Source organism: Rhododendron vialii, chromosome 2a, assembly GCF_030253575.1.
Source record: "Rhododendron vialii isolate Sample 1 chromosome 2a, ASM3025357v1".
In the NCBI taxonomy this organism is placed as follows: domain Eukaryota; kingdom Viridiplantae; phylum Streptophyta; class Magnoliopsida; order Ericales; family Ericaceae; genus Rhododendron; species Rhododendron vialii.
In genome coordinates this window covers 24,847,218-24,910,039 of record NC_080558.1, presented here as the reverse complement: position 1 = coordinate 24,910,039, position 62,822 = coordinate 24,847,218, and the positions used below count along the sequence as shown (strand labels likewise).

The 62,822-nt window shown below is 43.2% G+C and overlaps 1 protein-coding gene and 2 long non-coding RNA genes across 3 annotated transcripts; 2 read left to right on the top strand and 1 right to left on the bottom strand.

Annotated features, from left to right (window-relative positions):
- Window positions 1–4,536: 4,536 nt before the first annotated feature.
- Window positions 4,537–5,483, bottom strand: LOC131317338 (uncharacterized). Its single transcript, XM_058346895.1, has 3 exons — window positions 4,982–5,483; window positions 4,714–4,837; window positions 4,537–4,576 (listed from the first exon to the last, which is right to left on the bottom strand). The coding sequence occupies exons 1-3, from the start codon at window positions 5,481–5,483 to the stop codon at window positions 4,537–4,539; spliced, it is 666 nt and encodes a 221-aa protein (XP_058202878.1).
- Window positions 5,484–40,414: 34,931 nt separating this feature from the next.
- LOC131316709 (uncharacterized) lies at window positions 40,415–58,060 on the top strand. Its single transcript, XR_009197238.1, has 3 exons — window positions 40,415–40,718; window positions 40,753–40,835; window positions 57,977–58,060. It is a non-coding gene; the product is annotated as an uncharacterized LOC131316709 (long non-coding RNA).
- Window positions 51,273–52,099, top strand: LOC131316708 (uncharacterized). Its single transcript, XR_009197237.1, has 2 exons — window positions 51,273–51,742; window positions 51,904–52,099. It is a non-coding gene; the product is annotated as an uncharacterized LOC131316708 (long non-coding RNA).
- Window positions 58,061–62,822: the final 4,762 nt, after the last annotated feature.

The window sequence follows — 62,822 nt, the reverse complement described above, 5'->3', positions numbered from 1 at the left end:
TATAAGGCTTGAGCTATACTAGCCCAGTAGAAAAGTCTACGCAAACTCTATATGCAAATGAGTGAGACGAATGAACGAATGATGGAAAAATCAAGACAACGGAGGAAGCACAATTATCATGAACGAGTGTCCCAAAATCTCCGATCTTTCTTTTATTCAACCCATAACCCATACTCGTTCAGCTTATGTCTCAACATGTCGTGTCGTTTCTGTGTCTGAGCTGAATGTCCTGCCAGGCTAATTTTGGGACCCTGATATTCCCTGCCAAGCACCTACCTTGAAGGTTAGGCCTTGAGTAATTATTTTGAGCATTAGCTCCTGCCAGGCTAATTATGGGACCCTGATATCCCCTGCCAGGCACCCACCTGTCGATGGGCCCCGAATGTTCGCGCGTCATTCGCAAGCTCAAGCGTATTGTTTGTACAAATGTCGTGCAAGAAGCTCATTTGTATCATTTCGTGATTCCACCAATTTAAGTAACCCGAGGTGCATTTCCCGTAAATTTTCAACGCAAACATGGCTGTCAATCACTTGTCTTATTATATGTATATATATTATATTTATACCCATAGAATGGTCAAAGGCTATAGGAAGGAAAAAGTTTTCAACGGCATCAGAGAATTTGAGAATTGACTGGTGGCCTATCGGTAGGATTTGGGAATCTACCGGTAGAAATCCAAACAGAAGGAACAAATTTTGGTCCACAAGAATTCTACCGGTAGAAATAAAAAGGGTACCGGTAGGTGAGAAAAATTAGTAGTCCTACCGGTAGGGAACAAGTCCTAACGGTACAAACACAAGACAGTGAGTACACATTTTTAAGGCCACAAAGTTCTACCGGTAGAGGAAAATATCCTACCGGTAGGAATTCGGAATTTTGGCGATTTTTCATCAGATAACAGATTTTGATCCAGACCAAACAACAACCAATACAAGCTCAAACAAAGCATGGAAGTACTCAAATAAGACATAGGAGAACCCAAATAACATATAAAGAGAGGTATAATTTCCTCCCTCGAGTATCCAAACCAAAATCAAGAAGATTGTGCAAGCCCTAGCTTCCGGAATTCAAATCAAGCGAAAATACTCCGAACCAAGCCTTATCCAACGAGATACAAGTCCCAAAATGCAAGTAGAAAATGGTTTGGGAGTTGATTGGTATGGGTTTTTGAGTGATTGGGTGAGAGAGATCGAGAGACGAGAGAGAGCTGGGAGAGAGATGAAAAGAAATGGGAAAAAGTAAAAAAAATCCCCTAGGAGATATACACGACTCACACATGCACAATTACACTAGCACCCAATATTTTCAACTTCTTTCACATTTAACCTCCATATCCACATTTACGACATTTTCACCCTTTTTCTTCAATTATAAACATTAAAAATAAATAAGAAAATTTACGGGTCTCTACATCCTACCCTCCTTAAAGAAATTTCGTCCTCGAAATTCAAATAAACGTGCTCACTACGTCATGCACCACTTATACATGCAAGGTCTCAATCACCAATATTATGCAACATGTTAAACATTAAAATACTTCAATCTCGAGTACTCACATTGGGTTACTCCGGGAATAAATGTGGATACTTCTCTCTAACCTCATCTTCCCTTTCCCACGTCGATTCCTCGCTACCCTGACTTCTCCACAAGACTCGCACCAATGGTATCGTCTTACCCCTCAACACTTGATCGCGCGAATCTAGGATACAGACCGGTTCTTCCCCATAAGACGCATCGACCTCTAACTCGAGTTCGGACCACTCCAACACATGTGATGGATCCGGTTCGTACTTCCTTAACATAGACACGTGGAATACGTCGTGGACACCCGATAGCCTCGGTGGAAAGGCCAAACGATACGCAACCTCCCCGATCTTCTCAATAATGTCGAATGGCCCGATATAACGCGGCAATAGCTTTCCCTTTTTCCCAAAATGAGACAAACCTCTACGCGGCGATACTTTGAGGAATACATGATCCCCTTCTTCAAATGACAACGGGCGACGACGACGATCGGCATAATTCTTTTGTCGGCTTTGCGCGGTCAACAATTTTTGGCGAATCACCTTTACTTGTTCGGTCATTCTCTCTTGAGCTTCCTTAAGGCGTTGACGAATTACTTTCAAGCTCTCAGAGGTCTCCTTAATCATGTCTGGTCCTACAAGCGTTGCCTCTCCCAGTTCGGTCCAACACACAGGCGATCGGCACGGTCTCCCATACAAAGCCTCATACGGTGCCATTTCGATACTAGATTGATAGCTATTGTTATACGCGAACTCAACTAATGGCAAGTGATCCTCCCAACTACCCCGAAAATCCATCACACAAGCCCGAAGCATGTCTTCCAAAATCTGAATCGTTCGCTCGGATTGCCCATCGGTTTGGGGATGATACGCAGTACTAAATAGAAGATTAGTGCCCAAAGCGGCTTGCAAACTCTGCCAAAAATGCGCGGTAAACCTCGGATCTCAATCGGACACGATGGACACGGGAATCCCATGAAGTCGAATGATCTCTCGAATATACAAACGGCTAAGCGCATCAACGGAATCGGTAACCTGTATAGGCAAGAAGTGAGCGGTTTTGGTCAATCGATCCACAACTACCCAAATAGCGTCATGCCCTTTCGGTGATCTCGGCAAACCCATAACGAAATCCATAGTCACATGCTCCCACTTCCACTCAGCCACTGGTAATGGTTGTAACTCCCCCGCGGGTCGTTGATGTTCGGCTTTCACTTGTTGGCACGTGAGACACTTGGACACAAAAATCACAACGTCCTTCTTCATTCCGGACCACCAAAATTGTCTACGCAAGTCGTGATACATTTTCGTTCCTCCCGGGTGAACGACTAACGGAGAATGATGAAACTCTCGTAAGATTTCTTCCCGACATGAAACGGGTAGGAACAACTTTCCTTGATAGCGCAAGCTTCGGTCGGCGTGAATCATCCACCCTTCTTGAGCGTTTCCACTAAGGAATCTAGTACGGAGTTCCTCTGCTTCTTCATCATGTTGTTGAGCCTCAATTACTCTCGTCGATAAAGTCGATTGCACCGTCAAGTTGCATAACGTGACCCCTTCTCGAACTTCCTCAAAGTGTATAGCATAGGAGCCCAAATCGTTTATTGCTTTCCACTCATGCATCGCTAGGCTCACTAGATGTGTCGGTTTTCTACTCAATGCGTCAGCCACAACGTTCGCTTTCCCCGGGTGGTATTGTAATTCGAAGTCATAATCCTCCAAATGCTCCATCCAACGACGTTGACGAAGGTTAAGCTCTTTTTGAGAAAACAAGTATTTCAAGCTCTTGTGATCGGAAAAGACTTCAAATCTCTCACCATACAAGTAATGGCGCCAACTTTTCAAAGCAAATACGACGGCTGCAAGTTCTAGATCGTGTGTCGGGTAATTTCGCTCATGTGTTTTCAACTGTCGTGACCCATACGCTACCACTTGCCCCACCTGCATCAACACGCATCCCAACCCTTCCTTAGACGCATCACAATACACAGAGTAGCCAACTCCACGTTCGGGCACAATCAAAACCGGCGCGGTAGTCAATCGCTTCTTTAACTCCTCAAAGGCTGTCTCACACGAGTCACTCCAAATGAAACGGGTACCCTTACGTGTTAATTTAGTCATTGGTGCCGCTAAACGAGAGAAGTCTAAAGCAAAACGGCGGTAGTACCCGGCCAAACCCAAAAAGCTTCGAATCTCAAACACGTTCTTCGGTCGCTGCCAATTCATAATGGACTCTATCTTTCCCGGATCAACAGACACTCCACCTTTCGAAACCACGTGACCCAAAAATTTAACTTCGGATAACCAAAACTCGCACTTACTAAGCTTAGCGTATAGCTCGTGCTCTCTCAAGAGTTCAAGGACAATGGTGAGATGTGATTGGTGTTCCTCCCCCATAGGTGAATAGATCAAAATATCATCCACAAAGACGACGACAAAGCGATCAAGATAAGCACGGAAAATGCGATTCATCAAGTCCATGAATGTAGCTGGAGCGTTCGTCAATCCGAAAGGCATAACAACGAACTCATAATGGCCATAACGAGTGCGGAAAGTGGTTTTAGGAATGTCTTCTCTACGAACCCTCAACTGATGATAACTGGATCTCAAGTCATTTTTGAAAAACAAGTGGCACCCCGTAGTTGGTCAAACAAATCATCGATTCTAGGCATAGGATACTTGTTCTTAATGGTGACTCGGTTTAGCTTACGATAGTCGATACACAAACGAAGTGAACCATCCTTCTTTTTCGCGAAAAGAGCTGGTGCTCCCCACGGAGACGTACTTGGACGAATTAATCCTAGGTTCTCCAGTTCTTGTGACTGAGTATTTAACTCTCTCAATTCGGCGGGTGCAAAACGATACGGAGGTATGGATATAGGAGCGGTACCGGGAAGTAGATCAATGGTGAACTCAATCTCTCGCTCGGGAGATAAACCAAGTAACTCTTCCGGGAATACATCCGGGAAGTCGCAAACCACTAAGGGTAACTCCCCACGCATGGAGGCATCCTCATCTAACGTCAAACTCGCCAACAATGAATAAACCGACCCTAGCTCACGAGGCCCACATAAATAAGGTTCCAATGGTTCCCGACGGTCCCCAAAGAATTCAAAATAAGGACCTTCGGGAGGACAAATACGAACTCGACACTTGAAACAATCGATGGTAGCATGAAATGTGGATAACCAATCCATTCCCAGAATAAGATCGAATCCCGACATTCCCAAAACAATGACGTCGAATACGAAACGACGATCACGAATATTCAACTCACAATCTTGACAAATACGATCAAGAGGCGTTCTACCCCCTAAAGGTGTCTTGACAAACAAAGGATGGCTAATAGTCTCCGATTCCAATTCCAAGGCATACACAAATGATGCAGCAATGAAAGAATGCGATGCTCCAGAATCAAAGAGTACTTTAACGAATGAGTTGAATAAAAGAAATGTACCCCTCACAACAGTGGTCTCCGGAGCCTGAGAAGAAATAGATGGGATAGCAGAAGTGATGTTGAAAACTCGTCCCTGGGTACCTTGGCCCTGCACAAAACCTCCCCTCTGACCAGAACCCTGAGTAGGCGCGGAAGAACTCGCTCCCTTATCGATCCCGGAGCTCTGAGCTGATGTAGTCTGGCGGAAGTGAGGCTGCTGCTGCCTCAAAGTGCCCCTGAACTGTTGGCCTGCATTATGCCCTATTCCCTGTTGCTGCACGGAACTCGACTCGCTACGCACTCCCGACCCCTGAGAACAGTTCCTTGCGAAATGATCCGCTTTACCACAGATATAACAAGTTTCCCCGAGGCGAGGACACTGAGCACGAACGTGTCCAGGTTGGTTACACTTGTAGCACATAGGTGGAGGTCTAGGCAAAGCACCTCGAGTCCCTAAAGAAGAAGGCGGTGGCCTAAAATTCGATGAACTACCCTGCGGTGTCTGAGATGGTTCCCTTGCCATTTTCCTCCCTTGGCTTCCAAAGCTCCCCGATGAAGAACTCGTGTTCACGGTTTGTTGTCATGGTTCCCAAACTCCCCTATTCCTTTGTGCTTCTTTCGGTATCTCAATACTTCTCGCACACTCAACTACCTCTGCGTATTTAGTCTTGCGTTGCACCATTACCATTCTCCTCACGGTATTATGCAGTCCTTTCTCAAAGCGTCTACATTTCCTCTCTTCCGTCGCCACCTGTGGGCACGCGCCCCGGAAGTTTGCTCGATTTATAAAATCGGGCGCGGCCCTTTTTCGAAAAAGTGCGGCGAAACGCCTCGATTTAGAGTTGCCACTCGGGTTTTAGCGGTGAAAGCACCCAAGGAACCGAACTCGAAAACGTTTGCCACGTTTATTTGATTTTGAAAAGGCATAGACTGGTCCATCGTCACCTTCAATATCTGAGGTTCGGGAGCCAGGTTACGAGAGGGGAAGGGTTTTATGGCACCCCTCTTGCCCAATCCGAATATCGGTCTCTACTCAAGCATTATGTTTTGTAAAACATTTGTATTTTTCTCTCATTTGATCATTTTTCTAGCCAGTTAGGGTGGGGGAGCAGTTAATGGGGGTTTCAGACTATAACAAGTTGCAGTTATGTGACAAAATGTTTATGTATGACTTGCTCGCAATGATAAATATAGATTGAGAACAAGCACTGAGCAACCCGAATAAATTGAAGTACACTGCCCTGAAGGAACATGAGCAGGATCCACACCAGCATGCATTGGCCGAGCCACTGCATGCTGGTACAACCTGCGCACGCCACACCTAAACTGGCATACTCCACTTATCAGGTTTCACAGTCTTTGTTTGCAATCCTCTGGGCTCTGGAAAGGGACCAGCGCACACCCAGGACAAACCACGCAGTTTAATAGAACATAATATATACAGTTACAGATAGACGAAATGGCTTCGAGCCACGAAAATCAGCAGAATACCCCAAAAATAGTGTGGGGATAGAAAGGAGGCCAAAACAAAACTAAGATGCAAGGGCCAGCCACTGGATCCTGGACAATACTGCCGTACGCCAGTCATAAGTGACCGTACGCTAGTTTGTCTTTGGATCCAGTACTTGGCTTTGCATCATCTGGGTTCTGGAACACGACCAGAAGGATCCCAGAGGCCTTTTGAATAGAAAAAGAGTAAGCAATAACCACCACAGCCAAACAGCTCTAAATATACAGAAAGCAGTAAACTGGTTCTTAGCATGCAGTAAGGTGGTAAAAAGAAAGCACTAAAGCAAGAAATAGGTGATCGATGATCCCCACGCCAGTAGTGCGCGTACTGCCATGACTGGCGTACGGCTGAATGTTACTGGCGTGCGCCATATAGCACCTCTCACAATCTTTGTATTTTACCAGTTTAAGGCCAGGACAAGTATTACTTACTAGCCTGGGCCTTACTGGTTCCCCTCAGAGGCTGAAAACAGAAAGGAACACAAAGGTGGTATACCTTTTTGTATTGAGGTTTGAAGGTGATTTTGAGCTCAAAGGTTGAAGATGGAGATTGGATGGTGACTGGACATCAGTGGGGTGTATGGAAGTGAGCTGCTCTTCTTTCTCTTTCAATGGGAGAAGAGTGATAGAGAGCAAGAGGAGAGGAGAAAAAGGTTGCACTCCTTAATGTGGCTAACCCCTTGCAAATGAATGCAAGGGGGGGTATTTATAGAGAAGAGGGGGACTGAGATCAGTTGGGCTAAGGCCTTGTTTGGCTGGTTGGGTCAAGAAGAGAGCCTCCCATGCATTAAATGCATGGGACTTGCCTTGATGGGGGGTGTAAAAGAGAAGGGGGACGTCCCTGCCGAGAGTAATCATCAGGGAGACTGTAGCCGACGTCAGGGGTGGCACAAAAGTCTCGTCCATGTGGCTGAATAAAGTTGATTTGACTGGGATTGACTGGCGTGCGCCACATATGGACCAGCGTGCGCCAATGAAAACTAAGTCAACGGCCGATGACCAACACGTGGCAGCTAACTGGCGTACGTCATCAGGGTACTGGCGTAAGCCAGTTCGGGTTTTCCTGGGGCTGTTTGGCTCTAGTTTGAAGGGTTTGAAGGGGGTTTGAAAGAGGTTCGGGACGCTCAAAGCTCAAACACACCATCGTCCTCAGACTGTTCTCGAGCATTAATCATCATTGGGGAAATAAAACATCAAAAAATAGCATTCTCTGGACAGTCCAGAATGGGGTGTCTACAGTAGCCTCCCTTTGACGGCACTTGAGGTACCATTGACTGGAGACGAGTAACGTCAAAGGTTTTCTAGACACCCTCTTCGAGACTATCCAGGATGAATGAAGTGTTAGAGAACTTGTTTGATTTGAAGCTGGGACAAATAGATCGCCGCTTTGTTGTCTTTGGCAGGCAGATCATGCAATGGATTCTCCTAGGGAATGACCCACCTTGCAAAAGCATCGACTCTGTTGGGGAAAGAAAGACGGTCGGACGGGTGGACCGTCGTTGATTTGAAGTTGGACGGGTGGACCGTCGTTTGACTGGAAATTGGACGGGTGGGCCGTCGTTGATTTGAACTTGGACGGGTGGACCGTCGTTTGACTTGAAGTCGGACGGGTGGACCGTCGTTGATTTGAACTTGAACGGGTGGAGCGTCGTTGATTTGAACTTGGACGGGTGGACCGTCGTTGATTGGAAATTGGACGGATGGATCGTCGTTTGATTTGAATTTGGACGAGTGGATTGTCGTTGATTGGAAATTGGACGGATGGATCGTCGTTTGATTTGAAATTGGACGAGTGGATCGTCGTTGATTTGAATTGGACGAGTGGATCGTCGTTGATTTGAAATTGGACGGATGGATCGTCGTTGATGTGATGGGCCTCTGCTTGGGGATGATTTTCAACATGGGTACCAACGCGACTCATAGCAATTTAGGACACTATTTGAGAATGGATCCCGTCGCATGGGGTGATTTGGGCCTCAGGCCCAACATTAACTGGCGTATGGTAGCACCATACTGGCGTGCGCCACGTTTTGGAAAGATCCGAGCCCAAACCCGGCCCAGATCCGGCCCAATCGTCCTTTACGTCGAATATACTGTTGCAGAAGGCAGGGAACCGCCATTCCTTTGGTTTTCGAACTCCAAACATCCCAAGACTCTCCCAAATCTCCAATCTCTTCCTCAATCCTTCACCCTTCTCATAAACCCACTTACCCACGCACACTCATGGCGGAATCCGGAGGCGGCAATGGGGACAATGATAGTGATAGAGGTGGTGGTGACGATGTTCGGCCAAGGGGCGAGCCTGAGAGACCTCAAATCGACGATCAATCGCTAGGCGAAGCTCCGTTGGCGACTGGTGTAGAGGTTTCTGGTGGTTCGAGCTGCGGCGACGGCCATGCAGTAGAGGTGGTTGGTGGTAGTGAGGGGCGTACGCCAGGTGTCGTTAGTACAATGGGTCCACGGGTTCGACGATTGGACCCAGGGAGTGGTGTTGAGGGCTTGGTGATCACGGGTTTAGGTTCGGTTGGGGCCGGCGGCAATGGCAGCCGTGGCGGTGGTGATGATGGTGGTGATGGTGGCCGGCCGGAGATACCGGTGAGAGATCCGGTGAGGGGCAAAGGTCCCATGGTTGAGGAGGGGGTATCCGAGGAAGTGCCCATGGAGGAGGTGGAGTTTCGGCCTGCAGTGGGGTCCTCAGTGCATGTTCCTATCACTCGGGGGGACTTCGCAGAGTTTGTGTCTGAGGAGGAACTCGGCCGCTTGCTTCGGGAGAACCCGGGGGTGGTGGCTGCGGTGCTGGCAGCGCGGGAGGATCGGCTCCGGCAAGTTGAGAGGGCCCAGGAGGAGGAGCGCTTGAGAGAGGAGGCCTTTGTGCACGAGACTAGGGCAGCCGAGGAGACTCAGGGGGAGGTGTGGTCCTTTGAGCGTGCAGTGACACTTGCAGAGTCCATACGGCTGGCACCCCGTGCTAGGTTTGATGCGGCCACGTATGTCTTGCCCGAGCCACACTTGTTTATTCCGTCCGGGGTTGAGAGCCTTATGCCTTTGCGGGAGAGCTATGACGCAGAGCTTATACTGAAAGACCCACAGAGACACCTGTCCGTGGACTAGGCGCAGGTATACTTCGGAACTTACTTTGATATGCATGCTTTGTTATTTATAACCTTACGTAGCTTTGAACTGTCGCAGCTTGGCTTTGTAACGTACGTAGGCCAGAACCTTGAAATGTAGCTTGACTGAAAAAGTAGAACTTGAACAGTATGCCTCGACTTTGAAACTTGACTTTGAACGATAGAACACTTGATACAGCTGAATCGACTTGCAGAACGCCCATAACTTCAATAAAGACCATTAGTGCCAGGCTTGAATCGACCGTAAACTGTCTCGACTAATACGATAGCCCTTTGAACTTGAACTCGACTAAGTAGATTGCCATGACATGTTTGAACGCTCGAATGGCGTGTCCAATAATTTGAATCGACCAGTTTGACGAAAAGAAAAACCTTTTGAAATCGACTGAGAGGTGTACCTTGAAAGAAATAAGGCCCCGTGGCTCGAAACTTGACTAAGAAATGCCTTTGATTTGATTCGACTGATAGTAGCATTGGATAAAATGCTATGAGTGCCCGGTAGCTTTGTTCGACCGTAGAATTACTGTTGAAATTCTGAACTCGGCTTACTGTTTGAATTACAATTGCTAATGAGACTCTTTTGTTGTCTGTCTTTGTATGCAGAGAGGAGCAGCAAGCACTCGGGGCCATGGAGGTCCCGCGAGCTCGCTTGAGTTGTACCGAGGGTTGCCCGAGCGAGTCAGGGCTTAGGTGGATGCTGCAGGGTTCCGGCCGTTCATTCTCACGTTGACGGCTGTGAAGAGCGATCACGCCCTGCTCACTGCGCTGGCTGAGAGGTGGTGGGATTCCTCGAACACCTTCCACTTGCCGATCGGGGAGATGACGGTGACTCCGTCTGACTTTGCAGCGCTTACCGGTTTGAGGGTAGGAGGGGAGCCTATCCCGTTTGACTCGGAGATTCACAGGGATCCCAGGGCTCTGGAGTGGTTCTTAGGGCAGGCACCAGCAGGCGAGGCAGAGACCGTCCATTATGACCAGTTCAAACGGTATTTGCACGGGAGGGAGCCGGACTCGGAGTTGGAGGCGGAGCAGATGGCGAGGGCCTATTTGTTGTACTTGTTCGGGGCTACATTGTACCCGAACAAGCAATCCACGATGCACCTGTCCTACTTGCCGGCTCTCTATGACTTGAGCACGGCCTCACGGTTCGACTGGGGAGGAGCAGCTCTGGGGACGTGCTATGGCTTCATGGGGGAGTTCTCGCGCGGGAAGAAGGCAACTGCCGGCTACTGGAGAGTGTGGGAGGTAAGAAACAAAGCTTGCAATTCATTTCCTGTTTTCCCTTTCTTGCACTTGTCTTTGATTTGCATATGAACTGTATTCTGATGCTTTGATTATCTGAACATTACAGCTGTGGGCTTACGAGGTGCTGAAGATGTACCCACCGGAGAACAAGTGCCCAAACCTGAGGATGCTCCCACGTGCCATGATTTGGGGTCCCATGTACAGCGGCAAGAAGAAGTCGAGAGGGAGCCTCCTAGCCTTCAGGTCGTACCTTGACGAGCTGTCTGGTACTCAGGTAAGCAACACGTCAAATGGATCATTCTGCCCTTAGAACTGCTTTAATGCTGTCGCTGATGACTTTGAATCTGTGCACTTGTCTTTCAGGTAGAGTGGGACCCGTGGAGTAATGAGGAGCCTGAGCCTGAGTACCTAGCGCGGAGCAGGGTGGTGACAGCGAGTCGGGTGCTGCTGGAGTCGGCCTTTGGGTGGCGGTGGTACCTGGGTGACCGGGTGACACGGCAGTCACGGGCTTTCTTGAGATCCAGGTTCCTGGGCCACTTCCACCTCACGCCTCTCACACAGACCGGTACACCCTGGCTGAGTTGCGGCGCTTCACGGTTTCAGCCGGCCTTGCTGCTTTTCTGAGGCCCGAGCGTGATTATGCTGTCTACCGGAGGCAGCGCTTGGCGAGGCCGCTTGGAGTTTTAGAGCACATCGCCGTGCAGGGCGAGGCGCTGGAGGCTGGCGAGGAAAGGCGGAGCCGAGAGACCAGGGTAGCTCGGTCGAGAGAGAGGAGCGACTATGCCACAACGACTGGGCTGCCTCGGCTTTCTTGGACACTGGCGGTGCGGGATGCGCAAGGAGAGGAGGCCACGGTCCGATTTGAGCCTGCCCGGACAGAGCTAGCAGAGATCACAGGACCGGTACGATACTCTTCATCCCTTGTAGTTTCCTTTTTCCACTTTTGGCATGTATATCTGGCTTGCATTCTGATTTGGCCCAAAATTGTATCGCATGCCCCGATGGAGTGGGTACGTGAGGCGGCTCGCTTGATGAAGGCCATGGAGAAGGAATTTCACAAGATAGCCGGCGGCGCCTCTTTGCAGTTGCACTACCCACCACCAGCTTCAGCTCCTGCCGTGCAGCCTCAGGTATGATTTCCCATTCTGCTTTTGGATAGGATTGCTTTCAAAGTTTCCTGCACTTAGCATTTCAACATATACAATATGCACAATGTATGCTAAATGACTTGAATAACCATGCAGGGACACGCTAGGGCGGCTCCTAGGAGGAAAAGTGTGCGGCCTCCTCCAATGAAGAAGGTAGCACCGAGCTCCTCTTGGCCAGCGGCGAGGGTAGAACGGGGAGTGCAGATTACTCCAGCTAGCGAGGAGCTCCAGTTCCGCCGAGAACTGAGAAAGAGGCCTGCAGAGAAAAGGCTTGCCGAGGGACCCTCGCAGAAGAGGAGGAGAGAGGAAGAAGAAGAAGAAGAAAAAGAAGAAGAGCAGACTTCCCTCAGCTGCGGCTCTGACTCGGCGAGCGATCCTAGGTTCCGGATGGACCCTCGAGAGATGGAGGAGAGCGAGGAGGACGACGACGAGGACCTCTTTGACGACTAAGGGCTATCACCGAGCCTCGGTTTTTTTTGCCGGTACTTTGATACTTTCGATATGGATACTTTGATACTTTGGATAGGGCCTGCGTGTCTTTTGACTCTGGGCGAGTGTGCCTTGATACCTTCAGTTCTGCCCGGGCCGTTGTGCCGTTTTGATGTTTGATACATTTCCACCCTTACGCTTTGACATGGTAGTATAAAATGTCTGCACTTTCTATTTATCGTTTTTCTTGCTTTGATGAGATTTGGTAAAGGAAAAGAACAAATCATCCACTAATATCTAACATGCATTGATGAATGCTCTGAACCGACAATAGACACTTGCATATGTACACGATCGACTTAGCTCGAAGAAAAAGATGGATAGAAAAGTCCTAGGATACGACACGTAGCCTGGACACGCGGAGGATACGGGAGATTTGGGCGTTGGTAGGCCAAACTCTGAGATTCTCCCGGGGGAAAGAAACTTACCCTTTGAACAGACCACATAGATGTATAATGACTTGCACGAACCATGAAAACCGGCAGCATTGCCCCGGTGCGAGGAAAATACCAAGGAAAAGCCAAAAATGCCACAAAAACGGACGTAAGACGCAAAAGATGACTCGATATGGTCCCGGACCGAAACTGACACCCCCATACAGTTACATAAGTCCTATGTAACATGTATGGTATGACAAAACTTGGCAAAAGCCCCTGAAACGAGATTTGACCTCCCGTATCCTTGATTTCAGCTTGAAACAGACCGCTGAGGGTCCGAAATCTTCATTGAGTGTGGCTTTTGGAATCCGACGCCTTGCCACAGTCCCAAATGACATTCATGACTTGTAGGAACCAACAAACGGTCAAAGCCAGCCCCAGAATTGAAAACGACCATGCGGAGGCAGTAGCTGCTGCAAACTGGTTTCTGGTGAACCTTACTGGCGTACGCCAGAAATTTTGCCCCGTATGCCAGTAAGTGGGGGACACGCATACGCCAGTTATAAACTGGCGTACGCTAGGTTTCTGAGTGCCAGATCCACTTGACTGACCAACTGTCCTTCAGGGGCCACTTTGTTTTTACCCTCACACGGTTTGCACACAGTTTCTGAGCTCTGAGGAGGCAGTGTCCTTTGCAAGGGTGTAGTTTGGAAGCTAGCATGGCATTTGAATGTAGTATCAGGAGATGGAAAGAATGGCCAAGGCCTATAAAGCTGGGGCGCATGCATTGTGGCCTTCACGGTTGCATTGCTTCCCTTTTTTCTCCAGTATACTCCAGCATTTTCCATGGACAACCCCCTCCCAACTTTACTTAGGCCCTGGTTGGCGCAATTTCTAAGCGTCGACTGGCTCAATTTTCAATATCGCGGCCTTGCTTCATTCTGTTTTCTTCGACATGTGCCGCTCCGCCCAGCGCTCTTATGGGCTGCCCTCAGATTCAGGGATCCTGACGTCCATGTCTTTCGCTTTGGCGATGACGAGATGTGCCCGACCGTTGAGGAATTCCAGGCGTACCTCCGAACCTATTCGTCCCCTACGCTTGTTGTTCCGCCTTATCAAGCGAGCATGTCCAAATTGCTAGCCAGCTTGCTCAACATCTCCCGGGGTTTGGCGAACACCATCCTTGAGGGCGGCCAAATGAACATCATGCGGCTGATTGAGATGTACAGTCCAGATGGCGATTTGGACAGCGACGAAGCTCAAGCACGCCGCCGCTTTGCCTTTTGTAATCTGCCTGCTTGCCGCCTATCTGCTCGTGCCGGCCCACGGGCAGGTCAGCCTTTCACTTGTGAGCGTTGCTGCCCAAATGGGGGCACGAAGGAACGTGATCCCTTTGGTCCTGGCTGAGACACTCTTGGGTTTGGATCTGGTATACATGGGCCAATCGGCCGTCTTCAGCGGGAGCCCGCTTTTACTTCAGGTAACCTCACTCAGCTCACCTTTTTTCGGCTTTTCTCGCATTCTCGTTTTACCTCGACGCTCGGCTTAGGCTGCTTTCTAGCTCCTTACTTGTCTTTTCGCTCAGGCTTTATCTGACTTCTTACTTGTCTTTTCGCTCATGCAGTTGTGGTTGTCTGACAAATTGAGTTTACTGAACCCACCAGTGGCGGGTTGGAATCTCTTTCCGAAGAGGATTCATCAAAGGGAGATGCGGTATCCCGACATGGATATAAAAGGCTGGTACGAGTTCATGCAGCAAATGCAGCCTTACGAGATTGCCTGGAGGTGCCCTTGGCTGGACCTCCCGGACATGGCTATTCATTCTGATGGATTCAACAGGATGGTGATTGCAGGTCTGTCGAGCTTTACCTTCTACATTCCTGACCGTATCCTTCGCCAACTGGGCGCTTCTCAGGAGAACCACCGCATCAGCATTTGGGACTTCCGTGTCCCGAATTTCAATGCTCAAACACTCAACGGCTACCAGAGGAGCTGGGGCCTTAGAGCCCTTCAGGCTGAGATGCCAGAATTTACCACAGGGCTAAGGAATCGCTACAGACAATGGCTGAGAGCGGATGTGAATGCAAGGGAGAACATTAACTGACTCCGGGCCACTCTGCTATGCTTAGAATAAACTGCGAGCCGTTAGGCTTCTTAAGCATTTTGTTCTGTTTTTCATGCTTTAACTGTTTTAAGGCTTTTATGCTCAGCTTATGTATTAGAAGTAGTAATTTTACAATAAAGTTGAAAAACGGTGGATTTCCCTTTTTCTGATTCTCTTGAATGCCGCTTTGACTTGCGCTCGACCTTCTCAAACTGCGACGTGGACCCAAAAATGTCAACCCTGGATCAAAATTTTGATGGAATATGACCGAATCTCAAGGTAAGATTGCCTACGTATCCCATTTCAAGGAATCAGGTCAGAACGTAGTTCAGGCTAAGGTTCACTCGTGTATTTTACCTTTCCTTTTACGCTTTAACTTTTTCCTAGCACCGCCCTTTCAGGTTTTCGGCCTAGCGAGCTTTGACTTTTGCCTATTTATTTTTGCCTAGAACCGCCCCCTTAGGTTTTCGGTCTAGCAGGCTGCTCTTAACTTTTGCTTGGAATCGCCCACCCTTGTGGTTTTCGACCCAACGAGCATCTCTCAGGGATAGTAACGCTTAAGTTGATCCAGGTTGACCAGGGTGTTGAATTCGTTACCGTCGAGGTCGATGAGCTTAGCAGCACCCCCGGATAGGATGGTCTTGATGATGTAAGTCCCGGATCGGTTCGGCCTGAATTTCCCGTGAGGATCAAACACTGGGGCGCGGATTTCCTTTGTGACCATGTCCCCCTCGACCAAGCCCCTAGATTTCACCTTCTTGTTGAATGCACGAGCAATTCGACGCTGATACCCCTGCACATGATACAAGGCCCGGAGCCTTCTCTCATCAAACAACATCAGCTTGACAAACCTTCCGCTTAGCCATTCAGAATCTTCGAGACCGCTTTCGACCATGATTCTCAGCGATGGGACCTCAAGCTCGGTGGGAAGCACTGCCTCCATCCCATAGACTAGAGAGAAAGGAGTTGCACCCGTTGAAGTGCGGATTGACGTTCGATACCCCCAAAGGGCGAGAGGCAGCTGCTCATGCCAATCCCTTGCAGACTCGGCAGTTTTCTTGATGATCATCTCGACATTCTTGTTTGCAGCTTCGACCGCTCCGTTTGTTTGTGGGCGGTAGGTCGTCAAATGGTGGATCTCGATACCGAACTCCTCAAAGAGCTCCAAAACCCTTCCTTTGAAATGGCTCCCGTTATCCGAAACAAACGCCTGAGGGACCCCGTACCGATAAATGATGTTCTTTCGAATGAATTGAGCGACCTGAACCGCTGTCAACGTCTTGTAGGATTCAGCCTCGACTCATTTGGTGAAGTAGTCTATTGCCACCAGTATGAACTTATGGCCATTCGAAGCAGACGGCCTGATCATCCCAATAACATCGATACCCCAAATAGAGAATGGCCATGGTGAAGTCATGCCATATAGTTTAGATGGAGGGACATGTTGCAGGTTCGCATGGATTTGACATTTGTAACAGCGCCGTACGTAGTCGATGCATTGCGATTCCATTGTAGACCAGTAATAACCCTGCCTGAGGATCTTCCTAGCGAGCATGATGCCGCTCATATGAGGCCCGCAGACTCCCTCGTGAACCTCTTCCATTATCCTTGTTGCTTCGATGCCGTTGACACAGAGCTTGTGCATCCCGCAGTGCGACCTTCGATACAATTTCCCCCCACAGATGATGTACTGAGAAGCTAACCTCTGTAAAGCAATTCGATCCTTCTTCGTGGCCTCAGCAGGAAACTCCCCGCGCTCCACAAAGTTCCAAATGTCATGGTACCAGGGTAGGCCATCATTGACATCATCAATGGCGTTGACGTACTCATAAGCAGGCAAATCCCTCTGTTCAATCGCTATAGGCCGCAACTTAACGCCTATTGGAAGTTCGATCATTGAAGCCAAAGTCGCCAAAGCATCGGCGAACTGATTCTTCAAGCGTGGGACATGGGTGAAAGTCACCTTATTGAAGCGAGGAATCAGTTCTTCCAAATCTTGGTGATAAGGCTTCAGCTTTTCCTCACGAACTTTCCAATCTCCATTGGCTTGGGAAACCACCAAGTTTGAATCCCCAATTACTTCGAGCTTCTCGACTCCTAAAGCAATAGCAGCTTCCATCCCGACGATGCAGGCCTCGTATTTAGCTTGATTATTGGTGACATCAAAATTCAGCTTGAAGGCGAGCGGAATGTGAGCGCCGGCGGGCGTAATCAACAACACTCCGATCCCAAATCCCTTCTGGTTAGCAGGTCCATCAAAATAGAGCGTCCATACTTCCTCGACCACTGTCAACACCTCCTCGTCGGGGAAAGTGAAATCCACGTCTTCCGGGCCGTCGATTGGGTGGTTGGCACAAAATTCGGCCACAGCACGCCCCTTTACAGACTTTCTCGTGACGAGTTGGAGTTCGAACTCAGCCAGCAAAAGCAACCAACGTGCTAGCTTATGGGTGAGCGTGGGCTTCTCGAACAAATACTTGATAGGATCCATCCGAGAAATCAGTCTCACCGAATAGGCTAGCATGTAGTGTCTAAGCTTTTTGGTAGCCCAAACCAGTGCCCAACACGTCTTCTCCAGAGGGGTATAGCGCTCCTCGGATCCCACCATTTTCTTGCTCAGATAGTAAACAGCTTTCTCGACCCCATTACTTCCTTCCTGTGCTAGTAGACATCCCATGGCTATTGGAGAGACGGACAGATAAAGAATCAACGGTCTGCCTGGCGTAGGCGGCATCAGTACAGATGGGTTCTGCAAATACCTCTGAATAGACTTGAAGGCGGCCTGGCATTTCTCTGTCCATTCGAACGGGACCCCCTTTTTGAGCAAACGGAATAACGGCTCGCAGGTTAGAGTTAGCTTGGAGATGAACCTGCTGATGAACTGGACCTTCCCTAGAAAGCTTCGTATGCCTTTCTCAGACTTTGGTGGCTCCATTTCGAGAATTGATTTGATTTTAGAAGGGTCTACTTCAATTCCCCTCGCGGTGATCAGAAACCCCAACATCTTGCTTGCCGTGACTCCGAATGTGCACTTTTGTGGGTTCAGACGCACGTTGTACTTGCGAAGCCTTTCAAGAAATTGCCTGAGTGAAGGAAGATAGTCCTTTTCCTCCTTTGCCTTCACAATCATGTCGTCGACGTAGATCTCCATGGTCTTATGGATAAAGTCATGGAACAAGGTCGTTTGGGCCCGTTGGAAAGTACATCCGGCGTTCTTCAACCCAAATGGCATCTTTACATAGCAGTAAGTGCCCCATTCCGTGACAAACATCGTTTTCTCTTGGTCCTCGGGCGCCACAGAGATTTGGTTGTATCCGGAGAATCCGTCAACAAAAGAGAGCAAGGCATGCCCCGCCGTGTTGTCCACAAACACGTCAATGTGCGGCAATGGAAAACTGTCTTTGGGGCTTGCCTTGTTTAAGTCCCTGAAGTCGACGCAGACTCGGATCCTTCCATCCTTCTTGGGGACAGGCACGATGTTGGCAACCCATTTGGGGTACTCTGCGACCCTTATGAATCCTGCGTCGATCTGCTTGGTAACCTCCTCTTTGATCTTCTGAACCCAATCCGGCCTCATCCTGCGGAGTTTCTGTTTGACAGGGACAGCCCCGGGCTCTAACAGGATTCGATGTTGTACTATCTTAGGGTCGATGCCGGGCATATCCTTATGAGACCATGCGAAAACCTCGGGGAACTCTTTGAGAAGCTCGATTGTTCCGGCGTGATTTTCCGGGGATAGATTTGCACCAATTTGCATCATGCGGGGGTCATCCTCGTCTTTCAAATTTACAAAAATTACTTCTTCTTTTAGAGGCTGAGCACGCCTTTCGTCTTCCTTTTCGATGAGGGAACGCAACTCAGCGGGGATGCTCCCGTCGAAGTCTGTTCCTTCATCATCGGGGTCGACACAGTTTATATAAAAGCTAGCAAAGTAGTCAGAAGTAGGATCATGCATTTCATAAAGCCCAACAGGGTTGCCAAGTACAAACGACTCGAACTCAAAGTAAAAGCTACGACGCGGAGGGCCAAGAGGCACAAACTCCGACTCTGATCTAGACTTAAACTCGACAGACTCTGTGTCAGATTCAGATACATCATCAATGCATGTCAGACGTGGAGTGAAAATGCAGTTATTAATACTTCCCTGCGCCTTCACAATGAGGGAGGTAGGATCCTCGAGAGCATCCGGTGAGTCGGGCCCCAGCATCAGCACTTCAGCTTCTTCGCCCTCGCCAACCAAACCTACTTAGGAGAACAGCATCTCCAGACCCCCTTGATCAAAAGCCTTCAGCCAGTCGAACTTCTCCTTGGACCGGCCCAGCTATTTCTCGAATTCCCCCTTAGCAAGCTTCTCTTCGGCTGTCTCCTCTTCGCCATCGGACCAGGTGTCCGCAGCAAAGATTTCGAATCCCGGCAGCCAGGTGCAAGTTTCTGGATCCCAAAACGGCTCTATCTGTCCCGAATAAGCAGAGCCTCCTCCTTCTCAAACAAAATAGCTGTCGGGGTTACCAAAGAGGGTCCGAGGTTTTCCCGTGTCTTTCCTCTTTTTGGCGTCTTTGGCCGGCGGAGCGTAGCCCAGACCAAAGCGGCCTTCGGTGAAAGGAAAGATAGGGAACTTAGCGATCCCTTGTTGGTTGACCTCGAGTCCTAAGCCAGGCATGAATGACATTTTCCTCATCATTTCGAGGACAGTTGAGCTTATGGTGAAATCATCATCCATGGCGATGGCGAGGACTGAGCCAGATGTGTCGAAAGAGAATCCTCCAAAGTCTGAGTCCTCTTCCCCGTGCATAATGCCTAAAATAGGCGTTCCATCATCCGTGAGTGGGCGGATCCCAGAGTCTCCGCAAATTGTCAAAGTCCCGGTAGGGAGCCCCAGCATGACCTTCTGATGCAAAGTTGAAGGCACCGCCATGATGTCGGCCCTATGAAGCCATGGCCTGCCCAGCAGCAGGTTAAAGGTAGCAGGGACATCGACGACATGGAATTCTACGTCCATTTCAAAGCCCTCAGCATCGAGTTTCAGAGTTAGAGTCCCCTCCACCGCACAGCGAGTGCTGTCATACGCTTTGACGACCAGATTGGAGGGTGTTAAGTCACTCTTGGTGAGCCCCAAGCGATAGGCGACTCTCATCGGGCAAACATTGATGGCGGAGCCATTTTCGATTAGCACGGTTGGCACCCAATGTCCCCGGCACTTGACAGTGATGTGCAGCGGGCGGTTGTGAGCGGTTCCTTCAACGGGCAGATCTTTCTCGGTGAACGTGACAGAGTGCTTAGAGAGGAGCAGCAATACAAGAGCAATCATGGCCTCGGGGGTAATGTCAATTGGTACCGTGAGCCGGGCCAATGCAGAGGACAGCTTTTCACGATGCTCCTTTGATGACGATATCAAGCCCCAGATAGACACGGCGGCTGGGATCCGTTCGAGTTGTTTCAGAATGGCGTCTTCTTCGGAAACCCCATTTGGAAAGAGCGGATCATTCCTCTGAGCAGCGGGAGCGGCGGTCCTCTGAGCAATTGGATTGGACGAACTCCCAGCCTGGAGATTAGATGGCTGGAATACTTGTCCGCTCCGTGTGACATTGGTGACATCCCACCAAGAAGATGAGTCAATAGAATCCCACAGATCGGCCGGCACCGCTTCCAATTTGCGCTTCCCTTTGTTTGTTGTCGCAACCATTGCAGTCGAGTCTGGCCTCAGAGCTGAGTCCCATTCCAAATCCTCCATCACTAATCCCTCCCAAAAAAAAGGGTCCTGCGCGGCATCTTCCTCGAAGGGTGCACCCGGATTGGTGACAAACGGCACATCCCAGAATCCTCCATCGACAAGAGCAGTGTTGAGAGTCCACACTTCGTTCCCCATGTTTAGATCGACGATGTTGTCCACATCCCAAATATCAGCAGGCGGCGGAGTTTTAACGGTTTCTTCTGCATCCCAGAGGTCGGCAGGAGGTGCATCCAGGACCATGATCGAACAGTCATCTCCGGGAGCAAAAATAATAGGGCGGGGCTGCTCCACAGAGACAATGTCAAGAGTAGGGTCAAACTCATGGGCGCAGCAGCCGACCATGCCGGCAATCGTATTGACCAAAGGTAGCATGGCACCGAGCGGGCGGCGAACGTCAGACACGACCTCCCCTTCTTGATAGTTGTCCCAATATTCCTCGCTAATGTCATCTTGGTTCAAGTTAGCCTCGAGACCCCGACCCATTTGCCATTCATCGGGTTGCGGATCCCACACGTATTCCTCGGCTTCTTCCTCAACCTGGTTCAGTTCGGGCTGGTAGAAGAGTGCGAACAAGGAGAGACCGTCCAGAGGGTCAGCCTGTGCCGCATTCCACTCGCCTTCCCACTGGTCTAGCCATATTTGATTGACTTGAGGGTGTGCGCGAAACCCCATGTTATGCTATTCGATCCAATCATTGCACAGCTCCTCCCATTCCTTGGCCTTGTCTTCCATGGCCCAACCGGCTGACATCATGTTCACGTTTGGCTCTGAGGGAAAGGGTACGGCTGGTTTAGGGTTGCTAGTTGAGGAAATATGGTCGGTGGGGTTGAATATGGTGGAGCTGAGGTTTATCTGGTTTACTTGAGGGTTGAGGTCGTGTTTAGGCAAGGAGTTGGTAATGACATTGGGTTTAGTAGGTGGAGTTGGAAGGGTACCATTGTCCACCAAATCCTGTATCGCATGACAAAGGCGATAGCAAGAGTCAGTGTAATGGCAGGGCATTTGGTGGTACGCACAGAAGGCATTAGAGTTATGACTGGGGGGTGGATTTTGAGGAAGTGGAGTTGGGGCTAGAGGCCTAAGGTGTTCGGTTTTGACTAACTTCTCCAACACCGAGGAAAGTGGTGCCTCGAAGTTGGCGAAGTTACGAGGTTGGTTGCGGTTTCGGGGTCTTTGAGGGGTTTGAACTTGGTTGACATCGGCGATGTGGTTGGAGCTTTGGGCAGAGGCATTGTTGGTAGAGGTTGTGTTGGCATAGCTGTTGCCACCAAACAGAGCAGTGCTGTTTCCGGTGTACGCACGGGGCTTTGATTTTGAGGCTGAGGTAGAGGAGGAATTGTCACTTCTGGGCAGAACACCTGTTTGGAGGGCTTCTTCGATGGCCAGCCTGGAGTCGTAGAAAGTCTCGAAGTTCGCTCCCTGAACCAACATAAGGTTTTTGGCAAAGTCTGGCTGCAGATTACGGGAAATGATGCGGATCTGGTCCTTCTCGCTCGGGCGATCGGGCATGAGAGCGGCCTTGGCCCTCCACCTCTGGATGAAGTCTGCGAAAGACTCCTTTGCATTCATCTTGGTGGATTCCAACTCTCGAGTGGTCATCTTGAGCTGGGCATTGTAACTGTACTGGGCGTTGAAGGCAGTGCCGATGTCTTCCCACGTCCGTCTCTTAGAAATGTCGAGTGATAAGAACCACTGGAAGGCGGGGCCGGCAAGGGTTTGTGGAAATAGCTGAGCCATCGCGTCTTCCCCAACACCATGCAGTTTCATTGCACCATGATAGGCCAATAGGTGAGTTTTCGAATCTCCGGTACCGTCGAACTTTGCAAAGTCGGGCATTTTGAACCGATCGGGCAACCTGGCATTCGGGAATGGGCAAAGGTGATCCATGTCTAGTACTCCTGCCCCTTTCCTTTCGGACTTAGCCACTGCCTCTTCCAATTTGCCATTTTGGCGACCAAAGCTGCCATTTCCGGGCTTGGAGCAGGATTTTCGATCAGAGGTTCCTCTTCGGCAATGATTTCCCGCTCTCGCCTTTCACCGCCTTCCCCTCCTGCTGCAAGAGGAAGTCGTTCTTCGATTAGGGTTCGGAGATTGGCCATAGAGGCGTCGGCCTGGTCAGCCCTTTGCTGCATGATGGCTAGGTTGTGCTGGAGATCTGCCAATACGGTAGCGAGATTCGGAGGTGGGATGTCTGCCATGGCTAGAGCTTCTGTTTTAACAAGCTTTGGAGATGCTGGCGGAGACGGAGTAGATGGAGGGGACTCGTGCGGAGTAGTCGGCGGTGAATCCTCCCGTGACACAGTGCAGGCCAGAGCTTCCATTGTGACTGACAAAAAGGCGACCCCAAATCAAATATTCAGACGGACCCGACGGATGATCCCAAGTAGGTTTGGCTCTTGATTTCGGACCCCTGTTTTGAGATCAGCATGACTAGACAGCAAAGTACAAGAACTCAGTGATAGCCTGCAATCATTTATTTGAAAGAATCGAAAAGAATGGAAAATGAGCATGCCAACGTCGTCGGTGTCCTCCTAGACTCTAGAGCTAGAGAGAGCCTGCCTTACGACATTCAGACATTTGCCATAGAATCCTCGAATTTTCTTTTCGACGGTGTATCCTTGATTTGAATCGACTGTCCCTAAGAGATGCCAAAACAGCCTAAGTCTTTGCCTTTTGCCTTTCTCGAAGTTTCAAAGTTTGAGTTCGGAACAACTCGGTGTAGATGGCGTGATACCATAACCGAAGCGGCGTAAGTAGTACTGTGCCGGAGCCTGAGCGGTGTAAGTGATTAGCACTTTTAACCTGGGTGGTGTAAGTATCGCAACATTCTCTCCGTTCTTAGTTTTTCAGTTTGAAACCTCGATCGGGCATTTAGATAAAGACTTAGAAAGTATTGATTTCCCGAAGTCTCATCGATTAAGGACTTGAAAATTTTGGTAACGTGCAACATCGAGATGCACGACTCGTCATCGGTCCAAGGCAACGTCGAATGGGTGCTAGACAGACTCGACAAAAGGCATCCTAAAAGCCGCCCTAGCATGCTTCTACGCAAAACGGTCATGAATGTATGTACAGGCATGCGATAAGGAAAGCGGTAACACATAGACAGGATATAGGGGTTAGATGCAAATAATCCTACCCTGCGGGTCCCTGTCTTAGGTTGAAAGGTTCTAGTGCTTTGTAAGCGCTGTAGAGGCCGGTTTTGGCTAAAGGGGTTCCTCTAACTAGAGCCGCGATATACCTCCTGTTGCAACGCGTAGAGCAAAGCAACGGTCGAACGGTAGTACGACTCATCATCGTCCAAGGTTGTTGGGCGTTCAAGGACCCCGGGCTCCAATAAATTGTGCTGGTTACCTAAAACACCTCAACGGGGCTGACCAACCATCGATGCTAACGGAGAATGCCGAAGAATGATTCGACGAGAGAGAAATGCAATGCTTTTGAAAAAAATGCCCTTTGAAGCTTGGCTCACTTTTGTTAATTAATACTTGGAGAAAATTACACAAGTGAACAATAGTAAAAAGCCCCAGTTCGGATTGGTCGGATGCTGAGATCCTGTTACGTTACCATTCTGTTCTTCAGCAGCGCGAAGCGTACTGTTTTGACAGACTTTTGAAAATTTGTTCATTATGTATTAATCGCCAAATACCAATCAACGCAATGAGTCCCCAGCGGAGTCGCCACTGTGGGCACGCGCCCCGGAAGTTTGCTCGATTCATAAAATCGGGCGCGACCCTTTTTCGAAAAAGTGCGGCGAAACGCCTCGATTCAGAGTCGCCACTCGGGTTTTAGCGGTGAAAGCACCCAAGGAACCGAACTTGAAAACGTTTGCCACGTTTATTTGATTTTGAAAAGGCATAGACTGGTCCGTCGTCACCTTCGATATCTGAGGTTCGGGAGCCAGGTTACGAGAGGGGAAGGGTTTTATGGCACCCCTCTCGCCCAATCCGAAGATCGGTCTCTACTCAGGCATTCTGTTTTGTAAAACATTTGCATTTTTCTCTCATTTGATCATTTTTCTTGCCAGTTAGGGCGAGGGAGCAGTTAATGGGGGTTTCAGGCTATAACAAGTTGCAGTTATGTGACAAAATGTTTATGTATGACTTGCTCGCAATGATAAATATAGATTGAGAACAAGCACTGAGCAACCCGAATAAATTGAAGTACACTGCCCTGAAGGAACATGAGCAGGATCCACACTAGGATGCATTGGCCGAGCCACTGCATGCTGGTACAACTTGCGCACGCCATACCTAAACTGGCGTACTCCACTTATCAGGTTTCACAGTCTTTGTTTGCAATCCTCTGGGCTCTGGAAAGGGACCAGCGCACACCCAGGACAAACCACGCAGTTTAATAGAACAGAATATATACAGTTACAGACAGACGATATGACTTCGAGCCACGAAAATTAGCAGAATACCCCAAAAACAGTGTGGGGATAGAAAGGAGGCCAAAACAAAACTAAGATGCAAGGGCCAGCCACTGGATCCTGGACAATACTGCCGTACGCCAGTCATAAGCGACCGTACGCTAGTTTGTCTTTGGATCCAGTACTTGGCTTTGCATCATCTGGGTTCTGGAACACGACCAGAAGGATCCCAGAGGCCTTTTGAATAGAAAAAGAGTAAACAATAACCACCACAGCCAAACAGCTCTAAATATACAGAAAGCAGTAAACTGGTTCTTAGCATGCAGTAAGGTGATAAAAAGAAAGCACTAAACCAAGAAATAGGTGATCGATGATCCCCACGCTAGTAGTGCGCGTACTGCCATTACTGGCGTACGACTGAATGTTACTGGCGTGCGCCATATAGCACCTCTCACGATCTTTGTATTTTACCAGTTTAAGGCCAGGACTAGTATTACTTACTAGCCTGGGCCTTACTGGTTCCCCTCAGGGGCTGAAAACAGAAAGGAACACAAAGGTGGTATACCTTTTTGTATTGAGGTTTGAAGGTGGTTTTGAGCTCAAAGGTTGAAGATGGAGATTGGATGGTGACTGGACATCAGTGGGGTGTATGGAAGTGAGCTGTCCTCCTTTCTCTTTCAATGGGAGAAGAGAGATAGAGAGCAAGAGGAGAGGAGAAAAAGGTTGCACTCTTTAATGTGGCTAACCCCTTGCAAATGAATGCAAGGGGGGGTATCTATAGAGGAGAGAGGGACTGAGATCAGTTGGGCTAAGGCCTTGTTTGGCTGGTTGGGTCAAGAAGAGAGCCTCCCATGCATTAAATGCATGGGACTTGCCTTGATGAGGGGTGTAGGAGAGAAGGGGGACGTCCTTGCCGAGAGTAATCATCAGGGAGACTGTAGCCGACGTCAGGGGGGGGCACAAAAGTCTCGTCCATGTGGCTGAATAAAGGTGATTTGACTGGGATTGACTGGCGTGCGCCACATATGGACCAGCCTGCGCCAGTGAAAACTAAGTCAACGGCCGATGACCAACATGTGGCAGCTAACTGGCGTACGTCATCATGGTACTGGCGTAAGCCAATTCGGGTTATGCTGGGGCTGTTTGGCTCTGGTTTGAAGGGTTTGAAAGGGGTTTGAAAGAGGTTCGGGACGCTCAAAACTCAAACACACCATCGTCCTCAGACTATTCTCGACCATTAATCATCATTGGGGAAATAAAACATCGGAAAATAGCATTCTCTGGACAGTCCAGAATGGGGTGTCTACACCACCAACTCTGGCGCAAAACGGGATAAAGATTAAAATTTCTGTGCGTACTCCGACACGGTCATGCTTCCTTGCTCTAACTTTTTGAATTGGTCCCTCAATTGCTCACGGCTAGTTTCTGGAAAATACTGCTCCTCAAATAACGCCTCAAATTCAGCCCATGTCAAATTCTCAACGTCTGGCTCATCTACTTGAGCCGCGGTCCTTGCCGCTCTCCTTGCATCCTTCCTACTTTCTAGAACAGATTCCCACCATTCACTGGCCTCCCCAACTAGTTGCACAGCCACGATACCTACCCTGATGGTGTCTTCGGTGATATTGAGAGCTCTAAAAAGCTTACGAATTTGAGCTAGCCAATGGTAAGCCACCAAAGGGTCACTACTGGTTCCATCAAACACCGGTGGATTCCTACGGCTAAACTCTCGCATCGCCACCATGGCTCGATCCTCAACATTTTCCCTAGGAGCTTGGTTTAAAAGATTTGCAGCTGTAAGTGCTGCGACGAGGTCCCTAACAAATTGAGTCTGATTGGGTGGTACTCCTGTACCCCGACCGGCCCCAGCCCCCGAATTCCACCTGGGTTCTCCCCATGCTGACTAATCTCGTCCTCAAGAGGTACCCCACGGCCACGACCACCCCGGGTTCCAGCCCCAACTCGTCTGACACGCATTTTCGGAGGCATCTTACTACATGACATAAGAAAGGGAAACAATTAATCACAACATTAGAACTATAGGGTTGAAGGCTTCTACTTCGCAACACGGGTTAATAGCTCTACACCACTTTGCGATAATGAAAATGCAATGCCAAGTAATCACGTGAATGTTAGTCACACAAGCATGCACAAGTTATGTTAGAAGGTGCGACATTTTGAACCCATGAGACAAAACGTCTCCCCACAGTCTCTAGGTGTTCTAAACCTATGCTCTGATATCAAGTTGTCACGTACTCGATTTTAAACATAATTATAAATAATTTACATAATAAGAATACTCACAAATATCCGTACGGTACCCAAAAGACCACTGTGTTCTCATTCCCTTAATTACGCTTCCAAAATCACACGGTTCCAAAATATTACAATATCAGCTCGACGGCCCCAAATTATCATAAGTAGCGAAGTTCGAAAGAGAATTAGTGGTTACAATATTCCGAGTCAAAAGAATTACAATTTAAGTTACAAATACATCTTTCAAAATAAATTTACAAAGATGAATAGGTAACTCCTTCGGTTAGCTTTCAAAAATAATGTCCACACTCCAAGCACGCTAAGCAATGCAAGCTATGGTCCCGGGTTAGCACCTGAAAATAATATAAGGCTTGAGCTTTACTAGCCCAGTAGAAAAGTCTACGCAAACTCTATATGCAAATGAGTGAGACGAATGAACGAATGATGGAAAAATCAAGACAACGGAGGAAGCACAATTATCATGAACGAGTGTCCCAAAATCTCCGATCTTTCTTTTATTCAACCCATAACCCATACCCGTTCAGCTTATGTCTCAACATGTCGTGTCGTTTGTGTGTCTGAGCTGAAGCTCCTGCCAGGCTAATTTTGGGACCCTGATATCCCCTACCCACCTTGAAGGTTAGGCCTTGAGTAATTATTTTGAGCATTAGCTCCTGCCAGGCTAATTATGGGACCCTGATATCCGCTGCCAGGTACCCACCCGTCGATGGGCCCCGAATGTTCGCGCGCCATTCGTAAGCTCAAGCGTATTGTTTGTACAAATGTCGTGCAAGAAGCTCATTTGTATCATTTCATGATTCCACCAATTTAAGTAACCTGAGGTGCATTTCCCGTAAATTTTCAAGGCAAACATGGCTGTCAATCACTTGTCTTATTATATGTATATATATTATATTTATACCCATAGAATGGTCAAAGGCTATAGGAAGAAAAAGTTTTCAACGGCATCAGAGAATTTGATAATTGACTGGTGGCCTACCGGTAGGATTTGGGAATCTACCGGTAGAAATCCAAACAGAAGGAACAAATTTTGGTCCACAAGAATTCTACCGGTAGAAATAAAAAGGGTACCGGTAGGTGAGAAAAATTAGTAGTCCTACTGGTACAAACACAAGACAGTGAGTACACAGTTTTAAGGCCACAAAGTTCTACCGGTAGAGGAAAATATTCTACCGGTAGGAATTCGGAATTTTGGCAATTTTTCATCAGATAACAGATTTTGATCCAGACCAAACAACAACCAATACAAGCTCAAACAAAGCATGGAAATACTCAAATAAGACATAGGAGAACCCAAATAACATATAAAGAGAGGTAGAAGTTCCTACCTCCAGTATCCAAACCAAAATCAAGAAGATTGTGCAAGCCCTAGCTTCCGGAATTCAAATCAAGCGAAAATACTCCGAACCAAGCCTTATCCAACGAGATACAAGTCCCAAAATGCAAGTAGAAAATGGTTTGGGAGTTGATTGGTATGGGTTTTTGAGTGATTGGGTGAGAAAGATCGAGAGACGAAAGAGAGCTGGGAGAGAGATGAAAAGAAATGGGAAAAAGTAAAAAAAATCCCCCAGGAGATATACACGACTCACACATGCACAATTACACTAGCACCCAATATTTTCAACTTCTTTCACATTTAACCTCCATATCCACATTTACGACATTTTCACCCTTTTTCCTCAATTATAAACATTAAAAATAAATAAGAAAATTTACGGGTCTCTACAACATAAATAAGAGAGTCTGGCTCATTATTACATCATAAACAAAAATGTACATTTATTCAATAAGGGAAGAAGCTAGGGTTCCTAACTATATTCCATCTTGCTCCTCCATCCTGGCGAGCTCATCAGCTCCAAATGCCTCCAAAGTGTAAAGTTTCCCCTGTTCATCTATGAGGTCTGACACAATATACCGGCGTCACCAGCAATATAATATGTCAGGGTCACCAAAAGGTAACACCGTGAGCTACAACGCTCAATAGGAAAAACCTTAACCCTCTAACCCTTAACTTGCAAATATTAACCACAGAATCATAGTTCAACATATTTGACAGACAATGACACATCCACATTCGCTAATCAACTATCGTTGGTGTCCGTGATTTTTTCGAGTTCCTCCTACGCGACTCATCGTAGACTGTGTCACCATTTTCATATACCAATCAGCATTTCAAAAATCCTTTGTTTAACACACCCAACCTCGGTTCCGCCGTTCCGGGTTCCCGAGTATCCTCACAATGGTTCCGTCGTCCCGGGTTCCCATTGGCACACATTGCATTGGCTCCTCTCCGCGGATAACCAAGCCACACACCCAACCTCGGTTCCGCCGTTTCGGTCTCCTGAGTATCCTCACAATGGTTCCGCCGTCCCGGGTTCCTATTGGCACACAAAACACCCACCACACAATGGGCTACCACGTCCAGCCACATTGCGATTTCCAAAACATTTCATCCTTTTCAAAACACGCCTTTTCATTAACCACACCCTAGGTGTCATGTTTCTAACTTTCTCGATTTTCGTGTCTCGTTTTCATGCATTGACTCCGCGGTAGGACTTCACATGTAATCATAAATCATTCATTGAAAACTTGGAACTAAACTAACAAGATCATCCAACTCAATATTATACCACAAGTAATGCAAGCAATTCACGTAAGCATGCTCATAAACGTCCTAAGGATCAAAATACGAATACTTCTAAACAAGCGATAGTTTTTATCTTTCGAAAACCGTTCTTTCTTCTTTTGTGGGAAGTTCAAAACAACATATGTTTATTGAAAGTAACAAGTTGATTATTTCAACATGCTCATGCTTCCATTAGCGATAGTACGTTGGTATTCCAAACATTGCAAGCAATAGATAATCTTATCTACTAGAGAAAATAGTTAGGGATGTTCTAGTTATGAGAGTATCCTACATTATACTTGGGATGGAGGATAAGGAGATCCTACCTTTCTTCTTGGCGGTAGTGCGGCTACAGAAAGTACGTCGGTGATCGAGCGGAGTATCTTCCTACGGAATGCTTATGATAGCTTCGAAAGAGAAAGGTTCTCTCGAAACTAAGTCTTGACTACTACTACTATTACTTTTGGATCGAGAGGGTGGTCGGGTGGCGGTTTAGTGGCGGCTTAGGACGAGTTTCTTGAAGAACACAAGAAGAACTTCAAGAACAAGAAGAACTAAGCAAGAACAAAGGAAGAATACAAGTTTTTCTAGAAAGAGAAGTTGCTAGGTGAAGGTGTGAGTTGAATGGCATGAGGGTGGCTCTATGTATAGCCAAAACCTTGGCTCTCTCTCCCTCTCACAAGGCCGGCCCCCCGCTCTCTCTCCATATCTCATCTTTTCTTGATTGAAAGCTTGAAAGGTTAGGCTATGGATGGCTTGTACAACTTCTACCTAGTTTTTAGGCATGCAAGGCTAGATTTTTGTATCTTGGATTGGATTATGGAAGATTTGATGGAGGAAAGGAGGGATTGTACAAGATTTGGTGTTTAAACAAACATAGAAGGACAATAGTAGGATAGATTTTTGGCTAGGAAGAATATACAACCAAGGATTTGAAAGGATGTAAGAAGATCATGGTGGTACAACCCTATCTTTCTTTCTTTTCCTCTCTCTTTCTCTCTCCCTCTCGACCCACTCTCTCTCTCTCTCCCTCTCCCTCTCTCTCTCTCTCTCTCTCTCTTTTGTACACTATATATACATATATAAGAATGGCAAAGTATAAAAGTACATGGGTACTAGATTTTCAAATAAATAAACCCATTAAAGAATTCCAATTAGGCACATGTAGTATTAAACTAATAGATTATGTACTTTTAGGAAATCTAGGCATTGATACATAAGTACACATGTCCATATATTTAAATATATAAGAAGTACCAAGTATCTAATAGAATATAAGGCTAGGATTCTCTTATTAAAATAATCATAAAGTACTAGTACTTAAGTATTATTAAAGTACTTTTAGAAATCTAGGGATTAGATTTCTCCAATATTATAATGCATATAAGCACATAAAAAATCTATGGAGGGATTAATTAATAGATTCATGTACTTTGTTGGAAGATTGGTTTTATTACCCAATGGGTAATAATTTCCCTTGCGGTTAATAACCAATGGATGATGGGAAAAAAGATATCTAATAAACAATGTAAATATGTCCCTTGCACATGTGAATATACACCAATATATTACTATATCTTTGTACTAATCAAATATTCTAATGAATGGTCTATTGTCCAATGGACAAAGATTACTCTAACATTTATCGCCCAATAGGTAATGGTCCAAAGGTAACTAAATGGATTGGTAGTTAGGTCTCTCTAACTAATTTGGTTAAAAGCTAACTATACTAGCCAAGAGATGTAATCTAAGTATGATGGATTAACAGAGATCAATGAGAAAATCAATAAGCCAATCAAGAGGAATTTTAAGAATTTGAATAAACAACAAGATTTTTTATTTACTAAAAATTGGAGTTGTTACATTAAAACATAGCAAATCTTTAAACCTAGGTGAGCTAGGAATTTTTCAAATGAGAACATATCTCATAGGGAAATGATAATGCCAAAACTGTTTTTGTTGGTGCTAAAACTTTAATGCACAAAAGGCTTGTATCATGTGCAGAAAACAAGACTTTTATGCATTGAAATTTTAGCACCAACAAAAACAGTTTTGGCATTATTACTATCCATCCCATATTTGTTTTTTCCTCTTTGTTTAGCCTATAATTAGGCTTGTAATATGAATATGTAAGGTATACAAATAAGAGTGATCAAAGTGTGTGAGAAAGAGTGTGTAAGAGAAACCTAGTTTCTCGGTGTAACACAATTTATTGTTTGTGAAATACAATTTAAGAGTTAATGTGATACTCCTTTGTTTGCATCAGTGTTATCAGAGCCCCAAGCTAATCCAAAAAAGATAAATCTCTCGAAAAAATATATACCTTCAGCCTTCCGATTTCTATTGCTATTTTTGCCAAGAAATTAGTTCACCCACCTTCTTTTTGCTGATGATATTTTTCTATTCTTCAAAGTGTCTAACTCTGGAATCACAACCATTCAGTCTATCCTTGACACTTACAGCCAATTATCTGGACAAATGGTGAATTTTCAGAAATCAAGCATTTTCATTAGTCCAAATTTCCACCTCCCCCCGCCACCCCCCCCACCCCCCACCCCCCACCCAATATGCCTCCATCTCTTCCTCCCTCCATATTCCCTTCTCACCTTTCTTTGGGAAGTATCTTGGGATTAACTTAGATTTATCTTCTAAAAAGAAAGAAATCTTTCAGGATATAATCAATAAAATTGATGACAAATGTTAGGGTTGGGTTTCTTTACTCCTTAACAAAGCTGTGAGACTTTCTTTGCTCAAATACATTCTCACCTCCTTACTAGTTTATCATATGTCCTACCTCAAATTCCCTATCAACGTCACTAAGAAAATCTCCTCCATCCTCTCAAACTTCCTTTGGTCAGGGGCTTCCAATAAAAAATCTTATCATTGGAAAAATTGGAACTCTCTTTGCTTACCCAAAGCTGTTGGAGGTCTGGGTGTTAAGGATTTGCAACTCTTCAATCAAGCTCTCCTAGCTAAACAGAGTTGGAGAATTCTTGATCAACCATCTTGTCTCTTCTCATCTTTCTTTCTCTCAAAATACTGCCAATCTATTCCTTTTCTTGAATCTAAAACCCCTTCTTCTTGTTATTGGGCTTGGAAAAGCATTTTGTATGGTAAAGATGTCCTCCTAAAAGGCATTAGATGGCAGGTTGGAAATGGAGATAAAATATCTATTTGGAATGATTTTTGGCTATCATCTCCCCTCCTAGTTGATCTGAAAGGTGGTCTATCAGATAATGCAATTCTTTTCTTTCCCTAAGAAATGCTACAGTTGACAAACTCCTTCTACCAGGGAAAAGAGAGTGGAATGGTCATCTTATTGCATCCCTCTTTCCTCCTGATATAGCCTCTTCTATTCTGTCTATCCTTTTGTCCCTTTTTGGCTTTGAAGACAGACTCATATGGGAATTCTCCAATAATGGAGACTTTAGTGTTAGTTCTGCTTATTCTCTCCTGTTACCCCTCAAGTCCCAATACAATTCATCCTCCTTAACCCCCTATGTCCATAGCTTTTGGCCAAACCTTTCTTAGAATTTCATTTGGTCTCTCCCTATGCCCCACAAAATCCAATTTTTCTTATGGCAATTGTGTCACGAATGTTTGCTAGTAGGTGATCTTTTGATCAATAGAGGTTGGAAAGGTGTCTTTGTTTGTCTTCTTTCTTGGAATTTCATTTGGTCACTCTATCTCTTTTTTGCTAGGCTGGTTTCATCACTTGGGTATCATCTTGTCCCCTACCAACAAGAGTTTTTTCTCAAAAATATCTTGCATTCTATGGTGTATCTGGCTTGCCAGAAATAGGGTTGTTTTTTAGTCTGTTATTTCATCCCCCTCTCAAGTCCTCACTCATGCTAAAAATTTCTTTCAATTATTTTACAAGCTTTTGCTTCTCTTAAATCTTCCAGCCTATCTCTCTCGCAATCCCACTCAAATAATAACCCTCCAATTTGTCCAACCCATAGATCCAATAGCTCTCCCTATTTTACAACATTTGTTTTTTCATGTTTATTTCTTGCCTATGTAATTGTGAAGAGCCAGTTTTGGATATTTTTTGTGCCCATGCTTATATTGTGCAGCTCAAAAAATCTGGAGTGGGCATATCCTTCAAAGTTCATTCCAGGCTTATGGACTCTTTCCTCAAAAGCTCTCCCTCTCCTAAGGATTGCACTTCTATTATCCCTTTAATTGAGGCAGTGAGTTGGGCTTTAAAAAGACATTATTTGCATATTAACATTCACACTAATGATGCTTCTCTTTTTCACCAGCTGAGAAGCGTTAAGGAGTTCCCAGCTATAGCAGCTCCGCTGTTTTTTGATTTCTGCTTCCTTGTGCAGTCAGTTCATTCCTGCAGTATATCTCTTTGCGATCGTGGCAGGATTCATCAAGCATATTTTTTGGCAAAATTTGCTGCGTCTTCCAAAATCCATTCTGAAGTTGATATATCTTATCCTTTTGACAACAGATGAGTTCTCAAGGATTCTTTTGCTTTGGAAGATTGTATCTCTTAGACATGCTTGATGTATTTTCCTCTTGTATCTTTGTTGAACTTTGGGATGTAATAACTCTTTATTTATCTATGAAGTTTGTAACGCCCCGAATTTTTAGGAACGTTAAATAAACGATTTCATTGAAAAGCTAAATAGAGTCTAGTTCATTATTACATCATAACCTCCATAAGATTACTTTCATTACAAAAGGGAGGGAAACTAGGGTTCCTAACTACAGCTCCGCCTGCTCCTCCATCCTAGTCAGCTCTTTAGCTCCAAAGGCCTCCAAGGTGTAGAGTTCACCCTGTTCATCTATAAGATCTGACACATTATACCAGCGTTGCCACCAATATAATATGTCAGGGTCACCAAAAGGTAACACCGTGAGCTACGAAGGCTCAATAGAAAACCCATACACACTAACCCTTAAATTACAAACATTCAATCATAACATTAACAGTTAATAACGACACATCCGCATTTACTATTCAAACTAACGTTGGTGTCCATGATTTTCTGAGTTTCTCATACGCGACTCGTCGTGGACTGTGTCTCCATTTATCACTTACCAAATCAACATTTCCAAAATTGTTTGAACACACCCAACTTCGGTTCCGCCGTTCTAGTCTCCCGAGTATCCTCACAATGGTTCCGCCGCACCGGGTTCCCATTGGCACACAAAATTTGCATTGACTCCTCTCCACGGACAACCAAGCCATTCCTCACCATGGTTCCGCCGCTCCGGGTTCCCATGGGAACGCACACAACCTCACAATGGTTCCGCTGATCCGGATCTCCATTGGAACATACACACACATTCCCACAATGGGCAAGTCCGGCCACATTGCGATTTCAAAACACACCTTGTCATTAACACACCCTAGGTGTCATGTTTCTATCTTCCTTGATTTTTGTGTCTCGTCACATGCATAGACTCCGTGGTAGGACTTTTCACGTATACATAAATCATTCATTTTAATCTTGAAACTAAACTAGCAAGATCATCCAACTCTATGTTATTTAGCATGCTCAAATCACAACTTAAAGCATAACGCCACATGTACGGATGCCCTTGAGTGAAAATCACTTATGCTTTACAACAAGACAAGTAATGCAAGCAATTCATGTATGCATGCTCATAGCCATCCTAAAGATCAAAATACGAATACTTCTATCAAACGATAAAGTCTTATCCTTCGAAAATCGTTCTTTCTTCCTTTGTAGGAAGTTTAAAACAACACAAGTTTATTGAAGTAAAAGTTGATTATTCTAACATGCTCATACTTCCATTAGCGAGAATAAGTTTACTAACTATCATGCATTTCAAACCTTATAGGCAATAGATAACCTTATCTACTTGAAAATATTTCATGTTATACTTTGAACTAAAGAGTAATGACATCCTATTTTTTAAACATACGGTTCTACGCTATACGTTGAGTTAGGGACAAGGGATTCTACTTATACTTAGAGATAACGTATATGGGACTCTACATATAGTTAGAGATAGGGGATAAGAATAATCTACTTATACTTCCAACATACGGTTCTATGTTATATATAGAGTTAGTGGACAAGGGACTCTACCTTACTTTTTGGCAGTTGGTCGGTTTTGAGAATAGGTCGTCGGTTTTGCGAATCGGTGGCGTAACGGCTCCAAAGTGCTTCGAAATGAAGAGAGATGGATTTTCTCTTCCTAGAAACAACTTTGTTAGCTAAACTAGGCTACTTTAAAGATCCAGGGGTGGTTTTTGGAGGTGGTTTGGTGGCAGCTCTCAAGAACTTCAAGAAAACTCAAGAAACTTGAACTTTGGAACTTAGAAAGCTTAGAATTTCTAGAGAGAAGTTGGAGCAAGGAATGAAGGTGTGAGAAATGACTTGGGTGAGCTTGCTATTTATAGGCCAAGGCTCTCCTCTCTCCCTCTCCCACCCGAATCTATCTATCTATCTATCTCTCTCTCTCTCTCTCTCTCTATATATATATATATATATATATATATCTCATCTTTTCTCACCTTTCATGCTTGATTGAAAGCTTGATGGGTTAGGTTGAGGGTTGCTTGCACATCTCCCACGTAGTTCTAGGCTTGCATGGCTAGATTTGGTACTTTGGATTTGATTTTGGAAAGATTGGTGGAGGAAAGGAGGGGTTGTACAAGATTTGGTGATTAAAAGAACATAAAAGGACATTGGAAGATAGATTTTGCTTGGAGAAATATATAACCATAGATTGAAAGGATGTAAGAAGATCATGGAGGATCAAGGTACAATCAAATCTCTCTCTCTCTCTCTCTCGGCCCTCCTCCTCCTCTCTCTCTCTCTCTCTCTCTCTCTCTCTCTCTCTCTCTTACATATATAGATTTACCAATTTCGTTTTGGGGACATGCACTATAAACAACAGCATATATTCTTAACTTGGTACCATCTAAGTCAGTACCTTATACACCCACAGAACTATGGACTGGGCGCAAACCTAGTCTGCAGCATGTTCGGGTTTGGGGTAGTCCATCACATGTGCTGAATGGGAACGCACATAAATTGGAATCGAGGAAAAAAGTTTGCTTGTTTGTGGGGTACCCTAGAGGAACGAAAGGTGGACTGTTTTATAGTCCTAAGAATCAGAAGGTCATTGTTAGCACCAATGCCCGATACTTAGTGAAGGACTATGTAATAGACCACAAGCCTAGAAGCAAGATTGTTCTAGAGAAATTGAGAGGAGAGGGACCGACAAAGACTTCTTCAACACCAATAGTACAGGAGGTTACACTGCAAGAAAAAGTTGTTGACACACCGGTACCTCATCGTAATGGGAGGGTTGTTGTCCTACCCAATCGGTATACATTCTTGGGAGAATCTTATGGTATGATCCCTAAAAAATAGCTTGCTGAACCCTGTAACTACAATGAAGAACTAGAAGATAAAGATGCAAAATTTTGGCAAAAGGCTGTGAAATCCGCATTCCTTAATGGAAATCTAAATGAACGCATCCACATAATGAAACCGGATGGATTCATAGCAAAGGGTCAAGAGCACATGTTGTGCAAGCTTAAGGAGTCTATTCATGGTACTCAAGCAAGCATCTAGATCTTGGAACATCCGTTTTGATCAAGCAATCAAGTTTTTTTTTGGTTTTGATCAATGTCTGGATGAGTCATGTGTGTACAAGAAGCGCAATGAAAAAGCGGTGGTGTTCCTGGTACTATATCTAGATGATATTCTGCTAATCGGAAACAATGTGGGAATGTTGTCTTCGATAAAGGTGTAACTATCTAGCTAGTTCGATATGAAGGACTTGGGAGAAGCCGGTTTCATCCTTGGGATTCAGCTTATGTGAGATCGCAAGTATATGATGTTGGGCTTATCATAAGCTACTTATATCGAAGAGATCCTTACTCGTTTTAGCATGCAGGATTCCAAAAAAGGGTGCCTCCTGTTTTAGACATGGAATCAACCTATCCAAGAATTAGTGTTGTAAGACACTTGAGGAGATGGAGAAGATGAAGGCAATTCCTTATGCCTTGGCAGTAGGAAGCCTCATGTATGCTGTGCTGTGCTGTGTACTAGACATGATATTTGTTTTGCCGTTGGCATGGTTAGTATATTTCAGTCTAATCCAGGGCAAAAGCATTGGACTGTAATGAAACATATTTTCAAGTATCTGAAAACAACTATAGCTTATATGTTGGTTTACAAGTTAGATAGTCTGATACCTTATGGGTACACAGACTAAGACTTTGTGTCAGATAAAGATTCCAGAAGCATACCTCGAGATATGTGTTTACCTAGGAGGTAGAGCCATAAGTTGGAGGAGTATTCAAGCAATCGTGCATTGATTGATTCCACCATGGAGGCCAAGTATGTGGTAGCTTCTTAAGCAGCCAAAGAGGCCGTTTGGCTTAGAAACTTCTTGATGGGTCTAAAAGTGATTCCTTTAGTGCAATTAGCTATTACATCTATTGTGACAATAGTGGTGGAATTGCTAACTGTAAGGAGCCACTGACTCGTAATAAGGAAAACACGTTGAGCGTAAGTATCACCTGATTTGAAAGATCGTTCAATGAGGTGATGTAGTTGTGTCCAAGATCGCATCGGTAAACAACCTATCAGATCCTTTTATAAACAGCTTATAGGCTAAGACTTTTGATAGTCATAAAGAGGAAATGGGAGTGAGATGCATGGCAGCATGATTTTGAGTCTTAGTGGGAGTTTGTTAGAAAATTATACTAGAAAGTCATGTTTTTATATGATGGATTAATATTGTTATGTATTAATTAGTTTTATCCCTTTTTTATGAGAATCTTTTATGGGCAATGTTTGCATAATATTATTGTATGTTGTGCATGTGTGTCTTTTATTTTATAAAGTAGATGATCTGGTGTGTAGAGTTCGGCTTACATACAGAAGATCAGATCATCAGTTCTTGTGAAACATAAGATATGGTTCACAGTCTTAGATGGAACTGGGCATGCCATCGGTAGGACTGTAGTACAATGTTTAGTAGGTCTGTCTTAATTACAGGGAACAGTCTAGTTCTAACTCATTGTGCTAGTACACTTTGTGTGTATTGAACGGGACCGCATTAAGGTAATTGTCTTTATACTAACTTTATAAGACAATTGGAACCTCATGGTTATTATGGATGCTTATGCTCTTAATCCAAAAATAATTATTAGAGGTGTATATTTAATGTTGTTGACTTTGATTCATTAAAGAGTGAGATCTTTATACGGTCAATAGTCTCGGTGAGTTGGGTAGCAACATTATGTATATGACAACTATTAATTATTGATGGAATCCACGTCCCAGTAGGGATTGGTGATACCCTTGAGTAAGCTTATAAGTTTCGATTATGTCAAACCCTGCAGGTGGATATTTGTATACGACATATCAAATAAGTTAAGCGGATAGTCTCAAGTTAAGATATTGATTAAGTGGAAGATTGTTAGTAATTTATTTTAATCAACGGGTATCTGTAGTCTCAAGTTAAGATGTTGATTAAGTGGGAGATTGTTAGTAATTTATTTTAATCAACGGGTATCTGTAATTTTAACGTGGGGAGATTAATAAGTATTTAATATCATGGAGCTTGTAATATAATTGAGATAAGGACGGGAGTGCAAATATAATTCTGTAGTGGGGTGAATTATAATTAGTGAAATAAGAAATAGAATCTTGGTGGGATTAGGTTTTCTTATTTATATTGGGAGCCCAGACTTATTACTCCTTAGGTCCCTATCGTAGCCATATATATATATATATATATATATATATATATATATATATATATATATATATATATATACACGTTATGCTCTCTAGGTCAGATTGATGTTTTTCTATTATTCACAAAATAGAGGCAGGCTTAGAGAGAGCAAATAAGATCACGAAAGTGTCCATACTTGGTTCATGTTCTAGACGTGCAGGGAATACGATAGAAGATCGTAAGATACGGTCGAGTAGTATTCGTGGTTTATAGCAAGGCGTGCTATAACAAGTTCAACCAGCGTTTGTGTTGCAGGGAGTTGAGGTAGAACCCTAATTCCGCTCTATAGGGTTTTTACAATTTTCATTGTCTAATCTGTATGCGTCATTACTGGGTCTTGGGGATTCGGTTTCCCAACACCCACTTCTAGCCCCACTTCTCTTAATGGGCGGCACCCCTAAAAAAAAATAAGAAACAAAAATCAAAAAACAACCAAGGCCATGAAATACGCACCTGGAGAGAGAGAGAGAGAGGGAGAAGAACGACCCCCTCCACGGCAACCACACCACTTGCTCACCCTCCACTTTTAACAACCACCATGAGCAGCAAAAATCGACCACCAAAAACTCACCGACACCACCAAGACACCACCGACGCCATTTACGACCACCAAGGTCTCTCTCTCTCTCTCTCTCTCTTAAGGTGAGTCTTGATTTGGCTCATGACTTTGAAAACCCCCCAAAATATTAGGGTTCAGTTGAAAATTTAATTGTGATATGTTTTTGATAAATTCAATTCATAATAGGAAACTCCTAAAAATAGCAGATGATTGGTAACCTTTCCTAAAGAGAGGAAACTCAAAATCTACTTTTATCAATATTTATGTTGTTTCCGGAAATTATTCGATAGAGAAGTGTAGTGACCAGGCTTCTGGTTTTTATTTGATCAGAGAAAGCCAAATTACAGAGTAATACCTCTATTTCTTCGAATTTTGGTTGCTCTTAGAACCCATTTCCCACACCTTACTGAATCAGAGAGAGAGACAGAGAGGTGAGATTCGTGGAGAGAGAGAGAGAGAGAGAGAGAGAGAGAGAGAGAGAGAGAGAGAGTGTGTGAGGGCTGCTTACAGTTATTTTTGTTGTACGTAGATGGAAGAGACAATGGTCGATGAGACAGGTAGAGGTGTCAAACGTGCCTGTCGTGCCGTGCCGTGCCATTTTCTTCCGTGCCAATCGTGCTTCATGTCGTGCCGTGCTGTGCCCGTTTACTTCATCGTGCCATGGCGTGCCGTGTCGTACCGTGCCGTGGTGGGCCATTTTGCTTTGTCGGGCCATGCCTTTTTTAAATCGTGTTGTGTCGTGCCGTGCCTTTTTTTGTCGGGTCGTGTCGTGCCGTGCCTTTTTTTGTCAGGTCAGGTCGTGCCGTGCCTTTTTTGTCAGTTCGTGTCGTGCTGTGCCTCTTTTTGTCATGTGTTGTGCCGTGCCATGTTGTGCCATCAATTTTTGTTTACATATCACCAATCGGCAAACACATTCCGGTGCCTGGTGCGGCGGTGCCTCTAATGTTCTTAAGTTTGTAGATCGTAGTATTCAATATTTCAATCCTAATTAGAGGCGTGCTAGCAAAAAGAACTACTCCCTCCGTCCCAAAATGATTGTCCGGACCGCAAAACGGAGTGTAAAAAATAATATAATTTTTGCACGAAAAAATAAACAAAAATTCAACAACTTACTAGATATCAATGAGTATTTTTAATTTATGAAAAAAGTTTGAATTTTTACTTGAAAAAATTGTATTATTTTTAAGTTATCGTTTTGCGGACCGGACAAACAATTTGGGACGGAGGGAGTATCTTTTTTGCTTAAAACTTTAGTGCTAGCTAAATGTACATATTTGTCAATACACTGCCGGAGAAAAGTTCCGAAATACCTCCAACAATAGAGACACAATGGCACATTTTCCATTGAAAATGAGAGGGAATGTAGCCAATCAATTACTTCTAATATGTACAAATTTACGATGTCAGATTGAACTGGTGGTGATAAAATTGAAAGGAGGGTAGATTTTAGATACATGGTATACTATTTCCCCATAAATAATGGTTCAATAGGGATGAATTTGATGGATTATACCAGAAAAGGAATCTCAAGCGACAGTGTCCAAAGTTCGAACGATTTATCTAAAACACATTTCTACAGAAAATGTGAGAACAAGGCAGTCAACTAGGTTAAAATGAAAGCAAAATGCTGAGTGGTAAGCTGATCAGCTTGAGACAGATGATGATGATGAGCGAGTTCCTTGAGAAAGGCGATGACTTCGTCGCATGATCCAAGTACATACCGAGCATTGGTTTGAGTCCTCCCAACAGAACAAGAGAAGTAATTCTCCCCCTTGAGATCAAGAACGTTCCAAGAAGTCTTTTTTAGCAGCGAGGGCCGCCGCCAATTCCCATTTCCACAGTTATGATTGTTGTTGGCTTTCTTCTCAGCAACATTTGGCTGCACCTGCGGTACTCGAGCCATGCTACTATGAGAGAGATGATTTAGAGCCCCTTTTGTTAGCAGCAGCTTGATGCTTCAGAGGGGGCCCCTTCTCTCCCCCGGTATCTTGAATGCATCAGTTAGCTTGGTTCTTGGCATACCTACTGTGTCAGAAGGAAGCTCTGGGTTAAAAAATGTGTACACATCTTTTACAAATAAGATTTATTAGAATCGGTAAGATAATTGGTTTGTATTCAGGCAACATTACATTCTCTTTGCACTTTTAGATACCCTAAAACCAGCGACAATACAAGCTTAATACCTATCTACATTATCTTTTACAAATCCTTCCTTTTGCTCTTTGCGGGAAATGTGGAATTTCGTTATTACATTTCTGTTGTTTTCATATTATTACTTCACTTTTATCACAAGTTTGCTTATCTTCATTGTGCATGCACACATGTGTTTAATATACAGATGTGTGTCTCGTTCAATAAGATTGATAAATTCCAATTCCTGGATTTCGATCTGCTGAAACAAAAAATTAGGAAACAAGGTTTGGACTCTGGAGGAGGAATTAAACGTAGAGTAGGATAAGGTTAGGTATTATGCAAATGTTGGTGTCATAGACTTACTAGCCTCAGAGCAGGTTAGGGCCATGGACAAATTGACTTGGTTCAACGAATAAAAAACTACTGAGGACCAAAAGCAACCAATCGTTTTCTGCAACAATTGAGCAAAAACAAACTGATGGTGTTGCATTACCCTCATGACAAAAAATTATAGTTGGTTTTTGTTCAGTAACTACCATGGTCATCTAACATATGATGTATCATGAACAGACTGAACAGTATTGTTGAGTTGGGTTGAAACTCCATTGTTACAACCTTTCCCAAATTCAGTACACTTGTTTGCTATCATGAAAAATAGTAAATGTATAAATTGACAACACGAACGCTTCTAAAACATGTGCCCGTAAACAGATCTGCTTTGAAAAGTACCAAGAATGTGTAGAGAAGATATAATGGTAAATAGGCATACTCCGTCTGTAATATATCCTAGTGATAATGCAACCTCTAAATGTGCAAGTAGATGGCAATTCTACCCCTCTATACCGACTAAAATAACTTCCAGTTCAATACGATAACTAGGCAAGTTATTGGAAAAGCGTCACTGAAACATGTAATTAGAAAAGCTCTACATGAATTCAAGTTGAGAAATCAATTACTAGATTCTAAAATCAATTGTCTCTCCTTTAGTTCAAGTATTTAGTTACAATCGTTTCTCAGTAAACAAAATAAAAGGGAAAAAAATCATCTCATGGTGCAGAAATTGGTGAAAACTACTAAGAGGTCAATTTGAATGGCAAAACTAGTGGTGATGGTTTTAATTGAATAACGTAATTGGAGAGGGTTATTTGACATGAAAATTACTTACCATATCTTTATGATAGGACAGCGCTGAATGAAACCCTCAGAAACTCCTCGCAAATGCAACAATTCACCAAAATAAGGAGTCGTCAAATTTTTTATAAACAATGGAAGTGTAGCACTATTAGTGCTATGGTTGTCAAAAGTAATGCTATAAACTTTATCAACAACTTCAAAATCCCTAAAAACACCCATAATACTTTTAAAAAATATGTTCAGCATCATGAGGAAACTCCACTAAACGGAAAGCAATAAATTTTTTTCGCAAAGTCCAACTAGAGTCTATATGATGAGCAGTCACACAAATATAACCACGATTATTTATACCAGACCACATATCAGAAGTAAAACCTATTGCACCAAGACTTGCAAGTTCACTAGTCAAATATTTTGTAACTTCACTATGAGCTTTCTTCGTATCACTACGGGTTGAATTTCTAGAAACTTTAGCAAATGAAGGATTCAGACAATTTTGGACAAAATATTCAAATCTAATATCATCACCAAAAGTAAATGGTTGTTCTGCTGCAGCTACATAAAGGACCAGTCCATATCTCATTTTTTCTTTTGAATAAACAAAATTACTACTATCAGATGCACTACCAATTTTATCAGTATGTTTACTTCTTAGATGTCTACCATGTGGCCCTACACCATTATTACTTATGCCTTTATAATTTTTGTCTCAATAATGGTATACAGCCCTAGCTCCTATGTCAATACCATTTTCATCCTTGAAGTTTTTATCTATAGAGAAATGATTCCATAACCATGAGGAGCGTCGTGACCTTTTTGAACCACTAAGGCCTGAATTTGCAGCTGCAAGAGTAGAATCTGTTGGAGTAGCAGTAGAACCTAAAGGTCCTGTTCCACTTCCACCACCAATAATGTTTGAAGCAGCCTCCTCACCTACAGAACCCATACCCTGTGGTGCAATAGGGTTTCATGGTAGTTCATCAAAAAAACCTGAGTGGGAGTCACGATCCTCCCCATTTCCAGCATCCATCAACAAAAAAAACACCATAATAGGGGTTATTAAATGGGAAACACGAAAGCCCTAATTTTGTAACCCTAAATGCAATATTCAAGGAATGCAAAAATCAACTAATCCATATCAAGTATCAAAAGACAACAGTGCATGTCTATAACAAAATCATCAGATCTGGCCATTTCTAGAATATATGAAATATCAACAGTGCATGTGTGTACTAATATACGAAATTAGTGCAGGTGTGTCCATGTGTGTGTACAAAATTAGTTTCGACAAATTTGGCAAAAAAATACTAATATACGAAATTTACTCAAATTAGTAACAAAATCATCAAAAGCCATTTCGTAACCCTAATTTCAGAAATTAGTAACAAAAGTGAAAAGTCCTAATTTCTTGTTACTAATTTCAGAAATTAGCAACAAAAGCCCTAATTTCGTAACCCTAATTTCAGAAATTAGTAACAATTAACAAAAGCCCTAATTTCAAAAACTAGGTTAAAACCCTAATTTCAGAAAGCCTAATTACAGTAGATAAGTGGAGACTAGAGAGGGAAGTGAGAGAGGTACCTGTGCTCAGAGAGATACGGTGACTGGTGAGTGAGTCGATGAGCTGAGGACCTGAGGTGATGAGAGAGTCGGAGAGACTGACGTTGAGAGACTGATGGTCACCGTCACACCAACTCACCGTTTGAGAATTGAGAGTTATGTCACCGGAAAGTCGAAAACGGGGAGAGAGAGAGAGAGAGAGAGAGAGAGAGAGAGAGAGAGAGAGAGAGAGAGAGAGAGAGAGAGAGTCTGGGAGAGTGAGAGAGGTGAATGACTCGGTGAATGAATCTGAAGAAATAAGGCGTGCCAGAATCCGAACGTTGAGGCTCGTCAGAGGTGAGAGGATAAAGAGACGTTGAGGGAGATAGAGAGACGTTGAGAGGAGTCTAAGAGTTCTAGAGAGATCGGAGAATGAGATGTCTGCTAGAGCAGACATCTCATTCCTTTTATACGATATGTGTGATCATGTGCATACGAGACACCATAATCCATATGCACCAACTTATCGAAAATTCTCGTAGAGTCATATAATGCATCTGTAAGGACCCGTAATTTCAGAAAGTATTTAGAGGTTTATTAGATATTCGAAATTGAGAAAAATATGAGATTTGTTGAATTTATTTGATTTGGGGCCAATGTGATAATATTGTAAAGTTGAGTGAGTGTGAGTGTAATTTGATTGGGTGCTAGTATATATAGATGGGTGTGTGTATATGATCAAAATCCCCCATCTCACTCTCTCTCATCTCTCACGCCTCTCTCTCTCCATCGGCTCTCTCCGCTCTCTCTCATCCTCTCACTCAAAAAGCTCCACTCCAAGTTCAAAACCCACCAAGATCTTTCACCAAATCATCATCCTCACGGGCTTTCGACCTTGGGTTTCGTTGAAGCAAGCTCAGAGAGGAGTATTCTTGCTTCATTTCGAGGTTTGAAGCTCTAGGGCTCGATTGATCTCTTTGGGTTCGGCTTCGGTAATCGATGTAGGGATTTTTTACTCTCCCTACATGTTTATAAGTTGATTGTGTGCTAAATTCGAGCTGTAGTTGGTTGGATTTCAAAGTTATGCTCGTTCTTGAATTTTTTGCAAATCGCCCACTGCGGTGCAGTGGTATCAATACCTACTTTTTGAGGTATCAATACTTTGATCTCAGATTGCTCTCTGGATTGATTTGGTATCAATACCTACTTTTTGAGGTATCAATACCTTAGTATCAATACTTACTTTTTGAGGTACCAATACCTTGGTCTCGGATTGCTCTCTGGATTGGTTTGGTACCAATACCTACGTTTTGAGGTATTGGTACCAATGACTCAGAAAACTGTTATTGAACTCTATTGATATCATTCGTCGATGGTATTGACTCCGATCACCTCTAACACTACCCAATCACATTCTAGTCATCTCTAAACCTTGTTGCTCGTGTTCTAAAGATTTGTTGTTCGTCCCCACCCTTCTTGGCTCTCGTTATGATAAAGAAAAGTGTTAAACTAAATGAATATGATACGTGTTCTTTGTTTTATGCATTCGGGTTGTTATAAGAGCATTGTGGTACATTTCTCATGAATAATATGGTCTCGTAAATGGCGTATGTGAAGATAAGGTTGATGGTTGAATAAAATGGTGAATAAATCATGAGCGAAAAGTGATAAGTTGACATGTGATGCCATATAGTGCAAGGAATGGGTTTAGATAACGAGTTTGGGATCGGAATGGAAATGCGAGTTAGGAGTGAACCATTTACTAAACATCAATGTCCCTCATTAATTGCATCTTGCAAACGAGAGTCCTAAAAACACTTATGGCGGAATACAATACAAATGAATCGGAATTGGCATACGGGGTCTTGATACCCGGAACTTAAAACAGATGTACGGGGTCACGAGCACCCGGAATGTAAAATAGATGTACGAGGTCACGAGCACCCGGAATGTGAAATGGATGTACGGGGTCACGAGCACCCGGAAATGTATTGTGGGCATATGGGGCCCTAAGACCCGAAAAATTCCTTAGCTCACTATTCGGTATGTTAATGGAGGAAAAGCTACTTGAGTTCATATTGGAGATCAATGGGAGATGTACGGGGTCCTTAAGACCCGGAATGCAAGGCACTTAATGTAGGAGTGTACGAAATGAAACTTCGAATAAATACAAAGGGGAAATGTGATAGATGATTGATAGATTGATTAGATGGATTAGCTAACGACAGCAAAGTATTCTTTGAGTCTTGGATTTTCGGTACGACATTGGTGTCCGAGTGTATCCTCCCATGCTATCCGATACTTTGTTTCTTAAATGTTCATCTCGGTGCATTATCTACCTCATATGCATATAGTTTGAGCAAAGATTTCTCTACTGGGCTAGTGGAGCTCAATCTATTATTATTTCCAGGTACACCTCAAGGGCATTGATGTGGAGTGCTTGCCATGCATTTGACTTCATCATTTTGAAAGCTGACATCGAGTAGTTACTTAACATCTTGTTTATTTAGTTTTGGGAAGATATGATGTAACCTTCATTATCACTCTTTTGACTTGAAACTTATGTAAACTTCTTAGCTTTCAACTTTAATGGTAATTAAGTTATATTTGGGCCAGTGTGCCAAGGTTGTAACCTTTTGAAATACTTGGAACAGGACATGTACTTTGATCATGTGGAAATAGAAAATCTCCTTTGGGGTATTCGGCGGGTATTTGTGAGGATTCTTAAATTATGAAAAGTACTTATTTTTTTGTTAAAAATCGAGGGCGTGACAACTTGGTATCAGAGCCTAGGTTTAGAATACCTAAGGTGGGGAGACTTAGCCTTATGGGTTCAAAACTCATTGCATATTTTTACATGACATATGTGTGCTTGTGTGATTATCATCCATGGAACTATGTGACATTGCATATACGATAACATAGACTATTATGGTGTTGATGACACGTGTGAGGAAAGTTAGAGACTTAATCTCTCGATGGAGCTGTAGTTGTTGTTGTTAATTGTTTCATGTTTAAAAATTCTTGTAGCACGATGCCTCCGAGACATGAAAATAGGCGGGGTAGGATTGAAAATTCGAGAATGGGAACAGGACAAAATCAACTTGCTAGAGAAATTGTAGCGGCACTTGCAGAGTCAAACATTCTGAATCCAGCACTTAGGGCTAACAGGAATGACCGTGCCATGGAAGCAATTAGAGAGTTTTGCCGTATGAAACCACCTCAGTTTGATGGGTACAATGGTGATCCTCTTGTGGCCGATCATTGGCTTTCACAAATTCGTAAAATTTTTAACGCTCTTAAGATTACGGAAGATGACCTTCGGGTGAGTATAGTAGCTCGTCAACTTATCGATGAGGCTAATGAGTGGTGAGAATCCGTTTTAGGAGTAAGAAGAGACGTAAGGAGGATGGCTAGAGCGGTGAATCAAGGGAATGAGCCGGATGAGGAAAACCTAACTTGGGCCGAGTTCGAGGAACTCTTCGAAAACCAATATTTTCCAGAAACGTGTCGTGAGCAACTTAGAGAACAGTTCGAGAAGTTTGAGCAAGGAAATATGACCGTCTCTAATTATGCTATAAAATTTCAATCTTTATCACGTTTTGCTCCAGAATTAGTGGCGGCAGAGGAAAGAAAGTGTAGGCGCTTTGAGAAGGGGTTGCATTCGTCTATTAAGCCATTGGTAGTAAGTCAGCATATTGGGAAGTTTTCTGAGATTGTTGAGTGTGCGAGGAGTGTTGAGATTTCGATAGGTGTGCAGGGAAATGTGGAAGTGTGGGAACCTAGGCAACCGATCGTTAGTGCAAGTTTGCCTTCGGGAAGTTCTGGGAGCCAAGGGAGGAAGAGACAACGGGAACCACCCCAATCATTGCAAGTTCAGCAGAGTTTTGGGCCACCTACTTCATCGGGAAGTCATGGAGTTTCAGTTAAACCTCAAATTGTGTGTCACAGGTGTGGTCAGCCGAGTCACTTTCGTGCTCAGTGTACACAACAACGGAAGACATGTTTCATTTGCGGCGCACCTGATCATCTTGCAAGAAGATGCCCTCAGAAAGTAGGAGAGCATAATGGAGCATAATGGGCCTAGTTCAGTGAGACCTGGGCAGAGTTTTGTTCGACATCATTCACAGTTCCAGTCTACATTGGGTCAGGGGTCATGCGTTGAGCGAGGAGTGAGTCCTACCATTTCTCAGGCTCCAGAGACACCGGACGTATAGGGTAATTTATCCCCTCTCGATTAATCATTTTGCTAGAAATCCTTTTGATTCGAGAACATGCCATATCTCTATGATTTGCATCATTCATTTGACTTGAATTTGAACACCAAAGAATCTTAGGCCATGCTTGTGTGTTGAGTAACCCCTCCTGATTGTGTTTGCCAAGACTATGAGCTGGTTATTTCAGATGATCGTTTTGTCTTTGACCTTCGTGTTTCGCGTGAGGCGAGATTTGATCTTGTATAGAGAAAAGATTGGTTACATCAATGATTAGTTGCTGTATATCAGTTGTGTCTCCATCCGAGTTGTTATTTTATTGCATTTCTTTTTTTCTCTATGGTTGAAATGAACCTTGATTGAAATTTGTATTTGAACTTATTATCCTTGAGGTCGTTTGTTCATTGGCTTGAATAGATTTTGACACCTACATCGATTACCACACAATCATTTCTAGTGTTGCTTTATGCTATACGGATCCTTGTTATGAGATATCTTTTGGCGTATGTACTATTGATTTTGACATTCCCACTATTGAAATCAATGAATATTTCTTGTCTCACACTCTTGATCTACTCCTCACATTACGATTCATGGTATAAAATCTCGCTAGCCAATTTGGAATTCCATTGCTATGGTTACAAAGTTCTTGGTTTGCTATTGCTATTCACCTTATCTTTGTTGTTGTGGTTTCTATCAAATCAAGGCCAAGTTGGCAGTGGCATCTTCCATGACATTGTATTCTTTTGTGTTGTCAAATTCAAATCTTGTTGCGATGGTGGTCTCTCTCTCTTAGGTGTTTTAAAAAAAAAATATATATATATATATATATATCGATGTAGTCCTCAACCTTGAAGGTACATGGTTTATTCTATATTGTTTTGTTCCCTATTAAGAGTCTTGCACCTTCTGATATTAGTCTAAGTTTGGTGGTGCATTTGTCTGTTAGTGTTGGTCCTATCTTTTGCATTGTACTTGTCATCTATATTAGAATACTCTTTGCCAAAACTTATGCACTCGTTTCCTAGACTTGTGGAGTAGTAGGGAAATTGAAGTTAACCTTTCCTAGATTCTTGGGTTTGCTATGAGTTGGTGCATTGGGTTCGTAACCACTTTGAAAATCTCATGTGTTCTTAAAACTTTGGATATCTCGTCCTGCTTCTTGAGTTTTCGATTGGTGTTGTTTGAGTTTTGGAGTCCGCTTGTTTCGTTGAGATAACCAAAGGATTGTATTGATTGTTGTTGTCACCCATTGTCACTCAAAGTGAGAGAACTCACATATTTCGTAGAGTATCGCTGCGTTGAGGTTTATCTTGTTTGAGGCAGAAAAAGGGGAGCTTATTTCGTAGAGTATCGCTGCGTTGAGGTTCATCTTGTTTGAGGCAGAAAAAGGGGAGCTTATATCGCTAGAAAGATAGGTTATGTATCGGATACGGTGCGTGTCTTTCGGATACCCAGGCGACAACCGAAGAAATCCAATTGGAAGAGGCTATTGATCACCGCACCTTCTAAATGGAAATCACGAGAAGTCAATTGGACTATCAGGTTACATTTAGAGGCAAGATCATTATGCATGGATAGATAATCGTATATAGAAATTTTGCAATAAAAAGGAGAGCTTGGAAATTAAGTACCGTTTGGCATTATCGCTGAAACTTTCAGGTATTTGTGATTTGCTTTATGTATGGATATTGAGAAGGTACGAATCAAATCCATTGCATATGTTAGAATGGTCTGAACTTGAGATAGAAACCGGCGTGTCCTATGGTGAGGAACCGATACGTATCCTAGATTCGCTTGGTCAAGTTTTGAAGTGTAAGATTGTATCTTTAGTGCGAGTTTACGTGGGAAAGTGAAGACGAGGTTAGAAGGAAGTATTTGTATTTATTTCGGTTGATTGATCGAGTTTTGACGTTGGTTTTATGATTATGGAATTGTTGCATAATGTTGGTTATTGTGGTGTCGTGTGTAGAGACCCGTAAATTTAAATTTCCTTTATTTGATAAATTTTATGTGGAATTATGCTTTCAAATATGAATAGTGACGTAAGTTGTGGTATTTTGGGGCCCAATGTGGAAGGAATTGGTGATTGAGAAAAAAATTAGTTAATGCTTTAAGTGTTGTAGGGTGAAATGTGTAATATACATGTATATAGAGAGAGAGTTGAGTACAGGAGAAGATTCACTCCCCATTCTCTCACGCCATCCCTCTCTCTCTCTCTCTCTCTCTCTCTCTCTCTCTCTCTCTCTCTCTCCTGCGCTTTCACCCACTCTCTCACTAAAATCTTGCTCACACACCTCAAACCCTTGAAGATCCTTCACATATCCTTCACCAATGGTTGATTTCTAGTCATTGAGGTTGTTAATCTTGCTTGGAGGAGGTTTGTTGGAAGACTTGAAGCTAGGGTTTGGGTTTGAAGCTTTGGGTTTGCTCTCAAGCTTGAGGTAGAGAAATCTAACTACTTTTATGTGTTTTTGAGTTAGTGTAATGTGTGGATATTGTGGTTGACCTTACTCTTGTTGATTGTTTGAAGTTTGGCCTCGAAAATCCCTTATTTTAGTCACTGTTCTGCACCTAGCGGGACTGGTTCAAGTTTTTTTGACAGATCTTGCAGAAATTCCCTAGGACTCTACAAAGCTCCGTTTTGGTTGATTCTTGCGCCAAAAGTTCCGTGTTTGAGTCTACTATCTAGGAAAAATATGAACATAAATTCATACTGATAAATTAAAACCAGAAACGTCCATTATCCAATCTGTATTCCAGATCTGGATGTCCTGTTTTTGTTCCCAGACAGCAGTTTGTATTTTGGGCATAACTCTTACATGCGATGTCCGTTAGACTCGATTCAAATTGCGTTGGACAGCTGATTCGATCCTCTACAACTTTGTTTGAATACTTGCTTTCGGGTTCTGAGGTTTGGTGGACCAAAATGGGCTTGAAATCAGTCTGAGAAACTCGAAACACTTGGTTTTTTGTGCAACTCGTTGAATTGATAGCGTTTGCGAACTTGTATCAATTATTATGTGAACTAGTAACACTTTATGAATGATGAGGGGTTAATAATGGGAATTACGGTTGAAATGGATGAATGATTAGACTATCTACTAACTTATTGTATGACAACGATAATGGATTCGTGCCAAGAGAAATGTGATTTTAAGACAAGTTGTGTGTAGCACACGACTAATAGTGTGAATTACGAATGAAACGGGTGATGGCTTGGGATAAGTAGTCCTTTGGGTTTCATAAATTGAGCTTTTATTATATGTTTAGTACTTGTTGGTATACGCCGGTGGTATGAGGTCAATAGGCCTGGACATGAGATTGTGTATGATAAAATGGGGATAGTCCAAGGTCCCAAATGCTTGGTAAGGGATAGTGTGAGGTCCCAAATGCTCGGATTAAAATCGTATGACAAGGATACGAAAATGAGATGTATGATACATTCGAAATGCTTGATGTAGTGGTACTTCGATAGAAGTAGAAAAAGATGAGTAGTGAAGTCATGTGTTGGGTCGTTTCGTTAAGTTCGTAAAGTCATATGTAAAAGATGGAACGTAGGCAGAAAAGGTATCGATTGGGCGTTAAACTCCTTATTCGGTTTAAACCTTCTTGTTGGTGACTTAAAGAGTTGTCCTCATTCATACATTATACTTTACTCATTTTCATATAAACGTAGCGCCGATTTCTCTACTGGGCTAGTGTAGCTCAACCTTTCATTTTCAGGTACTACTCAGGGGCAGTAGCATGAAGTGCTTGCGTGCATGGACTGACTGACTTATTTTTTTTTGAAAGCTAACATGAAGGAGTTAGTTAGTCATCTTTGTAAAATCTCCTTTTTGTCAAAGATGTATATGTAACTTAATTTCATATTCCTTTTGACTAAGAATGTTGCTCAGCTCTTAACATTTATGTATCTCAACCAAATGCTATTTTGGGCCGGTGTGCCGCCAATGTAATCTTTTAAAATCTGAAGTGTTGGACTGTAAATTGAAGTATGGGAACTATGAACTCTTTGGGTTATTATATTATATATTGCGAGCATTTTGTTTATGAAAAGCTTTATTTAATAATGTTAAAAATCGAGGGCGTGACATCGTGTATCTATATGTCGCATGTCTTGATTAGATTCGGTTTATCAAATTTCGAGGACGAAATTTCTTTAAGGAGGGTAGGATGTAAGGACCCGTAATTTCAGAAAGTATTTAGAGGTTTATTAGATATTCAAAATTGAGAAAAATATGAGATTTGTTGAATTTATTTGATTTGGGGCCAATGTGATAATATTGTAAAGTTGAGTGAGTGTGAGTGTAATTTGATTGGGTGCTAGTATATATAGATGGGTGTGTGTGTATATGATCAAAATCCCCCATCTCACTCTCTCTCATCTCTCACGCCTCTCTCTCTCTCTCGGCTCTCTCTCATCCTCTCACTCAAAAAGCTCCACTCCAAGTTCAAAACCAACCAAGATCTTTCACCAAATCATCATCCTCATGGACTATCGACCTTGGGTTTCGTTGAAGCAAGCTTGGAGAGGAGTATTCTTGCTTGATTTCGAGGTTTGAAGCTCTAGGGCTCGATTGATCTCTTTGGGTTCGGCTTTGGTAATCGAGGTAGGGATTTCTTACTCTCCCTACATGTTTATAAGTTGATTGTGTGCTAAATTCGAGCTGTAGTTGGTTGGATTTCAAAGTTATGCTCGTTCTTGAATTTTCTGCAAATCGCCCACTGCGGTGCAGTGGTATCAATACCTACTTTTTTAGGTACCAATACCTTGATCTCAGATTGCTCTCTAGATTGGTTGGGTATCAATACCTACTTTTTGAGGTATCAATACCTTAGTATCAATACTTACTTTTTGAGGTACCAATACCTTGGTCTCGGATTGCTCTCTGGATTGGTTTGGTACCAATACCTACTTTTTGAGGTATTGGTACCAATGACTCAGAAAACTGTTATTGAACTCTATTGATATCATTCGTCGATGGTATTGACTCCGATCACCTCTAACACTACCCAATCACATTCTAGTCATCTCTAAACCTTGTTGCTCGTGTTCTAACGATTCGTTGTTCGTCCCCACCCATCTTGGCTCTCGTTATGATAAAGAAAAGTGTTAAACTAAAAGAATATAATACGTGTTCTTTGTTTTATGCATTTGGGTTGTTATAAGAGCATTGTGGTACGTTTCTCATGAATAATATGGTCTCGTAAATGGCGTATGTGAAGATAAGGTTGATGGTTGAATAAAATGGTGAATAAATCATGAGTGAAAAGTAATAAGTTGACACGTGATGCCATATAGTGCAAGGAATGGGTTTAGATAACGAGTTTGGGATCGGAATGGAAATGCGAGTTAGGAGTGAACCATTTACTAAACATCAATGTCCCTCATTAATTGCATCTTGCAAATGAGAGTCCTAAAAACACTTATGGCGGAATACAATTGGAATTGACATACGGGGTCTTGATACCCGAAACTTAAAACAGATTTACGGGGTCACGAGCACCTGGAATGTAAAACAGATGTACGGGGTCACGAGCACCCGGAATGTAAAATGGATGTACGGGGTCACGAGCACCCGGAAATGTATTGTGGGCATATGGGCCCCTAAGACCCGGAAAATTCCTTAGCTCACTATTCGGTATGTTAATGGAGGAAAAGCTACTTGAGTTCATATTGGAGATCAATGGGAGATGTACGGGGTCTTTAAGACCCGGAATGCAAGGCACTTAATGTAGGAGTGTACGAAATGAAACTTCGAATAAATACAAAGGGGAAATGTGATAGATGATTGATAGATTGATTAGATGGATTAGCTAACGACAGCAAAGTATTCTTTGAGTCTTGGATTTTCAGTACGACATTGGTGTCCGATTGTATCCTCCCATGCTATTCGATACTTTGTTTCTTAAATGTTCATCTCGGTGCATTATCTACCTCATATGCATATAGTTTGAGCAAAGATTTCTCTACTGGGCTAGTGTAGCTCAATCTATTATTATTTCCAGGTACACCTCAAGGGCATTGATGTGGAGTGCTTGCCATGCATTTAACTTCATCATTTTGAAAGCTGACATCGAGTAGTTACTTAACATCTTGTTTATTTAGTTTTGGGAAGATATGATGTAACCTTCATTATCACTCTTTTGACTTGAAACTTATGTAAACTTCTTAGCTTTCAACTTTAATGGTAATTAAGTTATATTTGGGCCAGTGTGCCAAGGTTGTAACCTTCTGAAATACTTGGAACAGGACATGTACTTTGACCATGTGGAAATAGGAAATCTCCTTTGGGGTATTCGGCGGGTATTTGTGAGGATTCTTAAATTATGAAAAGTACTTATTTTTTTGTTAAAAATCGAGGGCGTGACAGCATCACTCGAGGGCCACCCGAGCTGTTTGTTGAAAATCCGAACCGTCCACCTTTTATGTGGGAGTGATTATATCATTCTTGCAAAAAATGAAATAAATTGGTTATCGTTATATACTACATCACACATAACAAAAAAATTCCTATTAATGAATCTACGTCCCAATGAAAGGGTTTCCAAAACCCGATAGACCAAAAAATTTGCAAGAGTGATTAAAACACCAAGAACAACGAAATGAACGGTATGGATCGTCATACTTGTGTTGCAATCGTGTGACTAGCGTACATTGGACTATAGAGGAATACATTGGTTTAGAACCAGATAAGTTAGATGTATAGATTTGAAAGGTAGCTGCAGACTCATTTTTTTGAATATTCAATCTAAACCGTTACGATTTAAGTTCTTATCAAATTTATCATTCTCCCCAAAATAGGTGATAATCGGATGTCGGAAACTACGTGATCAAAACACATTCGGTGCTTCCAAAGACGTTAAAGTCCTATAATGCACCACTTTAGGGCCGCCCGAGTTGTTTTTTGAAAATCGGAACCGTCTACCTTTTATGTGGGAGTGATTATATCATTAGTGCAAAAAATGAAGTAAATTGGTTATCGTTATATACTCGATCGCACATTCGCACGTAACAAAAAATTCCCTATCAATAAATCTACATCCTAATAAAAGGGCATCAAAAACCCGATAGACCCGAAAATGTGCGAGAGTGATTAAAACACCAAGAACAACAAAATGAACGGTATGGATCGTCTATGGGTTCGAACCCCATAGAGATTATTTTTTTAAAACCATTTTTTTTTAAATTAGTTTTTTTCTTATTTATTTTATATATATATATATATATATATATATATATATATATATTTAAAAATCTTTATAAGATAAAATGCAATATATATCAATATATGTGTAGTAATTGGTATATTATCATGTTTGAAGTTTGATTCAAAATTTCTTAATCATAAAAAATATTTTTAAAGCTTATTTTACTTAAATAAAAGGAAAACATTAATAAATTATTGGATTATCAAAAAATACACACAAATAAAGTAAACTATAGTCTGAAATCTCTTGTTTATTTGATAACATTTTTTTTTTGGTTTTTCCATGCCTCGTGTTGTGCCCGCAGGGCCCACCCTAAGGTGAAGCCCGAGGTGCAGCCGCTTTAGGCCTCCAAAATTTGGGCGAAAACTGGGCCTCATTTTTCATAAGACAAAAATATATTATATATATATAAGTTATTCCGAATTCTAGCACAAGTAGAGTTCCACCATCAGTGGTTTGTGCATATTGCTAATATTGAGAGGTCCTTGTTTCGAGTACCACGAGGCCCATTTGGCGAATTTTATTTTTTGCTGGATCTAGGTAAGACTGCATATCTTGTATTAGTTGTGCTTCAGTTCTTTTAAATGTTACTCACACTAAGGGTTCAAATCTTTTGCGCGCTACTATAAACGTTCGGATAAGTTTTCTTTTTAATTTAATTTTTTAATTTGAATTTAATTTTTAACTTTTAATAGCTAGTTCACAGAAAAAAAAAACACTTTTGACTATATAAAAACATAATAATTACTTCGAACTCAACAAAAATTGATAAAAAATATTTAAAATAATTAATTCTCTTATTATTAAAAATAGCATTCTTACAATTAAAGTTCATAATATAATTAGTCAAAAAAAACACAATGTATGAGCGATACGTTTGATTCATTTTTTTCTAATGGTATAAATTGTTTTAGAAATTTATTTTAGTTAAATTATTAAGCTAAAAGTTTAATCTTTTAACCTTATATTAGACACATACATACATTGAATTTTTTCGTTAAAAATATAGGGTCTCATTTTTAGAATTCGCTTTAGGCCTCAAAAATCTCAGGACCGGCCCTGCGTGCCCGTGCCGTGCCATGCCCGTGTCGTGCCGTGCCCGTGCCTGGCTAGAACCGTGCCGTACCATGTCATGACTCGTGCCCCATCCCACTTCCATGCCGTGCCCGTGTCGTGCCTGTCTAAGATCGTGTCGTGCTGTCCCGTGCCAAGCCAACTTCCGTGCCGTGCCCATATCATTCCCCCTCACTTCTGTGCCCGTACCGTGTCGTGTGCCCGTGGCGTGCCGTGTCCTGCCAAGCCAACTTCCGTGTCGTGCCCGTGTCGTGCCCGCTCACTTCCGTGCCCGTACCATGCCGCGTGCCCACTAAGAACTTGCCGTGCCAGGATTATTCCGTGCTCGTGCCGCCTTCAAACGTGTCGTGCCTGTGCCGACCCGGCCAATTTTACACCTCTAGAGACAGGGTTAGATGAAGAAGAGCAAAGGAAAAAGTTATTAGGAGGAGAGGTGAACGTTGGAATCTACTGAGAAAGGTGAATGGTGGGAATTTTTTTTTTTTTGAATCAGTCAATTCATTTCAAGCCCGAAGGCAAAGATTACATCGCAACAATACTGGATTGCAACAAACTACCTACTCCGGGATTACAGAACACCCTGCAAAAGTAAATCAGCACTAGGTGCCGATATGAGAATCCCATCCGGGACTAGGCAGAGAGAAATCAAATAAAATCCCAGTACAAACCAGTAATCAATAAAAACAGATGTAATCAAACAACAAACAGATCACAAGCGAAAGAAGAAATCTAATCCCGTGCTAGAGACCAAACCCTGCTTCATGCCTGAAACTGCCGTTGACGGCCCAGAACAAGGAAACGCCGGCGAACAAACAGGCCAGAGCTGCTACCGGAAAACCCCAACAACGGCGTCACTGCTACCACTGCTGAAAACCCCCAAAAAGCATCACCGACACCGCCATCAACCACCGCAGACCTCACTCCGAACACCCACCAAAACCCTAACTAAAATTATTTGCCCACCAACCAACACCCACCGGATCTAGAGCACTAGACTGGAACAGACCGGACTTGGGGAGACCCATCCGGAGAAAACGAGCCAATCGGCCGGAAAAAACAAAAAAAACAAAAGAAAAAACCTAACCCCAATCAGAGCCTAACCCCAAACCGCCATTATTACCTCCTCCGATAGCCACTAAACTCCGGATTCTGGAAAGACAAGGTGGAGCCGTGATGGATCCAGCCCACAGGTCACCGGCCGGAGGTCGGAACACCTGAAACAAGGTCACCACGAACACTGCAACACATGCTCCCAAAACTGATGAGAAGATACACCGTCGGAGAAGAGAGAGGAGGAGGAGGGGAAAGGGGGGGGGGGGGGGGGGGGGGGGGGGGGGGGGGGGGGGGCATAGGGGGGGGGGGCTGCCCCCTCCCCAAAACCAGATCTGCTTTGGGTTTTCTTTTTTTAGAGAGAGAGAGAGATTAAAAAGCCCGGCCCACACCCTTGTAAAAAGGTTAATCCATCCGATCACACTCAACTCTTTTTTAGTTTTTTTTTTTGATCCGCAACTCTTTTTTAGTTCAAAATCTCTTTTCAAACCCTTTATCAGAACACGGCATTAGTTTTCCTTTCCCGTATGTCTACTAAACAAAGAAATTGTCTTCACACCACTTCTTTCACTTCCCTAATTCCTGCAACCAGATAAAGAAACTTGCGTAAGCATGGAAATGGAACATTAGAATTTACCAAAAGAACGGGTTCCGCTTGTAACCGTGCGAGGATAAATCTTTGAGCGGTGATTGTAACTTTACAGCACATTTATTGACCCAAAAAAAAATATATATATATATCATTATTCGTTACCCTGTACAACTAGTATTACAACCACAAGTCTACAACCACAATTATGGTACCTACTATGCAAAGACAAACTGTCAATAGTTTATCGACAAAAAGATGATATTTACATATGTAACACATTTAAAAAATACATAAATATGTAGGTGACACAAAATATTACCTGTCAAAACAACCTACCTGATGGGTACCATTATGCCAACGGCCAAAACATCTGCTCCACTTGTAAACACGATGTCTGCAGCCTCTGGATCTCCAAAAATCTGGTCCAATCCAGGAACACCAAGGACATTTAATACATCAAACTTTAAAGTGACCCCGATTACAGATGAACCTGAACTTTCAAATCTTGAAAACAAAAAACAACGTTTATGAATAACAGAACTTCCTATGACACTATAGACCCTTGATACTCTGGCTGAACACTGACTAAAATAAGACACGCTAAGCAAACTCGCGCAACTCATACGAAGAACTAAATGAAAACAAACTCAAGAACACATTTTCAGCTACATGACAGGGACATGACTATTCAACTTCATTCGAGTTTTGACAAGTCGGATACCGGAGGTCCTGGAGACATTTGTAGCTCCATTCTTAGGGGTTTTGAGGACACTGTATCGACACTAGCCGTCCAAGTAGACAAACAATGAGCTACTAACATTGGCCTCCGCAGCTAGATTCACATTTCCATTTACTGCAAAAGCACCACCAAGAACAACAATCTGCCCAATATTCTTAGTAAACGCAGGATCTAATTGAATAGCCTGCATCAGTTGATAAACCAAATAAGCAACATTCTACCAAACAATACACAATTTGCAACCACAAGCATTCTTTCAAAGCCCGTGAAGAAAATCAAGAACCTGACTAGAGCAACATTTGTCAGAGGGCCAAGTGCCACCATAGTGACTTTTCCAGGATAAAGGTTGGCTTGCTCCACAAGAAAAGCAGCTGCGGACTATTCAACTGCGAAGTGGGTACAAACACTAAGTAGGTTAGGATCGTAGAGAGAACACAACAAGAAATTATAAGAACACAAGAGACTGGAATATTATTGCAAACACTGACTGGCTTTCTAACTTGGTTCTTTACAATGGGGGAAGCCCTCCTTTTATAGGCGTAAGGAAGGGACGCTTACATCACTGATTACCTATACAAACAGTATAAACATATAATTGGTTTACCACCAATTATATTCGTTACAGACCAAAGTCTTCTACATACATTTATTACACATACAGCTTTACACTACTTTCTTTCCTGCTAGCATTGATTACAACAGACCAATAATACTACTACTTACCTAAATAGTACTTTCCAATAATTTCACCCTCTCCTGAAAAGAGGACAAGACTACTACACTTTATATTACACCACACAAAAGAGACAGTTGGTATGAGCACGTGATTGTCACTGTGGATCATCTGAACTACTTTCTTCATCTCTATCAGTCAAGTGATACTGGGTCAAAAGATAGCGAATATTTTGGCGCCATTCTTCCGGATAAGTATCATTGAATTTCCAGTTTGCAGTTTCATAATGAAGGAGAGATGAGGGAACTTCTGCAGGTGTCAATCCATTGAGTGAACACAGTGTTTGAGTCATGACCAGATAATTTCCACTGTGAATCTCAATTCTCGGAGACTCTTGATATGCTAAAAGGAATATTGTAACGCCCCTGAATTTTGGTCAATAAAAATTTCGTTAAATATTTGAATTTTATTTAAATTACTTATTTTCTCTTAAGTAGCTATATGATTTCTTGTTAATTTCCGTCATAGTTAGATTTTGGTCATTGGTTAAACTCTCGACTAGAAACCCTACTTGGCCAATCGAATTAGATTCCAACCGACTACTTGGAGGAACCGAGCAACCAACTCACCTAGTTACTAGTTGAACCTTTTGAACCTTTGCCTTTACCCATTGGTCCATAATGGTTAGGGTAATCTTTGTCCATTGGACAATAAGTTTTTCATTATAATATTTGACTAAAGTACATGTAGTCTTTTCAAAACCTTATTTTAAGTACAAAAGTACTTGTACTTCTTTTATCCATTGGTCCTTACCCGCAAGGGAAACTATTATCCATTGGGTAATAGCCCAAATCTTCCAACAAGGTACAAAGTTTGTTTAAAATAATCAAGTATGGATTTCCCATGTGATTTTATGCATTAAAATATTGGGGTATATCTAAACCCTAGATTTCTAAAGTACTTTATTGATTAAACTAGTACTTGTACTCTATTATAAACTAATGGGGACAATCCTAGCCTTTTTATTTAATTGGGGTACGTGGTACCACACCTATATTTAAATATAGGGCTTTTGTCACATGCTTTAAAGGACTTTGATTATTTTAATATAAAAGTTTCCTTTTAACTATTGTCCATTGGAGAATAAAAATTAGGGGATTTATTATCCTTTGGGTAAAAGGTTTAGTCTTCCTACCAAGTACATGGGTGTATTAAACTAGTCTTTTTCTTAAACCCCATGTGATAAAGTATATATATTTTATTATTAAAAGTACTTATTAGCCTTAGTAGCCTTTAAGGCCTAAGATTCTCCTAAGTACTCTTTTATTATTTTATATTGGGATTTTGTACCCAATTGGATTAGTTTATTGGGGAGTTGATCTACCTAGAGTACATTAGTACACTAGTTTATTAGTTTAAACCAACATGTGCCTAATTGGATTTCTTTATTGGGATTTTGATTTGGAAAATCTTGTACTATTATTATGCATATATATATGTATGTAGTGTACTAGGAGAGAGAGAGAGAGAGAGAGAGAGGGAGAGGGAGAGAGAGAGAATTGCCGAGAGAGAGAGAGAAAGGAGAGGAGAGAGAGAGAGAGAGAGAGAGAGAGAGAGAGATGGGCCGGGAGAGAGAGATAGGAGAGAGAGAGATTTTGTTGTACTTCCATGATCTTTCTCATCTTTTCAAATCCATGGTGATATCTTTCTTCCTAGCCTAAATCTATCTCCCATGGTACTTCTATATTGTTTAATACCCAAATCTTGTACCATTGTCTCCTTCTTTCCAAACAAATCTTCCATAATCATCCAAGGACAAATCTTAGCCATGCAAGCCTAGGGTTAGGCTTTGATCTTTCAAAGATTGCATGACATGTGTCAAAATTTGATGTATGGAGAGAGAGAGGGGGGCCGGCCTTAGAGAGGGAGAGGGAGCCAAGATTTTTCCTATAAATAGGACCCCATTCCAAGCATTGAACTCACACCTTCAAGCTTTCTCTTCCTTCTCTCTAGAATTTCTTTGTTCTTTCTTTTGTTCTTACTTTGTTCTTGAGTTGTTCTTGAGTTCTTCAAGAAACTCAATCTAAGCCGCCACTAAACCGCCACTCGACCACCCTTCGATCCATAAAGTAGAGTAGTGTTAGTCAAGATTAGGTTTCGAGAGAGACCCTTCTCTTTCGA

What these genes read in the sequence shown, in the direction of transcription:
- LOC131317338 (XM_058346895.1), bottom strand. Translation starts at nt 5,483, where the DNA reads ATGGCAAGGGAACCATCTCAGACACCGCAGGGTAGTTCATCGAATTTT. An exon ending in GGAGACCACTGTTGTGAGGG is followed by an intron (nt 4,838 to 4,981) that starts GTACATTTCTTT and finishes AGACACCTTTAG; the next exon opens with GGGGTAGAACGCCTCTTGAT. An exon ending in CTTATTCTGGGAATGGATTG is followed by an intron (nt 4,577 to 4,713) that starts GTTATCCACATT and finishes CTCGTGAGCTAG; the next exon opens with GGTCGGTTTATTCATTGTTG.